The following is a 72,089-nucleotide window of genomic DNA, read 5'->3' as shown; positions in this document are numbered from 1 at the left end:
AAAGCAATAGGCTCAAGGTAATATAAAAAATAAGCCACGTAAAGATGGCTACCACACAGAGAATCTGGATTATGTTCTCTTTGATATTTGTAACTGAAGAAAAACATTTGATTGCAAAAGCTGTTGAGTTATGCCAAAATGTGTATTTTAAAGGTACCTTGACTTCAAAATTTGGCTATAAGGATATTTGCTTTGGAAAAGAGGCTCTGCTTTTGTTTCTACAGAAAGCCAGAGGCTATGGATTTGTTCCAGATTAAGATACATCAGGTTTGACCAGCCAAGACCCCCTGAAAGGTCTCCGATGACACCATGGTCCAGATGATCCAACATCCAGAATCGTTTCAAGGCAACTGGCTCAGACGATACAGCCTCACAGACTACTCCATGATCCTTAAATTTTCTTTGTGTCCCCATAAGATACAGCGCCCCCCCTCCAGCAGGAAGTAGTAAGAGAAGCTACGCCCAAATTCCCAAATATACCAACCTGGCTTTGGAGATGTATAAAAGTTAAAACCTTCCTTTTTAAAAAAAGAAAAGGGGAAGTGCTGTGGGATGGTCTGTATGTCAAATAAAACACTGATTGGCCAGTGGCCAGGCAGGAAGTAGGTGGGACAAGGAGAGAGGAGAATTCTGGGAAGTGGAAGGCTGAGGCAGAGAGACACTGCAAGCCACTGCCATGACTAGCAGCATGTAAAGATGCTGGTAAGCCACCAGCCACGTGGCAAGGTATAGATTTATAGAAATGGGTTAATTTAAGCTATAAGAACAGTTAGCAAGAAGCCTGCCACGGCCATACAGTTTGTAAGCAATATAAGTTTCTGTTTACTTGGTTGGGTCTGAGCGACTGTGGGACTGGCGGGTGACAAAGATTTGTCCTGACTGTGGGCAAGGCAGGAAAACTCTAGCTACACACATTATAAAGGCCAGGTGGCATCTTGCAAGCAAGTGATAGTCACAAAAAAATGCCTACATAGAACCAGGTCACAGCCAAAAATCAATACCAAAAACTTAATACACAAGAGGATTGAATGAAGTTAAATGTGGAAAATGCGTTTAATTCTGGTTCAGACCATATGCAACATCAGTTAATTCATACTGGTGAATTCTGTGGAGATAAGGAATGTGAGAAACCCTCTCTTCCTGATAACTTACTCAATATCAAACACTTAACACTGGCAAGGAAACATATGAACATAAAGGATGTGGTATGGACTTTCCTAATGTGGCCGATCTTAAAAGAATTCATACTGGACAGAAAAACTTTTAAATGTAAGGAATGTAGGAAAGCCTTTAGTTTTGACTCAGAACTTACTCAACATCAGAGGCGATGTGTGAAAAATCTTACAAGTGTAAGGAATGTGGGAAGGTCTATAGTCATAAAGCTGACCTTATTGGACATCAGAGCAACTTTTAAAATGTAAGGAATGTGGGAAAGCTTTTACTCATGGCTTGTACCTAAGTGAACATCAGAAAATTCATACTGGTGAAAAGTCCTCTGAATGCAATGAATGTAGAAAAGCCGTTGTCCAGAGAGCACATCTCACTAACCATCAGAATTCACACTGGTATTAAACCTGACAAATTTAAGACTGTGGGAAAACTTTTACTCATGCCTCATACCTAACTGAATATCAGAAAATGCATAATAGTGAAAAAATCATATGAATATAAGAATGTGGGAAAAAAACTATTCATGCTACAAATCTTACCCAACATCAGAAGGCTTTATGTGAGTAGGAAGCCCTATGAATGTGAGAAATGTGGGAGACCCTACATCTGGAGCTCAAACTTTGCAATCCAGCAGGGAATTCATGCTGGTAAGAAACCTTACAAATGTAAGCAATGTGGAAAGGCTTTCATTTGCGCTTCATACCTTGCTCGACATGAGAAAAACTGTGAAAGGAAATTTTGTAAATGTAAGGAATGTAGGAAGACCTTTCTTTGTGGCTCGGAGCTTAATAGACATCAGAAAATCCATCCTGGTGAAAGAAAGTCACTGCAAGGATTGTTGTCATGATTCTTAACTTAATTAGCATCAGTAAATGCACAAGGGAAAGAGTCCTTATGAATGTGAAGATTGTGGGAAAGCATTTCTATATAACTCACAACTTACTCAAGACTGTTCAATGGTGAGAACTGGAAGTCTTCTATCTAGGACTCACAAGCTTACATTCATATGAAATTCCACGATAATGTAGAACTTGATGAATATGAGAGAAGTGGTCATGTCTTTAGTTACTATCCATATTTTCTGAGGGGCAAAAGATCAGGGTATGTGAATACCATTAACCATTAACCAAATTTTGCTTAATTGAGTGGGTAGGTAAGTAGGTGGTACTAAGTACAGAATCCAGAATATTGCACTCACTAAACATGCCCTCTACTTCTAAGCTGTATCCTCATCTCTCATAATATTTACATTTTGGAGATACCTTATAAACATAAAGATACCTGAGACAGCATTTCTTCAAGTACTCACTTTCAGTGTTATGAAATCTTTTGGTATAAGAGCAGAGAAGGGCTGGGAAGGTGGCTCAGAGGGTAACAGTGCTGGTTGCACAAGCATGAGGTCCTGAGTTCAGATCCCCAGAGTCCATGTAAGAAGCTGGTTGCTGTGTCATCGAGCATGTACCCGTATTTCCAGTGTGGCTGGGGGTGGGGGAGGCTGGGACTTGCTGGCTGCCATCCTAATTCTAGGTTCAGTGAGAGACCTTGCTTTCATGAGTAACAGCAAAGTGACAAATCAAGGTACCCGATGTCCTCCTCTGGATTCTGTACATGACTCTACAACACACACACAGCAGCTTTTATTCCATCAAAACATTCAGAATGAACTAAGCCTAGCAAACTCAATAAAGGTTGTGATTTTTAGGTTTATTGGAGATTAATAATTTTTTTCTGTAATTTGTTTTGGTCCACTGCAATAGTTTTACAATGACTGTTCAGATTATTTCTGGTCATTTTCTTCAAGTTGACATCCTATGGTCTTTCATAGCTTCCTGGCTTTTAGGAGCAATATGGCATTTCTTGATTTAAAAAAACAAAACAAAACATGAGTTTCAAATAGTTAACCCATCTTTCAGGTCATCTTCCTCTGCAGCTTCTTTTATGGTTATTTATGTGGGTGGGAGGTTGGAGGACAACATTGAGGAGTCAGCTCTCTTCTCCCCCTTTTACAGGGGCTCTGAGATCAAGCTCAAGTAACTGCCAGACTTGCACAGCAAGCATGTTTACCCACAGAGTAATCTTGCTGGCTCACCAAGCTGCTTTTTGGGGAAAATAGTCTGTGTGTTTAAGCTCTCAATCGCCTCTAGGTCTCTAAGTCTTTAAAGTCATTTCAGGGAGGAATTATGATACTTCAGGTTCAAAAGACTGTGGTGATATTTTGCTTGTGCTCTTAACAAATAAAGCTTGCTTGGAGATCAGAGTGTGCAGCTAGCCACCAGTTAACTCACCATACGGGCCAGGAAAGTGGTGGCACACACCTTTAATCCCAGCACTAGGGAGGAGGAAACAGAAGTGGTGTGGCTGGGTGGAGAGAGGAATATGAGGTGGGCAGAGACAGGAGCTCGGCCCCCTTTTACAGCTGAGGAGTTGGTGAGGTAAGTGGTGGCTGGCTGCTCCGTTGTCTCTTTGATCTTTCAGCATTTACACAAACATCCAGCTCCTGGCTTTTATTATTAAGACCAATTAGAATTCACACTACATCTGGTATCCAACTTTTGGGGCAGAAATTCATGAGACAGCCGCTTGCCTGTAGCTTTGCAACCACAGGCCAGAGCTGCACATGGCTGGAGTTACTACCCTGCCAGCTAAGGTTTTCTTTTCTTTTCTTTTCCTCAAGCCTCTGAGCGACTTGTGATTTTTCTATTGCAGTCCATCTGCAGCAAACTCCATAGGCTTTTGGGTCCAAAAACCTCAGGAGTAGCAGCTGTAGCATGAATCTTAAAGAGTCTTATTAAGAAAATCAAACTTGAGCCAGGTATTGGGGTGAACTGGAAGATCAGAGAACCAGAACAAGCCACATCTACCTCACCTCGCCAGATCCTCAGCTGGTCTTGTTTCCTCAGACTGGAGGCCTCTGAGTCCTCATCCAGAATGGGTCTCAGCTGAATTGCTGCTCAAAAGCCTGAATGCTTAACCAGCCAAATGCTTAACCAGGCCAAATGCTTCTAGTTCCTGGTCCTCATGACTTATATTTCTTTCTGCCTTCTACCATCACTCCCTGGGATTAAAGGCTCGCTTTCTGGGATTAAAGGCGTGAGTCACCATGCCTGGCTTTTTCCTATGTGGTCTTGAACTTACAGAGATCCAGACAGATTTCTGCCTCTGGAATGCTAGGATTAAAGGCGTGTGTGCCACCATTTTCTGGCCTCTCTAACTAGTGGCTGTTTTGTTCTCTGACCCCAGATAAGTTTATTAGGGTACACAATATTTTGGGGGACACAATACCACCACATTTCCTCTCTTTTTGTCTAAAATTTTAAAAAGCTTATAATTAATACAAGAAAAACTATCCAAGCCGGGCGGTGGTGGCACACACCTTTAATCCCAGCACTTGGGAGGCAGAGCCAGGCGGATCTCTGTGAGTTCGAGGCCAGCCTGGGCTACCAAGTGAGTTCCAGGAAAGGCGCAAAGCTACACAGAGAAACCCTGTCTCGAAAAACCAAAAAAAAAAAAAAAAAAAAAAAAAAAACTATCCAATAAGTATATACAGTATATACAGTCAAGAATTATATTAATGATGTTGAGTTCATTAACATTTGACACATTCAGATAAAAACTCCATTATATATACTAACAATGTCCAGTCCAGTAACATTTGATAAACTCAGACAAAAAAATTTCATTACTTATCCTATTTAAAACAAGTAGTTCCTTTTTAAAAGTAGATTCAAAACTGACCTTTTTATCTTATCATATTCATATTCACTCTTTTTTCTTTTCATAAGAGTTTCAGTAATCTACCTTTTGTCATTTTTATATCTTCCCCTTTTTTGTTTTAGAGTAGATTCAGTTATCTACCCATTTATCCTATTATTTCTTTATCTTTTTTTCTCAGAGTAGATTCGATGATCTACTTCATATCTATATTCTATTTTTTCTTTTTCTTTCTCTCTCTCTTTTTTAAACAAAACCTCTGAATCTAATCTCCTTGTTCAGCTTTTTTCATGACCATTAACAATTAACAACTTGTAACCAACCATTGTAAACAATGACAATATCCATAACTCATTACATTCACACATTCCCCCATGCAGACAGCTGGCTCTTTGGCTTCTCTCCTGGTGGGTTGTGGGCTTTCCCTGAACCCCCTCCTTGGGCTGCTGCCACCACTACATTGCTGCCATAAAAACTGCCCAGGCTTCTACTGTTCTGCACAGAGCAATCAGCCCCACACTTCACTGTCATATAAAAAAGTCATCAGATTTGTTGAGACAATTGGGAATTAGTTAAAAAGAGAGAGGGAAACATTAAAGAGTGGGAAACACTATTACAATGAAGGGAGTTAGGTCTCTGTATAACAATACACTGGACAGTTTGAAAATGAAGCAATTAAATGAGAGGATAGTTAATTTAGATGGGATTTATTTAGTATCAATTATAAATATCTGTTTGATCATTTTTGTTTTATCATTAAAAAAGTTGGTTAATATGAATGCCAAGATAAAAGTTTTAGAAAAACTTATTAAAACAGATCATAGAGATATTCAGACCCAGATAGAAGAATTTAAAGGAAAACCAATCTCAGCATTGCATTATAAGGTTAGAGAGGAACAGCCCAAGATTTTTAAACAGCCAACCTTAATTTATCCAGTTACCTTACAGGAACTGCCAAATGATAGCTATCCTCAAGGCTGTGTAAGAGCTGAATGGACTCTTGTACAAATATTAGATTTGAGGAGATTCAAGATAGTGATAATCTCATATGGCATGATGTGAAGCAGATGTTAAACTCGTGGTCAACTTGTAATAGAATTATCCCTCAAGACTGGAAAGACTTGGTCATAGCAGTCTTGGAGCCTGGTCCTCCATTACAGTGGAAAACCTGGTAGAAAGATGAGGCTAAGTGTGGGAGCCCACAATTGACTCAGTTTCCCAGTTTGAATCTGAAGTCTATTCTGAGTCAATAGAGTTCAGGCTTGCTTGCTCCAGGGCTGTGAGAAAGTCCTGATTAGCCTGCAGAGTCTCCTTGAAGGGCTGTGAGAAAGTCCTGATTAGCCCACAGAGTCCCCTTGAAGGGCTGTGAGAAAGTCTTGATTAGCCCACAGGAAGGAACACACTATCTAGCTAGACACAGGCTGCTGATGCCAGCCGGAGGTACATTGAGATAGAAAATGAAACTGCCTGCTCCTTGGTGCAAGGCAGGATAGATAGTGGTTGAATGCCTGTGCTGTGCATTGTTCTACCTCTGTCCTTCAAAACTGTATATAAGCTGGCTGCGAAATAAACTCAGGGCTGTCCAGCATTGACCAGCAGACCTCTAGACTCTTTTCTGTCCTCTTCATTGTCTCTTCAATCCACACGCCTCTACCCAGCTAACCAGCTGACTGTCGGCAGGCTCCGACAAGTGGCGCCCAGTGAAGGGGTGGATACGGAGGAGTCTGTGACAGACACCACAGAAGAAAAAGGAGTGCACTCGAGAAAAGTGGAAGCTGTGGTGAGTTAACTCGAGAGTAAAAGTGATAAGTGTAAATAAAATAGTAAACCCAGGGTAAAAAATTTTGTGAATAAGTGTAAAGAATAAGTATGGGCCAAGCAAATAGAAAACAGAGATTTGTATATTTACTTAAAGATACTTTAAAGGCTAGAGGTGCAAGAGTAAAATGTAAGCAACTGTGTAAATTTTTAGAATTTGTAGAGAAGATTTGTCCTTGGTTCCCTGAACAAGGCACTTTGGACCCAGAGATTTGGAAACATATTGGAGTTAAAATACAGCAGTATTATGATAAACATGGTCCAGAAAAACTTCCAATAGATATTTTTCGTCTCTGCACACTCATTCGGGACAGTCTAGATCTTTGTCCTGACAGACAGAAGATGTTACCTAAATCAAGAAAAAATAAATCTTCTGCTCCACCAGAGGGACTGTTTAATATAGATGCCTCTAAGAAGTCATCTGATAAGGATAATCAGTTAGATTCTGATGGTGAAACAGAATTAAAAGGAAAGGCTGCAAAAATTTCCTCTCTGCTCCTGACTATGAATGTTGAACAGCAGCCGAGTAAAGAATTTAAGGAGGAGGGAGAAATGATAAAACTGCAAGCTCCTTTGAGTAAAAAGTTGGAAACACTTAAAGTTTCTACCTTGAAAAGAAGCACTCCTCTCCCTACAGTGATAGCAGGTTTAGACCTTCCTAAAGACTCAACTATTAAGGTAAAGAAACCTCCTGTGACTGTAATGGTTCAGAAGCCTCCAGGCTCTTGGCAAACTTTAACTATTAGTCCATTACAAGCTAGCTTAAAGGGAGTGGCTAATAAAGCAGAGGGTATTAAGGGATTTAAGATGTTTCCAGTTATGGAACAGCAGGATGTTCAAGGAAATGTAGTCAGAGTGCATAAGCCTATTCCTTTTAAACAGCTTAAGGAGTTAAAGTCTGCTTGTTCTCAATATGGCCCAACAGCGCCCTTCACTCAAGCCATCTTAGAAGCTATGGCGATTGAAGCCTTGCCTCCTGAAGATTGGAAACAATTAGCTAAAGCTTGTTTATGTGGAAGAGATTATTTATTATGGAAAACAGAATTCCATGAGCAGTGTAAAAGTATAGCTAATGCTAACAGAGCTCAACACATTCCTATTACTTTTGAGATGTTAGCAGGTAAAAGTGATCATACAGATGTGGACAATCAGTTAATTTTTAACATGGCAGTGTATGCTCAAGTCAGTTCTGCAGCAAAGAAAGCTTGGAATAAATTGCCTGGCACTGGAAAGCAAACAGAGGATTTATCAAAAATAAGACAGGGACCTAATGAATTGTTTCAAGATTTTGTTTCCAGACTACTGGCAGCAGCAAGAAGGCTATTTGGGGATAATGAAGCTGGACTCTTGCTTGTAAAACAGCTGGCTTATGAGAATGCCAATGCAGGTTGTCAGGCTGCCATTCGATCATTTAGAAAGAAAGGAAATAATTCTGATTATATTTGGTTATGCTCTGATATTGGCCCTTCTTATACTCAAGGGCTGGCTACGGCTACTGCAATGCAGGGAAAGACAGTAAAAGATGTGCTTTTTCAGCAAAGACGACAGGCTCCTGATAAAAGGAGCATTGTTGGACCAGCTGGAAGTGGTTTGGGGTGTGGTCAGAGGGGACATCAGATTAGGCAATGCCCCAATAAGGGACAGCTGAAGGAACCTGGATTATACCCTAGATGTAAGAAAGGGAAACATTTGGTAAATGAATGTAAGTCAATAAAAGATGTGCATGGAAATCCTCTGTTGAGAAATGAGCAAAGGGGCCAGCCTCAGGCCCTGAAACAATGTTATGGAGCACTCCAGCCATTTGTTCCTCAGCAAGGAAATCCATTCAAGACCTCTACAGAGCAACCCCAGGCAGCAGAGGATTGGACCTCAGTTCCTCCTCCTATACAGTATTGACTCCTGAAATGGGAGTTCAGGCCCTGCCCACAGGCATTTATGGGCCTCCATCAGAAGGCACAATTGGTCTTTTGCTTGGGAGAAGTAGTACAACTATGCAGGGAATCTTTGTTGCTCCAGGTGTCATAAATACTGATTATGAAGGGGAGATTAAGGTAATGACTCATTCACTCAATGGAATTTCTGTTATAAAGACAGGGTAGAGGCTTGCTCGATTGATTTTACATATACAAGTGCAACAAAAAAAATCAAGCTATATGAAACAAAAGAGAAAAAGCAGGATTTGGTTCTTCTGATGCTTATTGGTTACAAGCTATATGCCCACAAGATCCAGAACTAATTATATTTATACATGGAAAAAGTTTTTCTGGTCTTCTGGACACAGGTGTGGATGTGTCTGTAATTACTGTTAATCAATGGCCATCTGCCTGGCCTAAACAACAGACCATGACACAATTACAATGGATTGGTCAGTCTCAGAGTCTTGAACAAAGTATTGATGAATTAATATGGAAAGATGAGGAGGGGCATGAAGGAACCTTCCGACCTTACATTGTTCCTCAACTGCCTGTAAATTTATGGGGAAGAGATGTTATGAGTTAGATGGGAGTTTATTTGTATAGTCCTAATGAAGTAGTAACCAATCAAATGTTTCAACAAGGGTTATTGCAAGATCAAGGCTTAGGAAAAAGGAATGATGGATATGTATCTCCTTTGCTTCCACAGTGAAGGCCTGAGAGAGCTGGATTAGGGTAATTTTAGAAGGGTCATTGGACAGTCTGTACCCTATGCAGACCCTGTGATTTGGAAATCTGATGAGCCTGTATGGGTGGATCAATGACCCCTAACAGAAGAAAAGATATTAGCAGCCCAGCAGTTAGTACATGAACAGCTGGATAGAGCCATATAGAGCCTTCTCATTCTCCTTGGAATTCTCCTATTTTTTGTTATAAAAAAGAAATCAGGTAAATGGAGATTATTACAAGATCTTAGGAAAGTGAATGAAACTATGCAATTGATGAGTGCTTTGCAATCTGGATTGCCCTCCCCTATAGCAATACCTAGTAATACATATAAAATTATATTGGATTTAAAAAGATTGTTTTTATACTATTCCTTTGGCTCCTCAGGATTGTCAAAGATTCGCTTTTAGTATTCCCTCTGTGAACTCTAAGAAACCAATAAAAAGATTTCATGGGAAAGTTTTACATCAAGGAATGGCTAATAGCCTAACATTATGTCAAAAATTTGCAGCTCAAGCTGTACAGGCTAGGAATCAGTTTCCACAAGTTTATACTATTCATTATATGGATGATATTTTACTTGCTTATAAGGATGAGGGAATTTTATTAGCTACCTATGACCAAATACAACAATATTTGGCTCAAACAGGATTAATTATAGCTCCTGAAAAGGTTCAAAGAGAGCCACCTTTTTAGTATCTAGGATATATAAGATATCCTAAGCAACTAAAGCCTCAGAAATTAGAAATAAGATGAGTTAAAAACATTGAATGATTTTCAAAAGTCAAAAGTTATTAGGAGACAATCAATGGTTATGATCTTATTTAAAATTACCTACTAGTGATTTAGAACCTTTGAATAATATTTTAAAAGGAGATAATGATCCTAATTCACCTCAACAGTTACTAAAAGAAGGAAGACATGTTTTGCACAGGTTGAGAATGCTAGTCAATATCAGCAGATATATTAATTATGATCAACCTTGGCAAGCATATATCCTGCCAACTAGACTACAGCAGTATTATGGCAAGATGGTCCTCTTTTATGGTTACATCTTCCTGCTTCACCTATTAAGATATTATATCCATATTATGAAGCTGTAGCATGTCTAGTACAAAAGAGTAAAGTTGAATCCAGAAGGTATTTTGACAAAGAGCCAAAAACTATTGGTGTGCCATTCACTTGACAACAAATTGATTGGCTATTTCAAAATAATGATTCTTGGTCAATTGCTTTTGCTCAATTTCTGAATAAAATTGATAATCCTGCTGATCAATTATTACAATTTGCTCAGATACATTCCTTTATTTTTCCTAAAGTAGTAATGCATACTCCAGTGAAAGATGCTGCTTTGGTCTTTACTGATGGTTCATTTAATGGGAAAGCAGCTTATGTGATTAATGGTAAAGGATATGTAGTTCAAACTACTCATGCCTCAGCTCAAGTGGTTGAATTAAGAGCTGTCGCAATGATCTTTCAAATTCTGAAAGATAATTCATTTAATTTATATACAGATAGTCAATACATTTATAGAGCTCTTCAAGTTATATAAACTGTTTCTTATATTAAAACTATTAATGAGTAAATAAAGTTATTTCAACAAATTTAGGATGCCATTCATTTAAGAAAATTGCTATATTTTGTGGGACATATAAGAGCACATTCAAATCTTCCTGGTCCATTGGCTGAAGGTAATGCTTTAGCTGATAAATTTACTCAATCACTTTATCTCAAGTTGAGCTTGCTCAGTGATCACATGCTTTGCATCATCAGAATAGTAAAAGCTTAAGAAAACAATTAGGTTTAACAAGAGAAACTATACCAGCCGGTGGTGGTGCATGCCTTTAGTCCCAGCACTCAGGAGGCAGAGGCAGGTGGATCTCTGTGAATTCAAGGCCAGCCTGGTCTACAGATCAAGATCCAGGACAGGCACCAAAACTACACAGAGAAACCCTGTCTCAAAAACAAACGAACAACAACAACAACAAAAAAAAAAAAAAAAACAAGAGAAACTACTTGCCAAATTGTAAATGAATGTGCTACATGTCCTCAATATTTGACTGTACATCATCTAGGAGTAAATCCTTGAGGTCTTCTTCCTAATCATTTATGGCAAATGTATGTCACTCATATTATAGAATTTGAAAAAATTGAAATAAGTGCATGTAACAATTAATACTTATTCAGGATTTTTAATGGATACTGCTCCAACTGGTGAGGCTACGAAGCATGTAATTGCTCATTGCCTGAAATGTTTCTCCTATATGGGGATACCAAAAGTTATTAAAACTGATAATGGAACTGGATATGTTAGTAAAGCTTTTTATCAATTTTGTTCTCAATGGCAAATTGAACATAAAACAGGTATTCCTTATAATGCTCAAGGGCAAGGTATTGTTGAGAGAGCTCACAGGAGCCTCAAAATACATCTTCAAAAATTAAAGAAGGGGGAGTTATACCCCCAGTCACCACATAATGCTTTAAATCATGCCTTACTTATTTTAAATTTTTTAAATGTGGAAAATCTGCAGCTGATTAATTTTGGCATGAAGACACCACCACAAAATTTGCTCAAGTTATATGGAAAGATCCCTGTACTGGTTTATGGAAGACCCCGACCCTGTATTGATATGGGGACGAGGGTATGTTTCTGTTTTTCACAGGAAGAAAATGAAGCTCATTGGTTGCCTGAAAGATTGTTGTGGTGTATGAAGCAGAGATGCTGATACTGATGTTGCTGATGACCATCCAGAGATGCCAGAGTGAAATCTACTGGGCCTATGTTCCTGATCCACCAATTTTACATCTTGCAACTTGGAAAGGAAAAGAAATTGTGGTTGCAGTTAATGATACCAGGCTTTTAGATCAACCTGCCACCCAAGAGTTCCAGATTGCTCACAATTTTTCTTATATTGGATATGGTAAAGGGATTCCTGTATGTTTTGCAAAAAATATTACTTTGGAGGGATGTCTTGGAGTGTTTCCAAAACAAGTACTGGGACATAATAAACAATGTACCAGTTATACAAAGTTATTGCTTCCTCAAGGTAATTGGACAAGTAATATTTTACCACCCTCAATAATTTCCTCCATGCACAAAACAGAACTTTGTTATGGAGATGATGTACTGGCATTGTTCCTTTAAGGTACAACATCACAGGGATACAGCAGTGTATTCTTCATTGGCCCAGAAATCAGGAAGATTATAGTGACTCTTATCCTATGTCTACAGCAAAATCTTGGGACCAAGGACTGTCAGCTGGAATATGGTATTCCAGTACTGGATCTCCACAAACTTATGTTTGGAAACTTGCTGCTGCCATGGGAACAGTGGCACGACATTCCAGTTACTTGAAACCTGTTTGTCCTTTGAAAGGAACTGTTTTAGCTTATGTTAAAATGCTCTATGTTCTTTTAGTTGGTGAAGCAAATATTTCTATGAATGAGTCTATGTTTAATGTATCATGTCTTAATTGTATTTTAATCAATTGTATTTCTCAAGTGGATAACCATACTCATGTAATAGTGTTAAAACAACCCTCTTTTGTAATATTGCCAGTATATATGAGTGATCTATGATTCGATGATAAAAGGTTACAAGTGATTAAAGAAATCAAGAAAGCTTTAAGCAGACAGAAGCATGTTGCTGGATTAGTTATAGAAGGAATTGAAGCTCTTGTTACTATGCTTGCTACTATTACTGTTGCTTCAGTGGAGTTGTCTCAATTCATTCAGACAGCAGCATTTGTTAATCAATTGTCTATGAATGTTTCTATGCCATTAGAGACTCAAGAAAATATATATATATGTATATATATATGTATATGTAAAAATGGAACATAAATTGAACGCTTTATATAATGTGGTACAATTTCTGGAAGATGAACTCCAAAGCCTGAAAACTAGAGTACATTTGAAATGTCATGCTAATTATGAATGGATTTGTGTTACATCTTCTGTGTATAACGAAAGTGCTATTGGATGGGAAAAGGTTAAGGCACATCTTAAAGGAATTTGGAATGATTCTAATGCATACTTAGATTTGGCTAAACTACATCAAGAGATTATAGAAATGAAAAAGGCTAAATTGGATTTTGATGCAGCTAAAACAGCCACAGATATTTTAGAACAATTCAAACGGGCTATCCCTTCATGGTCATCATTTACTTTGCTTTTAAATGGTGTTGTAGCTATTGGAGCATGTGCCTTAGTAGGCATAGTCTGTTTGCCTGTGATTCTCAAGCTGATTTTGAACTCATTATGGAGATTGGGCTCAGAACTCCACAGAGTAAAATGCCGCACATTCCTCCAACTTGACACCAGAGGCTGGTAGCCAAAGACGGGTAAGTTTTCTTTGCCTCCTTTCAACCTAAGACAGGACATGAATGACTGAATTCATGCTCCCATGACGGGTAAGATTGGAGTGTGGTAAGGAAACACCTAAGACAGGCACAGTCATCTGAGAGACTCAGTGGAGTCTTAAAATAAATTTTAAAAAGGAGGAATTGTGGGAGCCCACAACTGACTCAGTTTCCCAGTTTGAATCTGAAGTCTATTCTGAGTCAAGGCTTGCTTGCTCCAAGGCTGTGAGAAAGTCCTGATTAGCCCACAGGTAGGAACACACTATCTAGCTCGACGCAGGCTGCTGATGCCAGCCAGAGTTACATTGAGACAGAAAATAAAACTGCCTGCTCCTTGATGCAAGGCAGGATAGATAGTGGTTGAATGCCTGTGCTGTGCATTGTTCTACCTCTGTCCTTCAAAACTGTATATAAGCTGGCTGTGAAATAAACTTGGGGCTGTCCAGCATTGACCGGCAGACCTCTCAACTCTTTTCTGTCTCCTTCATTGTCTCTTCAATCCACACACCTCTACCCAGCTACCCAGCTGACTGTTGGCAGGCTCCAACAGCTAAGACCATTGAACAACAAAGTAGGGCTAGAGGTACGAAAATTTCCCAAGACCAATTTCTTGGAGAGGGTGATTATGCTGATGTAGAAAGGCAATTTCTATATGATGACCACACCCTGCTTTATGCCACACAGAAGCCTTTAATGCTTGGGACGGAATTGAAGAAGTAGGACAGAGTCATTTACTACAGTTATACAGGACTCAAAAGAAATCTTCACTGATTTCTTAGAAAGATTGAATTCAGCAGTAAATAGAATACCAATTTCAGAAGCTACACAAATAATTGAATCTCTGGGTTATGAAAATGCTGATGCACAATGCAAAAGAGTAATTAGCCTGCTAAATGCAAGATCAGCACCCTTACAGTAATGGATCTGAGATACAGTCAATATTGAATCTCACAAGCATGATAATGCTTGGATAGGAGAGGTGATTTCCAGAGGTTTGAAGAAAAATTAAATTGTCACAAGAAGGGTGTTAACTTTCTGATCCCACCCCTTGGCACCACCCTATGCCCTGAATTAGAAGCCTATTCTTAAAGAAAAATTCTGCCCATTTCTCTCTCTTCTCCTCTTGTGCTTTCCTCCCATGAGATGTGCACCTCTTGAACCCCTCACCGCCCTCTCTCTTAATCCCCCTCTCTCTCCACCCCCTCTGTCTCCCTCTTTCTGCCTCTTCATCTATGATATTAAACCATTTCCACACAGATGCAGCATCTGGGTTGTGTATCTCCACCCACTGCCCTTCCACCATGCCCACATGGACTGGGCCACCTGCCAGCCTGCTGTTGCATATGGGGGGTCCCACTGCATACAATTCCTAACAGAGGGAACCTTGTAATTCTTTATTCAAGGCTATGAGGCCAGACCTTGTGTTTCTACCACATTCCTTCTCAGCCATACTGGCTTAAATCCTCTAACTGTGTGCCAAACTAAATAAACCCCCCTTTCCTAAGTTTCTTTTGTTGGGTACTTCATCACAGCCATGAAAAAAGTAACTGATAGTTACATACACTTTGGGTCAATCTAAAACAATAGCACTATTCATCAACAAAGGTTAGTAATGACAGGCTTATTTACCTTTTAGATTATAAATCTCCAAACATTAATAGCAAAAATATTTTATTTCATTTGAAATTGTTTTGCCACCAATGGCAGAATCACATTCAATGGCTTTGATGTTTAAGATTTTATTTTGCCTCCCTTTGGACTTTATTTTACTCTAATTCTGTTTTTGAGACAGAGTCACAGTAGACCAGTCTACACTTAAACTCTTGAACTTAGTGTAACTAAGGATATAACCTTGAATCTTCTGTTTCCACCCTGAAAGTGCTGGGATTATATGTGACCACCATGTTCAGTCTTGACTTCTATGTGTATGGTTGTTTTACCTATATGTATGTCTGGGCATCACATGCATGCAGAGCCCACAGAACTTTGGATTCCTTGAAACAGTTTCAGTTGTGATCTATTACATGGGTACTTGGAATCAAACCCATGTTTTCTGGAAGAGCAACTTAAACTCTTAACTGCTGAGCCATCTCTCCAACCCCTTGATTTACTTTTAAAAAATCTAAAAGGCTCAAGTAAAATCTCAGCCAATGCACAGCTGTAATCTTTATGTATTCTTCCATGCCCAGACCCAGAGAGCAATGCCTATGTGTATATATATATTTGTTGTGGTAATATGCTGAAAACAGCAAACAAGGTGACCTCATACAACAAATATTCACCCTAAGTTTTGAAAATATTTATAGATACAACTTAATAATGATATTTTTACAGTACTGAGTGCTTTGAGGTGAGGTCTCTAGGAATAAGTAATAATGTCTTTTAAGGTTTCTATAAAGTATCCCTAATTCCTTTCCCATACATTTTCTATGCTGTTCAATAAATACAGTGCAAAGGCCTTTGTTAGGGACAACATACAGAAAGAACAGATGTCAGGCAGGCATAGAAACACAAATGCACACACAAGACAAAAAGTTACAAATAGATGGAAGGTACAAGGTGAATAGTGGAGAATTCAAAATTGGCAGTTCATGGTGGCACATGTCTTTAATCCCAGTACTTGGGAAACAGGGGCAGGTGGATCTCTGTGAGTTCAAGGTAAGCTGGGTGTACCTGGGGAGTTTCAGGCCAGCCAGAAATGCACAGCGCAACACTGGGCCAGGGTGGCGGGTCCAGGGACTTCGCAGCAGTTAGGCACTTACAGGGAATCCCGACAACTTAAATCGGATCCCTGAAACCCCCAGGGTAGGAGAGAACCAACTCCTAGAACAAACTCTTCCATATGTATGCTCTCTCTCTCTCTCTCTCTCTCTCTCTCTCTCTCTCTCTCTCACACACACACACACACACACACACACACACACACACACGCATGCGCGAACACACACACAGAGTACAATTTATAAATACTTTCCAATGCTATCCTCATCTAATTCTATTTTGGCAAAATTTTCCTAAGGATTTCTATTCCTTTATGGTATATCCTGATTTACTTTGACATGATTTTCAATTACATTTTAAAATGCTTTTCCATTTTTTTTTTTTACTTTCTCATACAATGTGGGAGCCCAGAACTGACTCAGTTTCCCAGATTGAATCTGAAGTCTATTCTGAGTCAATAGAATTCAAGTTTGTTTGCTCCAGGGCTATTAGAAAGACCTAATTAGCCTACAGAGTCTCCTTGAAGGGCTGTGAGAAAGTCCTGATTAGCCCACAAGAAGGAACACACTATCTAGCTAGACGCAGGCTGCTGATGCCTTCCAGAGGTACATTGAGATAGAAAAGGAAACTGCCTGCTCCTTGGTGCAAGGCAGGATAGATAGTGGTTGAATGCCTGTGCTGTGCATTGTTCTACCTCTGTCCTTCAAGATGTGTATAAGCTGGCTGTGAAATAAACTCGGGGCTGTGCGGCGCTGACCGGCAGACCTCTCGACTCTTTTCTGTCCTCTTCATTGTCTCTTCAATCCACACACCTCTACCCAGCTACCCAGCTGACTGTCAGCATGCTCTCACAGTACATTATTGTATGAGAAAAAAATAAATCATTAATATTTTCCTAGAAAATAACTTATCAACATGTAACACTGATGTCTAATAATATACTTTGTGCACTTACATTGCCTTAAAATATACATTGAAAGGATTGGAGATTTAGCTCAGTGGTAGAGCACTTGCCTAGCAAGCAAGCACAAGGCCCTGGGTTCAATCCTCAGCTCCATATATATATATATATATATATATATATATATATATATATGCCTTTCATAGTCTATAACTGATGACCAATTAGTAACTTCTTCCTTTAAAAGCCTTTTACTACTATACTTCTGAAATTTCTCAAAAAAGAATGTTATAAGCCAACAGTTTCTTACCCTGTGGGTCATGACTATCAGAAAACACATTTCTGACGGTCTCAGGAACCCCCAACCATAAATTTATTTTCATTGTAACTGAGTAGTGTCTCAGTTTCTAAGACTACTGGAAATATTCACTTTCCAATTGTGGCAACCCACAGGTTGAGAACCACTGTTATAAGCTGTGAACACCAGATAAACTTCTCATATCCATTACATACGTAAGACTCCTCCACAGTACAAATTCTCTGAGGTGTAGCAAATTGTGAACTCCACATTTTTCACATTTAATTGGGTCTTATTCCAGTACACATTTTCAGTTTTGAACCCCAAATAGTCCTTCCACATTCTTTGGATTTAGTTTCTTTCACCAATATGGATTTTCTGATGATTAAATTCTGATGTTGAGCAAAATGTGATCTCTAAATGTAGGCTTTCCCACATCCCTCAACATCAGGGCTTCCTACTAACATGAAGATTCTAATGTTCAGTACAACATACACCACAAATAAGGGCTTTTCTCTTTTTTATTTAAAATTTTCTTTCATTTTACATACCAACACCTGTTCCCCCCCTCTCCCCTTCTTCCATCCCTCCCCCATCTCCCCCAATCCCACCTCTATCCCCTCCTCGTAGGGGGTAAGGCCTCCCTTGGGTAGTCAACACAGGCTGGCATACCAAATTCGGGCAGGACCAAGCCCCTCCCCACTGCATCACAGCTGAGTAAGGCATTGCACCATGGGGAACGGTCTTTAAAAAGCTAGTTTGTGCCCCAGAATAAGTCCTGGTCCCTTTGCTAAGGGGACCCATAAACACATCAAGCCACACAATTGTCATCCACATTCAGAGTGCCTAGTGCAGTCCCATGCAAACTCCCCAGCTGTCAATCCATAAGGGCTTTTCTATATTCTTCGCACTAGTCTCATTTCACACCTGTATGAATTTTCCGATGCGTCAGCATTGATGAAAAACTTTACCACACTCTGAACATTCATAAGGGTTTTACCTGTTGTAGGATATTTGTACACTGTGAAGATGTATTGCTATGATTGATATAATAAAAAGCTAAATGGCCAGTAGCTAGGCAGGAGGTATAGGTGGGACTTCTAGGCAGAGAGAGAAGAAGGAGGACATTCTAGGCACATATGACATGCCAGGAGACAGGGAGAGGAAACAGGGGGTGCAAGATGAAAGAAAGGTAAAAAGCCCCATGGTAAAACATAGATTAATAAAAGCAGGTTCATTTAAGTTAGAAGAGCTAGCGGGAAAAGCCTAAGCTAAGGCCAAGCTTTCATCATTAATAAGTCTCTATGTCATTATTTGGGAGCTGGCTGGTGGGACAGAAAAAGACTTGTTACGTTCACCAGTGTGGATTCTCTGATGTTTGGTAAGATGTGATTTTTGAATAAAGGTGTTTCCACATTCCTTACATTTAAAAGGTTTCTCTCCCACATGAGTTTTCTTATGACGAGTGAGATTTGAATGCCGATTAAAACCCTTGCCACATTCTTTACATTCATATATTATTTTGCCAGCATTAACTACATAATGAATATTCTGATGCTGAGTCAGGTTTGAGCTGCGATTAAAACCTTTTCCACAAACCTCACATACATAAGCTTTTTCTCCAGTGTGAATTTTTTGATGTGAAGTAAGATATGATCGCTGAGTGAAGGCTTTTCCACAGTCGTCACATGCATACGGCCTCTCACCAGTATGAACTCTGTGATGTTGAGCTAAGTTTGACTTCAAAGTAAATGATTTTCCACATTCCTTACATTCATAAGATTTCTCACCAGTATGAATTTGTCTATGTAAACTAAGTTGTGAAGGAAATCTAAAAGATTTTCCACATCTCTTATATCTAAAAGGTTTTTCTCCAGCCTGATTTCTGTTATGACTAGTAAGAGCTGATCTAGCATGAAGTTTCTTATGGCGAGTGAGATTTGAATGCCTATTAAAACCCTTGCCACATTCTATACATTCATATATTTTCTTGCCAGCACTAATCACATGATAATGAATGTTCTGATGCTTAGTCAGGCTTGAGCCACGATTAAAAGCCTTACCACAGACTCCACATACATAAGCTTTTTCTCCAGTGTGAATTTTCTGATGTGAAGTAAGATGTGATCGCTGAGTGAAGGCCTTTCCACAGTCATCACATGCATATGGCTTCTCACCAGTATGAATTCTGTGATGTCGGGTTAAGTTTGACTTCAAAGTAAAGGATTTTCCACATTCCTTACATTCATAAGATTTCTCACCAGTATGGATTCCCTGAAGGCCAAATATTCTTGAATGCAAACTGAATGGCTCTCTAGATTCCTTCCGTTGATGAGTTTTCTTACCACAGAGAACTTGCTGAAAGTGAGTGAGTTCTGAATAAGGAAGAAAGGATTTCCCACAGTCCTTATCTTCATGGAATTTGTTACCAGGGTGAGTTAACTGAGGATGAATATGGTCTGATCCAAAACTGAGGGCTTTTTCACATTTAAATTCATTTGCTTTCTCTCCTGTATTAAGTCTCTGGTGACTCAAAACTGTATGTTGGTTCACAGTGAGCATTTTTCCACAGGTAAGTGTCAGTTGCTTGAAGTATTCCTGATTTTGATGTGTTTGAAATCGATTTTTGTCTTCCCAATCATCTCCAAAACATAAATCTTCAAGACTGTGTTTTCTAAAAAATTTCTTCATTTCCCATTGAGATGATTCTTCATATGTGTTAGTGTTTTTCAATAACTTCTTGTTCTGATAACTGAAATCTATGTCTGAAAGATAAGTATGTACTGTTTATCCAAAAAGAGATAAAGCATGCAATATAAAAAACTAAATCTTAGAGCATAATGCAAAAGAGATGAATGGCTTTAAAATGGAAAAATTATGAATATGAAAAAGGAACAAGGAATAAATATAAATTTAAAAGAGCCAATAAAAGCCGGGCCAGGTGAGAAAAGCATAAGTTTTTCTTTGACTACATTCATCTAAGGAATCAAAGAAAAAAAAAATGACTGGCCAGGGAACTGATTAATAACAGAAAATGAATTCTAGGTTGTTTCACTCATTATGATCTAATCAAGTCAGCAAACTAACAACAATTCTGGAATGAATACATGACAAAAAAGGGAATGATAGGCTTAGGATGTAATAAATGATATTACACAAACCAGGGTTCAGTAGTCATGAATGGAATAATCTAATTATATAATAACAGTATAACACACTACACTGTCTGATCCTTTCATCTCTACTGAAATGACTACAAACATGACTTCACATGACTTTCTGTACAAACTTAAGAAAAAAAAAACACCTAGGTGAGTTTAGTGAAGAACAATTTTAGAGATTGTCATACTTCATTGTTCCATTTCCTTTGCATATGAAGTATTTCACCGATTTATTTCTTTGACTATGCATAGCAGTGTCAGGTTTTCCTCACATGATCTTTTTTTTTTCTTACTTTTTTTCTATATAAGTATGTAAACACAGTATGCTTATAACACTGAGTCTTTCCACAGATCTTTTTCCCTTCTGAGGCAAACAAACAAACAAAAAAGCCGCACAAAAATAAGATATTTTCATAGTGTACATAAGGTCCTGTCTTCAATACTCAGTACCTCCAAAAGGAAAAAAAACCATAATGGGGCTGTAGCCCACTGGCAGACCTCTTAGTGTGAAGTCCACTACACAGAAGTTTAAGATTGTGCTCTAGGGGATAATAAAGAGTTTCATAACACATAAGACAAAATAAAATAAAATAAAGGAATAAGTCCACTAAATGGAGGAAACACAAGCAAGGAGAAAGCAGATTTAAAAAAATTAACAAGGGGGCTTGACCAGTGGTTAAGAGCACTGGCTGCTCTTGGAGAGGACATGGGTTTGGTTTCCAGAACCTACATGGTAGCTCATGATCATTGGCAACACCAGTTCCAAGGGATCTGACATCCTCTTCTGGTCTTCTCAGACACTGAATCCATGTGGTAGACATACACGAAGGCATCATACACACACAGTTTTAAAAATTTTAAAAATTCACAAGGAAGTGGGTAAAATGGGGGGCCTCATAATTTGTAAGATAATGAAGAAGGTTATAAATGTCTGAATGAAAATTATAGAAAGCAAGAGGAAGAACTTAATCCCAACCATCCACAAAATGGTGATCAATGGAGAGGAAGAACAGCATTTGCCTCTCTGTAATGTGAAGGACAAGTAAGAGCACATAAATGGAATGGTAGTGTGCTATGAGCCACAGGAATATGTAGTAAAAATTCAGCTGACTATAGTAAAGCTATACCTGGAAGAATCAAGAAATTCTTCCAAAGGAAAAGCCAAATGTCAAGGAGTATTTGGTGTTATTCAGCTTTTAATATATCAGCTGTTTCCTGCTATGAATTTCATGTGTGCTCTCATAGCTTGCCCCAAGAACTTCTAAGGTATTTAGATACAGTCATATATGCAAGGTTTCCTGCCTCTGAGACTTCTGCTTTTCTTTTTTAGCATTAAAACCAGGTACCTCCTTTAGCTAACATCCAAGGACAAAGCATTTCAGACCAACTGCTGGTCACCTGAATTAAGGTAAACACCCATATGGAGGCACTGCCTGTCTCCTCGGCCAGGTAGACATTAGGTACAGAGCTTTGTTTCTTGTGTAAATTAAGCTCAGACCCTCCTTTCTTATACAGCCTTAGTGGTATTTATACTAACATTATAGACACCTAACAATTTACCTAATCACTTTTAAGAATATAGTTTGAGCACATAAATTCCCTTTTTCTGATATATTAACTGACTTTAGCTCTTAGTTGACCTCCTCCCTTAACCACTCCCCATTTGGGTTGTAAAAGAAAACCTGATGGTCACTGCCTGAGGAAAACTCTTATCTGCCTTTATGACCCTGTAAGAATTCAAGCCTGGTGACCTTGCCTTAGCCAGAGCAATGCTATTACATGGGTATATAACTGCAAACCTCAGAGACTGGGGGACTAGATTGGAGAAGTAGATGGAGAACTAGAAGGACAAAGGGTAGATGAGGAAGAGGGTGATGGGGAAGAACTAAGTGGGTAAGAATGAGAGGTGAAAGACCTAGATGGGGCAGAACTAAGATGAAGGAATTAAGATAGCATTTAGAGGGAACAGTAGAAAAATGTAGAGAGAATCAGGCAAGAAAGAAGCTAAGTATGAGAGTATAAAAGAAGCTGTGTAGAGAGAAAACTAACTCAGAAGAATAAAGTGTATGGACTAAAGAGTTTCATGTGTGTAGATTTATTAGTCAACCCCTCGGATTAATCTGTTGCTGGTAGCTTCTGTTCTAGAACTCTGGGTGATGGCTATCGAGGGGCTGGACCCCAATAGCTTCCATTAGTAGTGGGAGTGAAAAGAAAGTTAATCTGGAAAGGTTTTGCCCTATAAATCACATCTGTGTCAAGCCTTTGGCCAGTGAAAAGCTATTTCCATGGTATTCTTGCCCATGAAGAAGCTAGACTATTGTGTTGGCTCATTCTATGTCCACTTGACATAAGTCAGAGTTATCTGAATAGAAGGAACCTAAACTGAGAAAATGCCTCCATAAGATCCAGCTGTAAGGCTCTTTCTCAATTAGTGACCAATGCGGAAGGGCCTAACCCACTGTGGGTGGTATCTGGTGGTCCTGGATTCTATAAGAAAGCAGGCTGAGCAAGATACAAGGAGCAAGATAGTAAGCCGCAACCCCCATGGCCTCTGCATTAGCTCCTGCCTCCAGGATCCTGCCCTGCTTGAGTTCCTGTTCTGACTTCCTCTAATGATGGACTATGATCTAGAAATATAAGCCAAATAAACCCTTTCCTTTCTAGCCTTCTTTTTGGTCACGGTGTTTAACCGCATCTATAGAAATCCTGACTAGGACAGCTATCATCTATACTGATGACTCCCATTCTACCTTAGCCCTCACTCACCTGGATAAAGTCCTCTTGTCTCATCCATCAAAATCATCCTTGGGTCTTTTCTTTTTTCTAATAAGGAGAACAGGTGTGGCAGATGAACACAGAATCCTGCCCAGAAGATTTTTGAAAAAGGAAATAAGCGCATGGGTAAGAATTCCACAATTATCATCTGATCCCTTGGTTATTAAGAGACAATAGGAACAAGAAAAAGCCAAAAAGCATTTCTGAGGGAGGAGGAAGATGAAGAATCCCAATGATAGTGACTATTGCCAATCTTATAAATTATAAACCATTTTCACACAAATTCCTCCATACCCTTGAGAAAGAACCTATAATAATGCAGGACTTTCTAGGGCTGAGTTCTGACTCACCCACTGAGATGAGGTGGCTGTAGGTCTCCATCATCACACCCACTGAGATGAGGTGGCTGTAGGTCTCCATCATCACATCTGTGTATAAAGTCCTCTGTTCTATATTCAGGCACTCCCACTCTTCCTCAGAGAAGTCTATAGCCACATCTCTGAACGTTACCAGCTCCTTAAAGGACACACCAAATATCAAAGGTGAATTTATAGAAACTGTTTAGATGGAAGGGGAAACTATGAAAAAGCAGTGGCCAGAAAAGATAATGACTGTCTAGAGTTGGTAGTCTGGAGTATGGCAGGAAGAGATATGGAAATAAATGTAACTAACAAAGCTAAGTGCCTGTAGGCATTTAATATCTCCAACTGCTGCTGGGGCTTGTTGGCATGCACCTATAATCCCCAGCACTGGAGGCAGAGGAAAGCAGAGCTCTGTGATTTCCAGGCCTTGGGAGTCCACATAGTCAGTTCAGGCCAGACAGGGCTACATGGTGAAACCCCTGTCTCAAAAAAGAAGAGGAAAGAAAAGAAAAAAAATGAGTATGGTAGCCCCAAATAAAATAAGGCCATAGAGCATCTTGCTGACATTGTTCAGACAGCTGAGAATCAATAGCAGCAGATTATTACCTGAGAAAAAAATTGAGGTGTTTTACTTTTTTTTTTTTTTTTTTTTTTTTTGAGTAAGTTACTACTAATTGGATTTTCTAATCCTTTAGTAATTTAAACCCTTAGACAATTTAAACAATTCAACTGCCAGGGAAGCAGGAAGCAGATAGGCTGACTGCAGATCTTTACCCCTCCCTCTGCTCCTCCAAATCCAATCCCTCAGTCTCATCCCCAGCTCTACAGCAAAACACCTGCTGTAGCCTCCTTCCTCCCCCACCCCTCCCTCATCCCTAGTGGATCTCAAAGACCTTCCCCTCCTAACCTCTCTTCCCCAGCTTGTTGCTTTATTCCAGCCCCCAACTCCAGCAGGCACTCCCTGCAAACCCACAGGCCACTCTGGCCAGGGTAGCACGTAGGTTAACTGCATATCCTCACATCTGCTACTCCTCCAAATCCAAACCCCCAGCCTCATGTCTAGCTCTGTAGCAGACTTTCTGCTACAGCCTCTCCTCACTCTCTGCCCCCATTCCCAGGGGACTAACTAAGAAGATCCTGACAGAACACCTTGTTTTCCACCCTCCTGTGGATCCCCCTCTCAACACCCCAACAGCCTGTGTCCATTCCTAGGTGTCAGCTTCCAATACCCAAAAATATATTTTACCTAAAACCCCCAGTATCCACACATATCAGAACCTCCAAAGAATTTCCTACTAGACAGCATACAGCCACCACACTCTCCTAAGAACCAAAGAGGAAACAGAAACTGAGGAACAAAAACTCCACTCAACCAAGACAAGACCAATATCAGCACCTAGAATTACAATCTTCCCAATTCCAGATGCCAAGACTCCAAGGTAAAAACACAATCAGTAAAAGCAAGGTCAATGTCTCCACTAGAGCCCAGCAACCCTACCACAGCAGGCCCTGAATATTCCAACATAAATGAAAAACAAGAAAAAGACCTTAAAACAGTCTATATGAATATGATAGAGGTCCTTAAAGAGGGAAATTAATAAATCACTTCAAGAAATCTAACACAAACAGTGGAAGAAAATTAATAAAATTGTTAAGACCTGAAGGTAGAAATAGAATTAATAAATAAAACCCAAACTGAAGGAAATATGGAAATGAAAAATTTAAGAACTCAAACAGGAACCACAGAGGCAAGCTTCACCAACAGAATATAAGAGATGGAAGAAAGAATATCAGGCATTGAAGACAGGATAGAAGAAATGGGTACATTGATCAAAGAAAATGTTAAATGTAAAATACTCCTGGCATACAACATGAAGGAAATCTGGGCAGTATAAAAGACCAAATCTAAGAATAATAGGAATAGACGAAGAAAAAACTCAGGTCAAAAGCACAGAAAATATTTTCAACAAAATCATACAAGAAAAATCCCCTAACCTAAAGAAGGAGATGTCTATTAAAGTACAAGAAGCATACAGAACACCAAATAGACTGCACCAGAAAAGAAAATCCCCTTGGTACAAAATGATCAAAACACTGAATGTACAGAACCAAGAAAGAACAGTAAAAGCTGCAAGGGAAAAAGACCAAGAAACCTATTGTGGAAGAATCTTTTTGTATACTGTGAAGATGTGTCATTCTGATCGGTTTAATAAAAAGCTGAATAGCCAATAGCTAGGCAGGATTTCCAGGCACAGGGGATGCTGGGAAGAAGAAGGAGAGACACCAGGAGACTTGGAGGAAGCAGCATGGGCATTTACACAGTAAAGGTAACCACATCGTGTAAAATAAATAGATGAAGAGATATGTGTTAACTTAAGGTATAAGAGCTAGTTAGAATCCTAAGTTGTCAGCTGAACTTTCATAATTAATATTAAGTCTCTGAATCATTATTGGAGAGCCAATAGTCCCAATGAAAAAGTCCAACTACAGAAACCTATTAGAATTACACCTGACTTTTCAATGGAGACTCTAAAAGTCAGAAAGAACTGGACAGATGTGCTGTAGTCAATGCCGGACAGCCCCGAGTTTATTTCACAGCCAGCTTATACACATTTTGAAGGACAGAGGTAGAACAATGCACAGCGCAGGCATTCAACCACTATCTATCCTGCCTTGCATCAAGGAGCAGGCAGTTTCATTTTCTGTCTCAATGTAACTCCGGTTGGCATCAGTAGCCTGCGTTTAGACAGTGTGTTCCTTCCTGTGGGTTAATCAGGACTTTCTCACAGCCCTTTAAGGAGACTCTGCAGGCTAATCAGGACTTTCTCACAGTCCTGGAGCAAGCAAGCTTGAATTCTATTGACTCAAAATAGACTTCAGATTCAGATGAAAAACTGAGTCAGTTGTTGGCTCCCACACTGGTGTAGCCATTAAAGTATCTGACAAAATAGATTTCATACCAAAACTAATCAGAAGAGACAGGGAGGGACATTACATACTCATCAAAAAGAAAACTCCCCCAAAAGAACATTGCAATTTTTAACATCTAGGCACTAAACTCAAGGGCACTCAAGTCTTAAAAGCAACATGACTACAGCTTAAATCACATATTGACCCTCACACATAGATGGTGGGAGATTTCAGCAACCTCTTGCCAATGTACAGATCATCCAGACAAAAAAATATGCAGAGGAATGTTGGAACAATCTGACATTATAAACCAAATGGACCTAACAGATATTTACAGAACATTTCACCCAAACACAAAAGAATACACCTTCTCAACACCTCACAGAACTTTCTCCAAAATTGACCATATATTCAGACACAAAGAAGGTCTCAACTCAACATGTACAAGAAAATTGAAATACCAGACTGCATCCTATCTGTCCACCATAGATTAAAGTTGGATATCAACAACAGAAACAATAGAAAGCTTACAAACTCATGGAAACTGAACTCTCTACCGAATGAAAAATGGATCAAGGCAGAAATTAAGAAAGAAAGATTTTCATGGTGTCCCAAATTTCTTGGACGTTTCGTGTTACGACTTTTTTGGCTTTAGTGTTTTCTTTGACTGACGAATCTGTTTTCTCTATCGTGTCTTCAGTGTCAAAGATTCTCTGTTCCATCTCTTGCATTCAGTTGGTTATGTTTGCTTCTATAGTTCCTGTTCGTTTAGTCAGAATTTCTATTTCCAGCATTCCCTCAGTTTGTGTCTTCTTTATTGTCTCGATTTCAATTTTCAAATCTTGAATTGTTTTCTTCATCTGTTTAATTATTTTTTCTTGGCTTTCTTTGATTTCTTCTAATTTTTTGTTTTTTCTTCTATTTCTTTAAGGGAATTTTTTATTTCCTCTTTAAGGGAGTTTTTTATTTCTTCTTTAAGGGCCTCTATCATCTTCTTAAAGTCACTTTTAGGATTGATTTCTTCTGCTTCTGCCTTGGTATGTTCAGGTCTTACAGATGTAGAATCACTAGGTTCTGATGTTGTCATATAGGTCTGTATGTTGTTGCCTATATTTTTGCACTGGCATCTACTCATCTCTTCCCCCGCTTGGTGCAGGTGGTGTCTGTGTCTGAAGGTGCCTCTCTTGTTCTGATAGTCTTGGTCCACTAGAAGTTCTTGGTCGAATCTGTGCTGATGGGCTCTGTTTATCCAGGAGCAGCTTAGTCCAATCAGTGTTAGTGAGTTCTGTCTCAGGGAGCAGTTGTTCCCAGTTGGTGTAGGGTGGGCTTATGCCTCCAGTGGTTGTTGGGTTCACAGGGGCTGGGTTTTTTTGGTGAGGGAACAGGGAAAGGTAGCTGCCTGGTCTCTGGAGCTCCAGTGGCTGGGGCCTAGAGGCTAGAGACCTGGTCTGCTGGTCCGGAGATGGGGCCTTACCTGTTCCCAGTCAGTGTACGGTGGGCTTATGACTCTGGTGATCTGGTTCCGTGGCTGGACGGCTCCTTCTCTTGCGCTCTCAGGTCGAGTTTTGCTCGATTGCCAACTCCTCAGCTGATCTTGTTTCCTCAGACTGAAGGCTGCTGGCTTCTGAAACTCCTCCCAAATGGATCTTAGCTGAACAGGTTGATCAGTAGGGTACTAACACCTCCAAGTTGTTGGGGTTCGCAGGATTGGCAGCTGTGCCCCAGGTTGGACTTGGGCAGAATGTTCAGGTCCTTTCTGGTTGTGTCCCATGGAGATGGCTCCTTCCCTGAGTGCTGGGATTAAACGCGTCCCTGCTCCAAGCTCTTAATCTCCATGCTCTCGCCAACTCCTCAGCCTGAAAGAGCTCTCTGTATGATGATTTTTAAAGTGTTTTGCAACAAGGTTTTTCTGTGTAACCCTGGCTGTCCTGGAACTCACTCTGTATGCATTTATTTATTTATTTATTTATTTATTTATTTATTTATATTTACTATGTTTTCCATTACTTTTTTGTTTGTTTGTTTTTGTTTTTCGAGACAGACAGGGTTTCTCTGTGTAGTTTTGGTGCCTGTCCTGGATCTTGCTCTAAGAAAGATTTTCTAGAATTGAATGAAAATGAGCTGGACTGGAGAGATGGCTTAGAGGTTAAGAGCACTGGCTGCTCTTCCAGAGGTCCTGAGTTCAATTCCCAGCAACCACATGGTGGCTCACAACCATTATAAGGAGATCTGGTGCCCTCTTCTGGCATGCAGGTATATATGCAAACAGAACACTGTATACATAATAAATAAATAAATCTTTAAAAAAAGAAAAGAAACGAAAATGAACCAGTAGTAGTGGCGGATCTCTGTGAATTCAAGACCAGGCTGATCTACAGAGCAATATCCAGGACAGCCAGGGCTACCCAAAGAAACCCTGTCTTGAAAAACCAAATCAAAAAAGAAAAGAAAAGAAAAGAAAAGAGAAAGGAAGGAAGGAAGGAAGGAAGGAAGGAAGGAAGGAAGGAAGGAAGAAAGAAAGAAAGAAAGAAAGAAAGAAAGAAAGAAAGAAAGAAAGAAAGAAAGAAAGAAAGGAATACACATCATCTCCAAACTTATGGAGGCAGGTAAGAAGCAAGTTCACAGCACTAAGTGCCTGAATTTAAAAAAAAAGAAGAGGGTTGGGGATTTAATTCAGTGGTAGAGCACTTGCCTAACAAGCAAGTTTGGTCCTCAGCTCCAGAAGAAGAAGGAGGAGGAGGAGGAGGAGAAGAAGAAGGAGATCTCATACTAGCAACTTAGCAGCATACCTGAAAGTTCTAGAACAAAAAGATATCACTCTCAAAAGGAATACACTGGGAGAAATAATCAAATTCAAGACAGAAATCAATAAAATAGGAAAAAATACAAAGAATTAATGAAACAAAGAGTTGGTTTTTTGAGAAAATCAATTTGACAAACCCATATCAAAAATAACTAAAAGGCACATAGAGAATATCCAAATGAACAAAATTAGAAATGAAAAGAGGAGTCGGGTGGTGGTAGCCCATGCCCTGAATCCCAGCACTCAGGAGGCAAGAGGCAGGTGAATCTCTGTGAATTCCAGGACAGCCTGGTCTACAGAGTGAGTTCCAGGACAGCCAGAGACATTCCACCAAGAAACCTTGTCTCAAAAAACCAAAACAAAGAAAAAGAAAAAAGAAAAAGAAAGAAAGAAAGGAAAAGAGGGACATAACAACACACCCTGAGGAAATCCAGAGAATTAGGGACGTACTTTAAACACCTGTACTCTGTCATATTGGAAAAATCTACTGAAATGGATAATCTTCTCGATACATATCACTTACCAAACTTAAATTAAGATTAGATAATCAATTTAAACAGACCTACAATCCTTAGTAAAATAGAAGCAGTTATTAAAAGTCTCTCAACAGAAAAAGAGCACAGGGCCAGATGGTTTTAGTATAGAATTCTACTAGACTTTCCAAGAAGAATTAGTGCCAATACTCCTCAAATTATTCCACAAAATAGAAACAGAAGGAACATTGCCCAAATCATTTCACAAGGCCACATTTATCCTGGTACCCAAACCACATAAGACCCACAAAGAAAGAGAATTACATATCAATTTCCCTTATGAACACAAATGCAAAAATTCTCAATAAAATATTTGCAAGCCAAATCCAATACCATATCAAAAAGATCAGATACCACAATCAAACAGGTTTCATTTCAGATATGCAGTAATGGTTCAACATATGAAAATCTGCCAATGTAATCTATCATATAAACAAACTGAAAGACAAAAACCACATGATCATCTTATTAGATGCAGAAAAGGCCTTTGACAAAATCCAACATCCCTTCATGATAAAAGTCCTGAAGAGATTAAAGATACAAGGAACATACCTCAACGTAATAAAGGCAGTTTACAGCAAGCCCATAGCCAACATCAACTTAAATGGAGAGAAACTCAAAGCAATTCCACTAAAATCAAGAACAAGACAAAGTTGTCCGCTCTCTTCATACCTATTTAATATAGTACTTGAAGTCTTAGCTAGAGCAAGGAGGAAACTGAAGATTAAGCAGCTACAAATAAGAAAGGAAGAAGTAAAAGAATCTTTATTTGCAGATGATTTGATAGTATACATAAGTTACCCAAAAGGTTGCACCAAGAAATTCCTGCAACTGATAAACCTTTTCAGCATAGTGGCTGGATACAAAATTAATCCCCCCCAAAAATCAGTAACCCTCCTATATACAAATGACAAATGGACTGAGAATAAAATCAGGGAAATAATACTTTCACAATAGCTTCAAATAAAAAAATATCTTGGGGTAACTCTAATCAAGCAAGTAGAAGACTTGGATGATAAAAACTTCAATCAATATCTGATTTGACTTAACACCAACTCCACAATATGGAACCAATACCCTACACTGCTTGGGCAACCAAAAACCAGAGATTAGATAGCCCAGGAAACTCGGGTAAACCCAAATGCTACTGTTCTTAAATGTCTCCAGCTAACTGTTTATCTTATTGAAGCCCCTGCAGCTGCTGAGACAGATGCCAGGACGTTTCCACCTTCAAAACCCTGGGCTCTGGACACTCAGTGCTACACTTAGGTCTGGAATACCTGAGTGTAGTCCCAGCTAGCTGGAATAAAGTCTTCAAATTGGCAAAATAAAATGAAGTAAAACTAATTGTCATAATTTCTTAGAGATACACTCAACTTGATACTTGATACTAAATACCCTCCAGTGAGCACATGTTCCATTAACAAGTCACATCTTCTTGGCAAAAGACCTAGGACAGAGATGTGACATGTAGAGCAGAGCAAAGCCTTTGCAGGTAAGCTTCCTTTACACCCCAGATGTTAGTCTTTATGTCCTCGTGTTTGTTGTGCCTGTTAGAGAGGTAAATGCAACACCCTGATTTCTGTGAGCTGAATAGTCCATAACTTCTACCAAAGGCATCACAAAGTGAATTCATGCCCCATCCTGTCTTGATGAATTGAAACACCCTATTCTATGAATTAAATAAAAACTTTCTTATGCTGTATTCCCCTTTAACCACACAATTCCACCTTATGAAGCTACGGTTTAGAAATGAAACTCTCTAGCACTCCCTTTATAGAAATGAACTTCTCTGATGCTTTGTCAGTAGACTAGAACACAAATACAATGACTGCCATGTCTGATAGCTATGGAACTCTTGGTTGGAGAAAGGGGAGGCATTTAGACAAAGCACTAGACTGTTTCACAACTATCCCTTCCCAGCATGAAAAGACTCAGGTAAGCACTTTAAGAACAAGTTATAACAGATATTCATATGCTATTATATAAATGGTTATATTTTGGAAGACCATTCCAACTTACTTGGGCCATGACTTAAAATTTCAAGAGTTGACCAGTTCTCTTCTGGATTCTTCTGTCAACAAAGTAGAGTCTTGGGAAAGTGGAGCTAGAGGGAAAAAATCGTAAGAGGTTAAGTTTTCTTTGAAGCATGGCTTAGTTACTGTTCTACTGCTGTGAATAGACACCATGATCAAGAAAGACCAAGGCAACTCTTAAAAGGAAACACGTAATTGGGGCCTTGCTACAGTTTTAGAGGGTTAGTCCATGATCATCATGGCAGGAAACAGAGAGGCATGGTGCTGGAGCAGCAGCTGAGAACTTTACATCCTAATCTGAAGGCAGCAGGCAGAGAGAGAGAAAGAGACAGAGAAACAGTGACAGACAGACACACAGAGACAGAGAAAGAGCTAGACAGACAGACACTGGGCTTGGGATGGGCCTTTGAAACCTCAAAGCTTACCTCACCCCCACCCCTGCCGCCATGACACGCCTCTTCCGATAAGACCACACCTTCTAATCCACATTCAAACCACCACAGAGCTTCCAAATGGAAAAATGGGAAGCCCTGTTTTCTTCCTTGGAGGAAGGACATAGGGACTCTGAGGAAATTGTACCCCTTTGCAAAACCAGAGTTACTCAACTGTAGAGAGATGATTTGAATTCAATTACTTATACCCAAAACCATGATAAAGGCCCGAATATGGAATAGCACCACTCTTTCCCTAAATGTCCCGTATAACTACCCCATTTCTGAAATAGACACCTAACGATCACCCCAGGGCTGGTGGAAATCTCTCACCTGGAAGCCCACCCCATCTGCCCCAACTCTCCTGTGTACGACTACAACCAATGCCTCTACCCTTCTCCATGTCCAGCAACGGTCTATGATACCTCTGAGTCATTTTCATTCAGACAATATGACAAGAGCCACACCACAAAACTAAAGACAAGTTTGAAGCCTAAATAAACCCTGAATAGACCCATCAGATATTCCTGAGATGACTGATGAGGTGATAAATAAGAATGGCCCCCCACAGACTCATGTATTTGAATGCTTGGTCCCTGATTGCTAAACTGTTTTGGGAAGGATTAGGAGACGTGGTCTTATTGGAGGAATATACTAGAGGTGTGCTCCTCTCTAGGCCCAGTCTCTCTCTCTGAAACTGTAAGCAAGCCTCCAATTAAATACTTTCTTTTATAAGTTGCACTGGTCATGGTGACTCTTTACAAGCAGTAGGAAAGCAACTAAGACAACAGACATACATTATATGCAGTTTCCACCGGAGGACAAAGAGAACTGTGCACACAGTATTTGGCTCAGCTGGCCCATAGATTTCCAGGAACATCCAAGCCCCATCATTCTTTCTCTCTTTTCCTTCCTTGTATCATCATCCCTGTAGCATCTTCACTCAGTGTAAATTCTTAGAGAAAGCAAGAATACAGTTCTGACTGTCCATTCCCTCTACAGGATGAAAGCAACAAAAATACTAAGTAAAATTATGTTTGTGTACTTGGTGTAGATGCATACATGTATATTCTACTGAGAAATATGGACAGATTTGAGACTATCTAAAAGTAGGCACAATAGCATTACAATTCTGTGTTCTGTTCCCTAAGAATCATCAATAATGTTTTTATCTGTATTAATCCATATTTGTAATTTTCTGTGAAAGGCAGTAATTATCCTAATTTAAAAGACTAGAAACTGGTCACTGCTTGTCTTAGTTACTTTTCTAATGACTACTTCGTAAAACAAAATGCTGGAACAATCTATGAAAACTTCGTTTACCTGGCAATTGAAAATGCCAACCCTGAATATTTTAACAATAGATGGAAACTGAAATTTAATAAAGCAAACCATGGGACTGGAAAGGTGACTTAGGGCTCAGAGCACTGGCTGCTCTTCCAGATGACCCAGGTTCGATTCCCAGCACCCACATGTCTCTGCCGCCAGTTCCGGGGAAGCCAATGCCTATGACTTTATTGGACCCTGAATGCATGTAGAACACATACATAAACGCAGGCAAAATACCCATACACATAAAATAATCAAATGAAAATAAGTTTTAAAAAAATGAAAGTAAACCTCAAAGTGTAGTGAAAGTTTTGAAAGGCTGTATCTATAAAGAATTGAATTCATATGTACGCTATGAAAATGAAAAAGAGAGGGCCTTTAGGACATGCTAAAAACAACAACAACAAAACAAAAGTAAAACTTTTGGTACTGATAGAGACAGAATTACAACTAAAAATTCTCATTAATGCCTAACATGGTGGCGCAAGCCTTTGATCCCAGCACTCGGGAGGCAGAGGCAGGCAGATCTCTGTGAGCTCGAGGCCATCCATCCCGGTCTACAAAGAGTTCCAGGACAGGTAGGGATACACAGAGAAACCCTGCCTCAAAAAAAAAAAAAAAAAAAAAAAAAAAAAAAAAAAAAAAAAAAAAGAAACAAACAAACAAAAAAAACCTAAACTAAGGAGCTACCAGTAGCAACACATGCAGCACCGGATATACACTAAGTGGGTCCCTCCTCTTCCCCCATCATTAAAGTCACACATTCCTTCCTAGAAAGGTGAGACCCTTCCACTTCCACATCCACCCCCCCACCCCCACCCCCCCACTCCCCCCACCCCCGCCTGCACCCCTTGGGATCAAGACAGACTAAGGTGTGTACTATGAACTGCATATGAACCATCCGCCCGAAACCTCTTCTCTCTTCAGAGGCCCCGCCATGATATTTTCCTGGAGCAGGAATCTCGTATCTGCCTGGAAATGATATTTAGAGACTTCGAATTTCCCACAGCCTCTGCCACCCAGGTGATCCACATCCAGGGGAAGATACACACCATCACCACGTGCGTAGATCAAAACACACGCTACAGTGTTACCCTCCACCTTCATTAGGCTACCCAGAACCTTGGTGTCTCCCCGCCATTCCATCCATCTAACCCGAACAGTTTCCCACATGCCTTCCAGAACCCCAGTCTCACCACGGAATCGATCACTTACACCTGCAGGGCTGGGCCCGCGGCTTCCTCTCACCAGACTCCCCAGGCTAGTTTGGTTTCAGACACTCAGGTCTCACATTTGGATTCGCTCTTGGGTTAGGAAGCGCGGTCCTAAAGTGGTCTGCCTCCACAGCTCCCTGCGCCAGCAGCCAGCTTCAGAGCGGCTTCTCAGGGTCTGTTTGGCAATCCCAACCTAGCCCCGACCTCCTGACCTGATAAAACATTTCCCTCGTACCTGAACTACAGTTCCCAGAAGGCCGTGCGACCCTGTACGTCACCAACTGGAAGGCAGTAGCCAAGGAGCCATGAAGGCACCTAGACTGGGTTGTGTGAAGGAAAACTTGTCAATAGTCCCCACGGTAATGTTCAGATTCAATGCACTCTCTATCAGATTTTCAATGGTCTTTGGAGAAATAAAGCCAACATTCACATGCATAGGTAACTGCAGTGGGTCCCATAGAGCCAAAACAATATCGAGAACAAAAACCAAAGCAGGAAGGCTCATACCTTTCAACTTTAAACTTCTTCAGTTTTGTTTTGTTTGTTTTTTCGAGACAGGGTTTCTCTGTGTAGCCCTGGCTGTCCTGGAACTTGCTCTGTAGACCAGGCTGGCCTCGAACTCACAGAGATCTGCCTGCCTCTGCCTCCAGAGTGCTGGGATTAAAGGCATGTATTGCTACTGCCTGGCCCAGTATTCAAAATCTTATGATACTGGCATAATGAGAGATATACGGACCAGTGGAATAAGAAAAGCAAGAATCTAAAAACAAACCCTAAAATCTATGGGTAATTGATGTTCTTTCTTTCTGGTGTTAAAATTAGATTTTTCTGTCTTTTGCCATCTAAAAATTAACCTCCTGGACTACTTTACTATAAAATGCCATAAACAGGGCTGGAGAGATGGCTCAGCAGTTAAGAGTAGTGATTGCTACTCCAGAGGACCTGGGTTCAATTCCCAGCACCCACATGGAAGCTCACAGCTGTAACTCCAGTTCCAAGGGATCTGGCACCTTCTCATAGACATACATACAGGCAAAACACTAATGCACACAAAATAAAAATAAAGAAGTCTTTTTTTAATGCCACAAACCACGTTCTAGTCACAGAGGAATCTTCCTTCTCCACTGTTCATTTCTTGTTCATTCAACATTTTAACATTTCATCTTAAACATGCTGCATCTGGATTGCTCTCTTTTCTACTTCCTTCAATTTATGTGCAATTTTTATTATTTGGCCTGATTTTTCCTACAAGTATCTATTTAACAAGGGAGCAACCCTGAGAATAGGTGTGATTAGTTTTACTCATAGTTGTATATGACACCGATTCATCCTATGAACGGTGAGGTGAGTGCATCCACTACCTTTGCAAACCTACTGCTGGTTTTTAAAAATCAAATCAAGCCACTGTTTAGAACCACTGACACAATCTGTCTTTCTAAACACCTCCCTGCACCTCCAGTGCAGTCCTTCCGTCTCTTTTCCTTAAATTGCCTACTCCTATTTGAGAATTGAATAAGGTATCACTGTTTATAAAAATTAGTATGAGTTAAGCCTGTCATGTCTATTATAAAAGTTTCATTTTGCCTGGAACCCCAAATTGTGAGTGCTTGCCTTTATATTTTCTTTCAGGCTGAATCAAGGTTGAGACCAAGAAATTATTTCTGAGAAAGGATATTTATGGACAAGAATCATCCTGATGAGAGATCATAAAAAGATTTACAAAACACAGTATTAAGAGTTCAAGTTTCAGAGGTGATTGGGAATTTAAAGCCAGTTTGAGAGAAAATAGAGGTCTTGGGTAGGACTTTTCAGTTGAATTATATTTACTCCTGAAGACATGCTCATGTTTAGTACCCATAACCAAATAATTCACACCAAGAAACTCCTTGAATGTAAGGAATGTGGAAAGAATTCTAGTTTTGTGTCAGAGAAACTATATGACCGTAAAGAGTGTGGCAAGGCCTTTGAGAATGGTGCAAACTGGAGCAGGCTTTCTTTTGGGCCACGAACCAGCTCCCAAATCATGACACAGAGACTTACTATTAGTTATGGATGCTCAGCCTTTTATGACTGTCCTGCTAGCTCTTATAACTTCATTTAACCTGTTCCTCTTCATCTATGTTTTGCCTCAGGGCTTTTTACCTTTCTTTCATTCTGTATGTCCTAATCTATGTCTTGCTGGCTTGAAGCTGCCTGCCTGGCTAGATCCAATCATTTCCATCTCTTTCTATCTAGTTCTCTTCTCCCTCTCGAGCCTAGATTCCTCCTCCTACTTATTCTCTCTGCCTACCAGCCCCACCTATCCCTCTTCTGACTAGCTATTGACTGTTCAGTTTTTATTAGACCAATCAGGTGCCTTAGGCAGGCAAAGCAGCAGATCTTTTTACATCATTAAACAAATGCAGCATAAAAAACTGTAACACATCTTTGCCTAGTTAAAGTAATATTCCACAACAACAAACCTAGTGTACTACCAAAGTATTCACACTGGTGAGAAAACTTATGAATGTAAGGAATGTAAAAAAGCCTTCTATAATGGCTCAAACTTTACTCACCATCAAAGAATTCATAGTGGTGAGAAACCATATGAATGTAAAGACTGTTGGGAAGCTTTAGTTTTAGATGAGGACTTATTGACACCAGATAATTCACAGTGGTGAAAAGCCTTATGAGTGTAAAAATGTGAAAAGTCTTTTGGTTTTGAGTCAGCTCTTGTTCAGTGTCACAAAATTCACAAAGGTGAAAAACTTTATGAATATACAGATTGTGGGAAAGCCTTTGGCAGTAGTTCAAACCTTACTCAATATCAAAGAATGCACACTGGTGATAAACCTTCTGAGTGTAAAGCATGTGGTATTGTGGGATATTTGTACACTGTGTGAAGATATATTGCTGTGATTGGTTTAATAAAGAGCTGAATGGCTGGCTAATAGCTAGGCAGGAGGTATAGGCAGGACTTCCAGGCAGAGAAAGAAGAAGTAGAGGAGATAATCAAGGTGCAGAGGAGATACCAATGAGACCTGGAGGGAGTCAGACATACAGAATGAAATAAAGGTAAAAAGCCACATGGTAAAACATAAGTTAATAAAAGCAGGTTCATTTACATTATAAGAGCTAGTGGTTCAAGCCTAAGCTACGGCCAAGCTTTCATAATTAATAATACACCTCTGTGTCATTATTTGTGAGCTGGTGGCCCAAAGGAAAGTCTGACTACAGTGTGGGATGGCTTTTAATAGTGGTTCAGTCCTTACTCGGCACCAGAGATTTCATACAGATGAAAAAACTATATATATATATATGCAATGAATATGTGAAGGCCTTTAGTTTTGGATCTGCCCTTACTCAATATGAGATCTCCACACTGGTCAGAAACCTTATATACTTAAGGAATTCAAGAAGCCTTTTAGTGGTAGCTCAGATATCACTCAACATCAGAGATTCAAGCAGATGAGAAAACCAATGAGTGTAAAGAAAGCAAGAAAGCCTTTAGAAGTGGTTCAAAACTTATTCAACATTAAAGAATGCTCACTAGGGAGAAGCCCTGTGAATGTATGGCTTGTGGAAAGACTTTTATTAGTGGTACAGTAATTACTCAACATCAGCAAATTCATACTGGGGAGATATCATATGAATGTAAAGGGTGTTAGAAGTCCTTTGGGAGAAGGTTAAACATTTTTTAGAGATTTATTTATTCTGCTTACAGTGTTCTGTCTGCATGTATGACTGCAGGCCAGAAATGGCACCAGATCTCATTACAATGGCTGTGAGCCACCATGTTTTCTGGAATTGAACTCAAGACCTCTGGAAGAGTAGCCAGTGCTCTTAACCTCTGAGCCATCTCTCCAGCCCCGAAGGTTAAAACTTAATCAACACCAGCTAGGTCAAAGGGCCTTTGAGTGTAAATAATTTAGAAAATCCACTAGTAGGAACTTAATTCTTCATTGGCACAAGACAATACACACTCACTGGAAACATAATAAATGTAAGGAACATGGAACATCTTTGAAGAGGGTGTAGGGTAAAAGAAACCCACCCTGGCCCTGAAACCAGAGCCAGTGAAAGAAACACACTTTGGCCCTGAAACCAGAGCTAAATCTGCCCCTGACCAGCTGAACATGAAACCAACCAATCCCTGAAGAGGAAAACCAATCAGTCCCTGAGCATGAAATCTAGCCAATCTGACCAATTTCTACCCCGAAATCTTCTCCCTGGAAAAACCTGCCCCTAAGAAGCCCTATATAAGTCCCTCTGAATGTTGAGTAGGCAGCTGTCCTCCTCCATCCTGGCATCTGGGATTAACTAAAACTGTGGCTGGAAGTTTTCCTGTGTCCTGCCAGTCCCACAGCCACTTGGTCCCAAGTAAACACATAGAGGCTTATATTAATTACAATCTGTATGGCCTATGGCTCAGGCTTCTTGCTAACTAGCTCTTTTATCTTAAATTAACCTATTTCTATTAATATATATGTTGCCATGTGGCTGTGGCATTATTAATCTACTGGCATCTGGTTGCTCCTTGGGTGGCAGGCTGGTGTCTCTCCCATCCCAACTTTCTCTTTCATGTATCTCTGCTTGGATTCCCCACTTGCCTTTAAGCTGCCTTGTCATAGGCCAAAGAAGCCTATTTATTACCAATGGGAACAACATATATTCACGGTGTACAAAAAGACATCCCACAGCACTAAAATCCAAAACTAGAGGACATACCTTTAAGGGATTTCTGCTTAATTTGAAGTGGGAAGATCTACTTCTAATCTAGATCTTTGAGGCAGGAAGATATCATGTGATATTTTGTTTGCATTCTGATAAATAAAACTTGCTTGGACTCAGAGGGCAGAGCTAGCCACTAGTTAACCATAGAGGTCTGGAGGTCTGTACAGAGAGGAAACAGGAAGTGATAAGGCAGGGCAGAGACAGGATCTTAGCCCTTTTGGACTGAGGAACAGAAGAGATAGGAAGTCACTAGTGGCTGCTCCCCTACTTCTCTAATCTTTCAGGTTAACCCCAATATCTAACTCCTGGTTTTTATTGATAAGACTAATTAGGTTTACGCATCATCTGGCACCCAACATGGGCTCAAACTTACAACCCTGAGATTAAAAGTCTCTACTGACTGAGATAGTCAGGAGTCACCAGCCAGATGCAAAGGAGCAGGAGATAAACGTGCCATGCTAATAAAGGTACCACCATGTGGCAAAGCGTAAATAAGGAATATGGGGTAATTTAAAATGTAAGAGCTAGTTAGTAATCAGCCTGAACTATTGGTTGAACATTTATAATTCATATATGCCTCTGTGTGTTTATTTAGGACTGGACTGTCAGAATAGGAAATGTCTGATTACAGGAAGACACACCTTCAATCCAGATCTATAATCTAGACGTAATCTGGACCATACTTTCTGCTGGAAGCCTGTATAAGGACGTGGAAGAAGGAAACATTTGCTCTTTGCATGCTTGCTTTTACTTTCAATAGCAAATCCACTGACATTAAAGCCTACTTCTTCAGGATTCCAGTGTATACTGAAGACCAGCCGAGACATTCATCCTTGTGGACTGAGCAACTTCTGGGTTCTTGAACTTTCCATTCATAGCCAGCCATTGTTGGACTAGCTGACCACACACACAGCCTGTAAGTCATTCTAATAACCTCCCTGAATAAACATAGAGAGAGATTCATTCTAAAGTTCTGTTACTCTAGAGAACCCTGACTAGTACAGATTTTGGTACCAGAATTGGTTCTAGAGCAATAAAAGTGTAAGGGTGAATTTTAGGCTTTCCAATTTGCCGACACCTACAGTTACCAAAGCTTCTCCAGTTACTGAAGCCATTCTTGGGAGTCTGGAGAGATGGGAGTTATGCATGGGCTCAACAACATGGACTTCCACTCACACCAAGGCTGATCCGGATACAGCATGATCTACATAGTAAGTTCAAGACAGCCAGAGCTACAAAGTGAGACCCTGTCTAAAAAATATATGAAAAATAAAAAAGTATATAATTATCTGTAATATCACCAATCATAGTTGCTGGCAAGCTTGGAGAATTCCTTTTAGGATTATTGTGTGCCAGGGCTATTCAGAGAAACCCTGTCTTGAAAAGCAAAAAAGAAAAAAGGGGGTGGGGAGGGCAAATTATATATCTTTAGAGGTTATTTTGGCTTTTGTTTTCTTGAACAAAATGTGACTACATATTGTTATTGTTTTATTAGTTTTATAAGTATCTGTGGTAGCTGCTTTAGTTGTCAACTTGACTATATCTGGAATTAAATAAAACCCCAAAATGGCTAGGCACACCTGTGAGGGATTTTGCTTAATTAAATCATTTGAAATGGGATGATCCACTTTTAATCTGGTTCTTTGAGGTGGGAAGACATACCTTTAATCCAGCTCTTTTGAGGTGAGAAGATCCACCTCTAATCTGGACCACACTTTCTGCTGGCAGCCTACATAAAAGACATGGAAGAAGGAAGCCTTTCTCCTTGCCTGCTTGCTCTTGACCTCAATAGCAAGTCCATTCTTTCACTGGCACTCGCCTTTAATCCCAGAATTTAGGAGGCACAGGCAGACAGATCTCTGAGTTTGAGGCCAGCCTGGTCTACAGAGCAAGTTCCAAGACAGCCAAAGATACACAGAGAAAACCTGTCTTGAAAAACTAAAAAGAAAAAGAAAAAGAAAAAAGAAAAATTTGCCATTATAAACAGTTACCTTAAGCCGGGTGGTGGTGGCCGGGTGGTGGTGGTGGTGGTGGTGGTGGTGGTGGTGGCGGCGGCGGCGGCGGCGGCGGCGGCGGCGGCGGCGGCGGCGGCGGCCCCACGCCTTTAATCCCAGCACTTGGGAGGCAGAGGCAGGCGGATCTCTGTGAGTTCGAGGCCAGCCTGGGCTACAAAGTGAGTTCCAGGACAGTCAAGACTGTTACACAGCGAAACTCTCTTGAAAAACTAAACAACAACAACAAAAGCAAAACAAAACAAAAAAGTTACCTTATTGCCCCTCTTTTGAATGTGTCTGTGAGAGAGCAAAATAAACTCCTTTTTAAAGAAAACTCCATTTCAAACAGCACTTTGCCAGAAGCTGAACTTAGTTCCAGTAAAAAACTTAAACAAGTGCTGGAGAGATGGCTCAGGGGTTAAGAGCACCGACTGCCCTTCCAAAGGTCCTGAGTTCAAGTCCCAGCAACCACATGGTGGCTCACAAACATCTGTAATGAGATCTGGTGCCCTCTTCTGGCCTGCAGGGACACATGCAAGCAGAATACTATATATATAAAGATATAAAGTATATCTTTAAAAATAAATAAAAATAAAATAAATCAAACAAACAAAAAAACTCAAAGAGTTCCAAGAAAAATAACAAACAGCCAGGGCCCTGGTCAAGGCAACCCATCAGGGTGGGCTGGCCAATGAGTAATCTTGGTAAATAGCATCTGCTGGCTCCAAAGGTCTTTTTGTAGCCTTCTGATAACCATTGTTGTTGAAAATTCCTCTGAACCCCAACTAGTGAATTCAAAGGTTACATACCTTCACCGGATCCTGTGACGCCAAGGTTTGCACCACCCTGCTTGCGGGTTTTTCCCTTAAAAAAAAAACATTCTGAGAGTTCAGGGTGGTCCTCCTCTACCTACTTCGTCAGAGTGCTGGATTGCGGACCAAGCCCGGGCTTGTCATCAATAACCCCCTGTGTGTTTGCATCGGATATCAGGTCTGTGGTGGTCCTGCTCGGGGGTCTCTCATTGTGGGCACATCATCTGCATTATTTATTTTCCATTTCCAAGACAATGTGTGGATCTCTTATGCTTGTAGAAGGCTCACATTATAGATAAAGCTGTGCTTTTCTTTAACCATCATCCCTGGTATCAGTTCCTTCCCAGTGGGAAGCGAGATACTTGTTTTAGTTACTTTCCTATTGAAGAGACATCTTGACCAAGGCAACTTATATGGGGAAATTACTTTATTTATTGATTTATTTTTGAGACAGGGTCTCTCTGTGTAGCCCTGGCTGGCCTCAAACTCAGAGATCTGCCTGCCTCTGCCTCCTGTAGAAAAAAAACACTTTTAATTGGGGGCTTGCTTACAGTTTCAGAGGGTGAATCCATGGACTTCATGGTGGAGAGTGTGGCATCTGGCAGGCAGGTATGTAGCTAGAGTAGTAGCTGAGAGCTCACATCTGACCCATAAGTTCGAGAGCCTGGCTTGGGCTTTTGGAACCTCAAAGTCCACCATAGTGACACACCTCCTCCAACAAGGCCATACCTCCTAATCTTTCCTAAACAGTTTACCAAGTGGGAACCAACATCCAAATATATGGGCTTGTGGGGGCCATTCTCATTCAGACCAACATATTATCCCTCCACGTTTTTAAAGAATATATGTATATATGTGTATATATTTATGGCATACACATGGCTATATGGGAATGATTAGAGCATTTAAAATGTTTGTAATGTGTATTTTAAAATTGTGCCTAACAGAATAAATAAATGGTTGGTTAACATTAGACATCATAATTATTACTTTCCCAAATTTTGTTCTTAACTTGTAAAAGGTTCAAAATAATTTTTCAGAAAAAAATAAAGTCTATAAATTTTTCATTTTTCCCATAGTGTAACTATAATAGAAAATATCATATCTAAATTACTTTTCAGATAAAGTGCTTACGTTTTCCCGACCATCCAATTAGTATTCAAGGAAGAAATAACTTGACCATCATTTTTTCACAGTCAACACGCTCACATAGCTAATGGAACCCCTGCAGTCTCTACGAAATACAAGCAAAAGAAAAGCGCATTTATGTAGCACAAATCATCGCGGCCAACTAGTCAACTACACCAGAAGTATGTAGTGACCCTTCACAAGCAAATCACTATGGCTGAAGTCTCTGTCGAGCAATCCCACAGAGGCATAAAACACGTCACAGGTATTTAAAGAGAGAGAGAAAATCAGGGGTGGGGAAACATACTTTGCTGCTACCTTCCTGAAGCTGGACTACATTTCCCAGAGTTCCCGGTAGGGAACGCCGCCTTTGTTCCGTTCCTCGCGAGAGTTACTTGGCTTCGCGAGAGGGCTGTGTCGGTGGGCCGAGTTCGTTAGGCAGGGCAACCGCGAAGCCGGTTTTCCAGTCAGGCGTCAGCCGGGCGCTGGAGGCTGACCCCCGAGATGCGCTCCCGTGGAGGTGGGAGTGTCGGGAACGCCTGAAGGCTGCGTCTGTGGCGTCAGGCGGCCGTGTCTCCTCTGTGTGTGCTTGTGGAGCCCTTTGCGACCCTGGCGTGTGGTTGGTGCGATGTGTGAATCTGAGGTGTGACTCCCGGGGTGTGTGACTGCGTGCTTACCTGGCTGGAGAGGTCTCTGTGACTGTGGCGTGTCGGCGCCGGTGTGTAGCGGAGGGAGGGTGGTGTCGTAACATGGTTTCGGACGTGTGTGTCTCTCTGAGGTTGTTATCTGGTATCCTGCGCGTAACTGGTTTGGCTGTGAAGACGTGTATGACAGTGTCGCTGAGATTGTGATTGCTTGTTTCCGTGGCCTGTGACTTGTGGTTTTTCCATCCAGGTGATTTTGTGTGTGTGTGGGGGGGGGCAGACACTGACAGACTGACTGAGGGATTGTATGCGCTGTTTACATGAACGCAAATAAAGCAGAAGTGCACCCTGGTGAAAGAGTGACGCTGGCAGTACTTATCCCGACAGTATGTTCGTTTCTTGTGCATGCTTGGATCCAGTTTAAGATTAAGTGCTCAAACAGTGTAGCTCTAACCACGAAATTGTGACTCAAGCTATGTGGCTGTGGAAATTTTATTGCATGTGGCTTTGTGTGGTCGTCAGTATATTTTGCACCTGTGTTGTGTCCTACTTTAGTAGGGTACAACAGTAAAATTTTGTTCAGAATTCATTTTGTAGCTGAATCTATCAAAGGGTATGAATTTCTTGTGACTTTGTGTCCCTCCTCAAATTCTCCCAGAATTTAAGGACTTCACCTCTGTTTTGACCACAGTGGCTACTCATCCATTCATACATGGTCAGGATCAATTCATTTTTGCCCACCCCTCCACTTTTCACTTCGGAAGTAGAGTTTTGTTGCTGGTTCCCAGTGCTCCCTGATCTTATAGCCAAGGAAATTGGCAGAAAGGAAGCCAGATAGTGAAGCTATAACCTAGAATTTAGATGACATTTTGAGATTCGATAGCACCTTTACAACAGGATGCTAGGAAATATAATGGATTTCAGGAATGGGAAACACAGAAGTACTGTGGAGGCTAGAACCAATGACACTGCCCTCTAGTGGGCAGCTTTAAGACCACAAATAAATTCAAGCCTAAGGCAGCTTGACCTTGTGTGTTTCTAATACTAGCCTCTGGACTTTGCTTTGTATTAGATGAGGGATAGATTGTGGGGATGGGGGAAAAGGATGTAATTTAGAGGATATAGCAAGAATGGAATGGCATCTCGGTTCACTCTTTTTCCCAGGGTACAACACAGAAGAGAAAAAATGGCCATTGTAAATTTCAGAAGGGAAGTTTGAGGTAAGTAGATATTTGTTTCTTCAACTGCCTTTATTGTGTCAAGACATAATCTTTGTTTTTCTTCATTTCTGTTTTTGAAAATATCTCCAACCTAAGTCTTCTCTTATAATGGAGGAACAAGGCAATTTATTTATTCTTATTAATTATTTTTGAGGCAGGGGCTCACTGCCTGGTTTGAACCTCTTTATGTAGACCAGGCTGGCCTTGAAATCATAGAAACCCATCTAACTCTTCCTCTTCCTCCCAAGTTCTGAGATTAAAGACACCCAGTGGCAATTGATTTTTATAGTTTGAGAGTTATGAAAATGTGTAGTTGTGATAGATGTTTTCTAATAGTGGTTACATTTATAAAGAATGGGTTTGATGTTTTGGAATTAAAAGTAAGAGCATTCTTGTATTGTTTATTTTTCTTTAACTTTTGAGGGGTTGTAGCTTTTTAATTTTATACTTTTATCAACACAATCTTGTATAGCTCAGACTAGGTCAAACTCTTGCCTCAGCCTTCATGAATGTGCTGCCATATCTTTATTTTCTGTTTTGTTTGCTTTCTGTCTGTTTATCTAGTAAATAAAGTTTTGTATTTATGTACTTGAATGAATTTTTCATGTGTATGTAGGTGCCCAGGGAATCCAAGGATTGGGTGCTAGAGCTGTAGTTACAGGCAGGCTCGAGCTTCCTGAGATGGGTACTTGGAACAAAACTGGGATCCTCTACAAGAGCAGTTTTTGTTTTTTATTTTATTTTTATTTTTTTTAAAGATTTATTTATTTATTATGTATACAGTGTTCTTCCTGCGTGTCAGATCTCATTACAGATAGTTGTGAGCCACCATGTGGTTGCTGGGAATTGAACTCAGGACCTCTGGAAGAGCAGCCAGTGCTCTTAACCGCTGAGCCATCTCTCCAGCCCTGTTTTTTATTTTTATATGGAGTTTTGTGTAGCTCAGGTGAGAATCACCTTGAACTCTTGGTCCTTTTGACTCTACCTCCTAAGAGCTGAGAGAGTACAGGTCTGTGCCACTACACCTAACTTCGTTTTTTTAGCTTTTGATTGGAATTTTAAAATGAGAAAACGTGTAATAAACCATTATATGGACAGCTCAAAAGTTAATACACACTGATCATTTTTTTCTGCCTTCAGTTTATAATCCTTTCCAATTTGCCTTTTGCCGTTTTCTTTAACCCATGAGATAATATTCTTTTGTATTTCAAGTATTTCAATAGATCCAATATATCTTATTTCTTTGTGTGACTTGGATCCTTTTAACTTTACTAAGATTTGTTTTCTGACCTACAATTTGGTGCATCTTAGTAAATGTTCCCTGTGCAATTGAAAAGACTGTGTTCTGCTGGTGTTGAGTAGAATAAATGTCATCTGGATCAGGTAGATTGATTGTGTTATTTAAATCTTCTAGTCCTTTACTGATTTTCTTTTATTTATTTTATTTGTCTCTTTTTCTTCAAAGGTGATCCTGGTAAGCCACTTAGGGGAAAGCTGTCCTCACCATCCCAGATTTAGTACACATGGAATGCTTTGCAGTCTTCAAAGGGAGTGGAAGCCCTCCGCACAATCATGTCTCATGCACATCCGCATTTCTAGCCCAGGCACCACTCTTAGAAAGGCTCTTTATTAGACTTTTCTGCCAAGACGTCTTTACTAAAGGGTAAAAGCTTGAAGATACTTTATCCCTCCTCTAAAGCAGTTCTCTAGCCTTCTCCTAGCCATTTCCTCCATCTTCCTCTCCTTTGTGCTCAGTTCATAAAATGGCAGGAAACTTTCAATCAGTGTTCTCTTGGCATTGAGATGGTTTCCCCCAGCAGTATTGATTTACTTTCCCAGTCCTGTTCCATGGAGGAAATTGAACAGTGGGTGAGTTGGCACTTTATCTGAATTAGCTCTTTGCTAATACTGAATGGTTAATAAATGGTTAAAAATTTAACTGTGACTACCATGTTGGCTTATTGCCTTAAACCTGGTAGCTATAACCCCTCAGGTCCACCCAGCTCTTGCCATTGGATATAGATATTCTGTGTGTGTATCCATTATGTCAAATACTTGATGTAATATTATATAAATCCTCTATGTTGGTATGTTGGTACTTTTTTTTTTTTTTTTTTTTTTTTTTTTTTTTAGTTACTAAATGAAAGATGTTACAGTTTCCTTTTAAAAAGTATCTGTGTGGGTGGGATGGGTGGGGTAGATGCGGGTGTGTATGTGTGTGTCATGGAGTGAATGTGCAAGTCAGAAGACAGCTTTCAGGACTTCATTCTTGCTTTCCTCTGTGTGGGTTCTGAGGATCCAAATCAAGTTGTTGGACTTTGAAGTACCTTTAGCTGGTGAGCCATCTTGCTGGCCCACAATTTCTAACTGTAGTTATGTCTCTTCCTTTAGTTCTGATTTTTGCTTCATATATTTGAAACACATTTAGGTTTGCTGTGTAATAAGTTGATTCTAGTTTTGTTATTTATTTGTTGGTGACCTATGAGTTTCATTGGGGTTACTTACAGGAACAGGACCATAGCAGTGGCTATGCCACTGAAGAAAATGTCTTTGCTTCCCACAGCAACCATTAACTACTTGTAGATCCTCAGGGAAGGTTGGGGAATTAATCCTCTTCATTTCTAGCATTATTCTTATTTTGTTTTATAATTAAAGTTTATTTCCTCTAAAGAACATATAGTTGGAACTTGCTTTTTAAATTTTATCATCCCCCTTTTGTTGGAATGTTTATACTATTGCTATAATTTATTTTAAGCACTTCAGGAGCATTGGTGTGTGGGTGTGTGCACGCGTGCATTTGTGCATGTGTGTGTGCGTGCATGCTTGTGTGTGTAGTGAGACAAAACCTTTTCCTGGGGAGATGCAACTCACCTCAGGTAGGGAGCCCACAACAAAAGTATGGATACTACCAAAAGCCAACTTGGTGAATCAATGAGTTTTATTGGGGTCACTTACAGGAACAGGAATGACTCAAAGACAGCTGCATCACCAAAATCTACCCAGCATGAATGACATCTTCCAAAAGCTGGGAACTGGGAGTATTTATTTACACAGCCTGCAAGCAGTTGAACAGGTTGGAGAGTGGCTTTCCCAAGTGACTGTTCTTAAACCTCTTCCAGGCATCTTGGCTGGTTTCTGCTTCAAGGCAGCTGGTCTGGTCTCAGAGTCTTCTTTTCAGCTCAGTTTGTCTGTTTGCTTCTTGGCTTGTCTCTCCAGTGGCTTTCCAAATCTGCAAAACACTCAGAGGCTTGCATTACATCATCTATATAACAAAACCTCCTCCAGAAGATGGGCAGAGCAAAGCAGCATCCTGAACCACCATCCCATAACAAAAATAACCTTGGTGATGCGTGCAGAAAGTCTGTGGTCATCTGTTCTCAGCAGTGTCAAGTGATCCCAGAAGTTCACAACTAAGAAAATATTAAGGTCAAACATAAGCAAGATCTAGTACAGCATGAAAAGGTTCCATCCATTGTATCAGTTGTTTCCTCTACAGATCAAAGTTGGATACAAAGCATGGATCGGAGACATTAACTTAATTAGCTCTCTGTGATCTTTAGTCATTGTCTCTTAGCCATTATGTTTCTATATCTGGGAGCCTCCCTACATTTCTCCACACCTGATAAACTCGATGGGCCTGACTTAGTATGCTCAGACCTACTCAAGGCCAAAGGTGAATGTGGCCCTGCTCTCCCCTGCTGTACCTGCTGGCTCCCTAGGTCAAGAGTGATGCTGGATTGGCATGATGCCTGTTGCCTCCTCAATCACCATACCTGCTGTTGGGGGAGTTTAGGGCTGGGCAAATCATCTCCACCCCTAGCATAACTTCTTGCTGGAAATGAATCCTCCTTAGTGTGGGGGGATAATTACCCACCCCTAGGACAGGCTTAATCATCTTCACCTGTTCTGTTCTATCACAGAACTTCTGTGAACTGCTCTTCTGGTTAGAGTCTTTCAGAAGTTCTTCAGCACAGTTTGGCTTCTATCAATGTTTTCTTAGGAACTCCAGCTCAACATAAATTATGCTACACTTGTCTTTGAGGAACCCAGACAGAACTCTTTCTTGGCTTTACCTTTTTACTATCTCTCTTCTGCTTTCCTCTCCCGCTTTATGGACACTCTTTATATGCTGGTCTAAGTAAAAAAGATCTGCCAAAGCTTTTCCTAGTTCATAAAGATCTTGCCCAACCAAGAGGCCCAGCAACACTGCTAAAAGGTCCACACCAGCCTTGGGTCCCTGATGGATCAACCTTTTGTTTAACTCCTCTAGGAATATAGTTCTATCTGGCCCAGTGAACAGGGGTTCAAACACAGAATCTCTTACTTTTAGTTCCTTCAATAGCACCAAACATCCTGCTGTTTCTGGGGACCTCAACACAACAACAATGAAGATAATGAAGTGTTTCTAATGGCTCTGATAAGCCAGTTCATCAGGGACTGACTTCCTTCACACTGTCTCAGTTTATGCACCCTTTGCCTTAGGGATGAGGTGTTGCTTTACTCAGTATTCCTGACTCCACACCTGCCAGACTGATGCCATCTGCTCCCATGTCCTACAGCTTCACAAACCTGGCTGTGACCAGCTCTTTCGTTCCTTAAGACTTCCCCAGTCCCAGCAGTTCAAGTGCTGAATATTTCCTGATCACCCTAGTTTCTTGTATGGGACCATTGTCAAGGCCCCCATCTGCAGGCTGGGATGTAGATTTTCCCTCTTTTTCTATTAAAGGTTGGATTTGAGGGGTATCTTAACTGCTTTTACCACCAATCTCTCTCATCCTCTCATTTATCTAATTTACTTGCCAAATCAGGCTAACATGGGGGACACTGGCTGCATCTCCCTTTCTTGTTGCAATTGCTCCTTTACATAAACAAGTTCCTACTTGGCTGCCAGCTCAGCTTGAGATGTATTTTTACTATGAACAACAGTAGCCAGAAAGCCTCTGCTGCTGCTTCCCAACAATCTTGACCCTTGTGTGCTAATTTCAAAGACTGTAAAACTACCTCTAAACCTTGAACTATTTTCAGGTCATCTCCATATTCCTGTGGTGGGCCAGACTCATCAAGCAGGCATGCCCACCTGTACCACCTAGATGAAGACTGCTATCTTGGGATTCCTCCCATAGAAACTCCTAAGCCTGCAACAACTATTGAAGGGACCTACACTTAGTTGTGGCAGGGGTGCTCCCTCCCAACACCTGGATTAGTCACAGAGCACACCCAAACACCTGTTTTCACAGATAGATCCTTTATTAAGTGGATAAGTAAAGTAAAGTGGCTGATTTCTGACTCAGGGAGAAAACAGCAGCAAATTACTTGTAGGTATAATTTTTTTAAGGGGAAAAAGAGGGATGTCTGTGTTAGACTGGGCTAGGGTGCTGTGGTATCTTTTGATTGGGCATGTTGATTGGAATAGCCAAAAGGGAGCTTTTGATTATAGGACTTCAATACTTCAGTGACAGCCTTAGGAATGAGTCTGGCATGAGAAAGTGTCCAAATAAGGGAATAGACCTTGGTGGCTAGCTTTGGGGATGTAATCTATCAGTTTACAAGGGGAGGGGGAAGGGCAAGGCCTGCCAGCCTCATGTTTGCCATGCTTGGACCTGCTAGAGCCCTTCAGCTGTCATAACACAAAGGTACATCAATATACACCATACAAGAAAGGAAAACTTTATCTGAATTTCCTCTGTGGATGCTTCCCCCTCAAGCTGCTCAACCTCAGTTACATACCTTGCTACCCATAGATAGGACCATGCATTCATTCTTCCCCAACTCATTTGTTTCTGTCATGTCACTGTTTGGGTGCCAATTAGGTTGTGTGACAAAACTCCCAGGAAGATGCTACACACACACACACACACACACACACACACACAGGCATGCTCACAGATATGCATGTGGGCATGGGCACACTCACATCTACTCACCCCAGATATGGAGCCCAGGACAGACCAAAGTTTGTATACCAGCAAAGTTCAATTTTGTGAACCAATGAGTTTTATAGGTTTACTACAGGAATATGGATGAGGGGTTACAGGAGCAGAAATGACTCAAAGACAATTGAATCACCAAAGCCCACCCCAGCACAAGTGACACCTCACAAAAGCTGGGAACCTGAAGTACACTATACAGTCTGCAGGCAGCTGAACAAGTTGGAGAGTGTTCCTTTCACTCTGGTCTTAGCCAGGCATCTTGGCTAGTTTCTGCTTCTCCCAGGCAGCTGGTCTGAACATCAGAGTCTTTGTAGGTTGGTTCACCTGAGAATCTTCTTCGTAGCTTCATCCTATCTGAGGGGGAACCAATGAGTTTTATTGGGGTTGGTTAGTTAGTTTGGGGGATTTATTATGCATTTTTAGTTACTTCATTTATTAGGCAGGTTTGTTAACAGTGCTTATTACTGGAACCTCCTTCCTAACTGAGCCCTCTCAAGAATATGCTGCCCATTTTGTCTCATTCTTATAATGGTATTTGTGTCTTTCTAATCTTGCCATATTTATGTGCTTATTCAACAATACATTTGGCAACTTCTAAAAAATTAAGAATTTTAATTTTAGGTGTATAAATGTTTTGCCTGCATGTATGTAAGTGTACTATATGAGTACAGATTCTCACAGAGGCCAGAAGAGGGCATCAGATACTCTAAATGAAGTTACATGGATGCTATTATGTAGGTGCTAGGAACCAAACCCAGGTCCTCTGGAAGAGCAGCAAGCTCTTGAATTTTTTTAAATATTTGTTTTGTATGTATGAGTATTTTGCCTGCATATATACTTGTATGCAGAAAATACTGGAAATCTGGAAGTAGACTTGGGATGGTTGTGAGCCACCATGTAGGTGCTGGGGACTGAACTCTAGTTCTCCTCAAGAACAGCCATATCTCCAACCCCACACACAGCATAACATCTTTGACTAAGAATACTGATCTAACAAAAGATTTTTATAAGATAGAGATTCCTCTGATTTTTATAAGGTAAGGAAGTTGTTCTATAACAAAAAGAAATCTTTGAATTTCTCAGTATGTGGCTTTGTTTGTTTGAGAAAGGATCTTTCTGTGGAGCCCATGCTGGTCTTGAACTTACTTATTTAGCCTACATTGGCTCCCAAACTCACTATGTATCCCAGGCTGGCCTCAAACTCATCATCATCCTTCATCAGCCTCTCATGCTGGGGTTACAGAAAGAGCTCATGCTTTATAAACCTTAAGGTTAGAAAATGTCTAGTCTAGGGACTAGATACAGAGAGATCAGGAATGTGGAACTGATCGATACTGATAATTGGATCATTTTGAAACTCAATATTAAGTTGTGAGGTTGAATGTGTATACTTGGGGTAGATATATTTCTATTTTTCTATAGATGGGAAAAGGAGATATTAAGGGTGATAAATAGCAATGAGAAATATTCAAAAGTAAACACAATTCTAACAACCTGAAATTTTCAAAAATGAAAATCAGATCTACTTATTATACAATGCTATTCTGAAGTCTATAAAAAGATTAAATTACTGGTGATATAGAAAGTGTTTATGATGTAATCCTCTGTGTGATAGCTATTCTTGGTTGTCAATGTGACTAATCCTGGAATTAACTAAAACCCAAAAATAGAAGACACACCTATGAGGAATTTCTGCTTAATTTGAAGTAGGAAGATGTACTTCCTATCCAGATCTTGAGGCAGGAAGACACTTTAAATCCAGATCTTTAATCTAGATCTTATCTGGGCTATACCTGCTGGAAGCTTGTATAAGGACCTGGGAGAAGGAAGTTTTTGCTCTTTGCCTGCTTGTTCTTGCCTTGCTAGCAAGTCCATTCCTTCACTGGCATTAGAACTTACTTCTTTGGCATTCCAGCATATACTGAAGACCAGCTTAGACATCCAGCCTCAGGGTAAACAACTACTGGATTCTTGGACTTTCTGTTGTAGCCAGCCATTGTTGGATTAGCTGGACCACAGCCTGGAAGTCATTCTAACAAATCTCTCTCTCTCTCTCTCTCTCTCTCTCTCTCTATATATATATATATATATATATATATATATATATATATATATATATTCATTCTATAAGTTCTGCTACTCTAGAGAACACAGACTAATATAATTCAATATAATAATGTCTCGAATATTATTAATGGACCAGCCTTAATAATATTCTTACCAGGGACCCAGAAGAGATGCTAACAATGGTGGGGGAATGAATCTAGATACAGCAAGCTCTTTGTCTATTTACTTAATTTCTCTATGACAAAATTCTATCTATACAGCTTCAGCTCTGTCCTCACATTCAGTTCCTCTGTATGCTTATTTTTCCTGTCCTCATAGTTTTAGTAAGCTCCTATGCTTTTGACCTCATCTTCATCCTCTGTTCTTCGTCCTCCACCTCCACCTCTCCTTCCTAGCTCCTTACTCCTGGATCTCAGAAAACTTTACAAGAGATCTGCCTTACCCTCTACAGAATCTCTGTCTTCCTCTCTTCTCTCTGGCCATGCTATTCTGTCTCTCAGGAATCCTGTTCCACCTTTCATTCCCACCTGAATATGCAAAAACTTCCATTGTTCTCAGTCAATTGCTATGGAATGCCACTAGGCCTGAAGGCAAGGGATGGTCTCTGCTATTTTGTTCCCTGCTGTTCTTCCAATGCTTTGTTTGGAGCTGGCCCTAGCTAAAGGGGAAATTTGCAAAAGGCAGATACCCAATTCAAATGCTAAAAAGGGAGCAGGGTGCTGGGCAGTGGTGGTACAGGCCTTTAATCCCAGCACTCAGGAGGCAGAGCTAGGCAGATCTTTGTGAGTTCCAAGGCCAGCCTGGTCTACAGAGCGAGATCCAGGACAGACAATCCCAGCACTCAGGAGGCAGAGCTAGGCGGATCTTTGTGAGTTCCAAGGCCAGCCTGGTCTACAGAGTGAGATCCAGGACAGACACCAAAACTACACAGAGGGAGGTTGGTGGCACACACCTTTAACCCCAGCACCAGGAGGCAGAGCCAGGCAGATTTCTGTGAGTTCAAGGCCAGTCTGGTCTACAGAGTGAGATCCAGGCCAGGCACTAAAACAACACACAGAGCTGGGCGGTGGTGGCGCACGCCTTTAATCCCAGCACTCGGAGGCAGAGGCAGGCGGATCTCTGTGAGTTCCAGGCCAGCCTGGTCTCCAAAGAGAGTTCTAGGAAAGGCGCAAAGCTACACAGAGAAACCCTGTTTCGAAAAAACAAAACAAAACAAAACAAAACAAAAAAAAACAAAAAAAAACAACACACAGAGAAACCCTATCTAGAAAAAAACCAAAAAATACTACACAGAGGAACCCTGTCTCAAAAAAAAGGGGGGTGGGGTGGAGCAGGGAGCGCAGAGGCAGAAGGCCCTGCCTACATGACCTTTTCCAAGTACTGGCCTGAGCAGGATGATCACACATACACGTTCTATGGGAATTATGAGCACAAGAAATTCATAACGAGCAGCTGAATATTAAAGCTGAATAACACCAAATATTCTGTGATAAATGGCTTGCCACTTGAAGGACCCTTGTTTGGTCAAGGTATAACTGATCGTGACCCCCAGAGAGACCACCAAAGATGAGCATGCCGGAATGCAAAAGCAAGGTTTAATTCTGGATATCCAAAAGCAATACAAGCCTAGGCAGGGACTTCGTCCAATACATCCAACACAGTGGAGGCTGGAGGAAGTGTCCACCTGTCTGCAAGCTCAGCTTTTAAAGATAAATGTCACAAGGTTACATCATTTAGGGATGCTAGTATGGATACAATTCTGATTTGCTCGCTTCTAGGGACTTCTAGAAATTACTTCTAAGGGAGTGGTTGCCTGCCACCATTTCTCATTGGCTACCCTCAGATGGGGGCATGTCTGTGGTCAGTTACCCTGGAAACCAGGGAGAGGACATTCCATAGCCTGGCAGGCATTACCTCGTGACTATCTTGTGACTCTGTACTTTTACACTTCCTGGTTTCTGGAATCTGAACTGACTGGTTTCAGTAACCAATGGCCTATTCCAAAAGGAGAAATCTTAGACCTTAATTTTAGGGTGAAAGCATTTTGGTCTTATTTCTAAGATGGCTCATTTTGGTCTCACATAACTTATTATATACAGCTGGACTCCCTATATCATATTCTTGTGGATTGCCACAATGATGACTATGAGGATTCAAAAGTCTTTAGTATTGTACAAATCTTTTTTTTTTTTTTTTTTTTTTTTTGAGACAGAGTTATGCTGTGTAACAATCCTGACTGTCCTGGAACTTGCTTTGTAGACCAGGCTAGCCTTGAACTCACAGAGATTCACCTGCCTCTGTCTCCTAAGTGCTAGGGTTAAAGGTCTGCGCCACTACCACCCAGCTGTATTGTACAAGATTGAACCAGCTATCTATTTCCACAGTTTGAAAATCTCAGTTCATGAAACAAGATTCTGAATCTGGAATGTGAATTTCCAGGAAGGGAGGCTAGGGACCCAAAGAGCATGCAAGATGTTCTGAGAACCCCAAGTGCCTCTTGCTCTGAGCTTTTATTAGAAGTAAGTACTTGAAAAGATACAATATAATCATTAAGCCACGTAGATAAGGAATAGAGTGCTTTGCTTAATGGATCACCAGGGATAACAAAGACAATGAAATATGGAGAGAAACATGTGAACATAACAAGCCCATATGTCTTAAGAAATAGCCCATTTCAGCTTCTTTAAGCGGAACATCTGTTATACAGATAATTTCCTTTTGTCCTTATGAGTCAGAGTGCTTTAGATATAGAATGTGTTTCTTTCTCAGTTGAGGCTGTTGGAACCTGAATATGATAGCACATGCCTGTGATCCCAACACTTAAGGAAAGAGAAGCATAAGGATGAGGTGTTCAAGCCAAGGTCATCCTTGGCTATATAATAAGGTTGAGGCCAACCTGGTACCTATGAGAAACTGTTGAAGTCAAGAAATAACAGCAAAAAGATTTTATGGGGGAAAAAATCCAATTATTTTTCTTATTCCTAAACAGGGAAGAGAAACAGCATTTGTTGAATGTGATGTTCACCTTAAATATTTTTAAAGGGTATTTGTATATGTTTTTTCATGAGGTGCTTTATATGAAGATACCTATAGGAGAAAATTGGCACATACTCACACATCATCACTTAATTTTTTGTTACCTCTCTGTGTCAGAAGCCTCACTCTGTGTACTTGGCAGTGTCCTTTATGGAATACTCCTTTTCATCTCCCCCTCTATTAAGGAATTGTGTCCTTTATTTCTACAGCTAGTAATTGTTTGTTTTCTTAGAAATCAGTGACGTTTAGTGATGTTGCTTTGACTTCTCTCAGGAAAAATGGAAATGCTTGGACTCTATTCAAAGGGATTTGCACAGAGATGTGATGTTTGGAAAATTATAGTAACTTGGTGTCAGTAGGTAAGAATTTCTATCCCTTGTATCTCGTGACCTAATTTTAAAAAGATTTATGTGTACAAGTGTTTTGCCTACACACATATATGTGTGTGTACATTAATGTGGTGCCTGTGGAGGCCAGAAGAGGGTGTCAGCACCCCTGGAACTGGAGTTATATATGGTTGTGAATCATCAGGTTGGTGTTGAGAATTGAACCTAGGTCCTCTGGAAAAGGAGCCAGTGCTCTTAACCTCTGAGCCACCTCTTTAAATTTCCGAATTTTAAGTTATTTAATAGTGTTAGATGGGCTTAGTGTCTGTCTTACGCCTGTTATTTCAGTACTCCAGAAGTTGAGACAGGAAGATTGTAAACTTCAGGCCAGCCTGGACTACATAATATGGTGAGAAAAAGAAAAGAGAGGGACAGCCTGGCTCATATTTTAGACCCCTGCACTGACCAATCTCTTGTTCCTACATCATAGCACTCAGAATCCCAACCCAAACACCCAGCAGTATGAAATAGTTGAAAACACTGCTTTATTTTTTCACTTTTCATATGGCTTTTTCAGAATCTTAAGACTTACTTGAGTAGAACAGAAGACTTTTTTTGCTCTCTGAGTTGTCATTTATGGTTTTTTGTTTGTTTTTTGCTTTTAGCCTACCAATTCTTTCAGTGTTCTCACCTTCATTTTTTAGTTTTTATACTTTTCACAACTTATGCTAAATTAACAGAAATGAATTCTTAAGATTTTTTAATTTTAATTTTTATTTTTGAGATAGGGTCTTATTATATAGCTCTGACTGGCCTGGAACTTGCAAGGTTGATCAGTTTTACCTCAGACTCAGGAATCCATCTGCCTCTGCCTTGAGTGCTGGGATCAAAGGGATATGCCACTATGCATACATACCATGTCTGGCCAAGATTCTTTATTTTTTCAATTAAGGTTTTTAAAACTTTACTCTTGCTGGGTGTGGTGCCATATGCCTTTAATCCCAGCATTCTGGAGGTAGAGGCAGGCAGATCTCTATGAGTTCAAGGCTAGCCTGTTCTACAAAGCAAGTTCCAGGACTGCTTAGGCTGTTACATGGAGAACCTGGTATAAAAAAAACAAAAAAACAAAAAACAAAAACAAAAACAAAAAACAAAACAAGTGTATGAGTGTTTTGTCTACATGTATGTCTTTGTATCAAACGAATTCATTGTCTATAGAGGCTAGAAGAGGGCATCAGATCCCCTGGAACTGTAATAACATACAATTGTTAGCTCCTATGTAGGTGCTGGGAATTGAACCCTGTGGAAGAGCAGTATTTGTCTCTCTACCTCTCTACCCCAAGCAGGACTCTTACTGTTTAGGAACAATATTACTGTTTAGGAACAATAATTAAGTTGATACCTGAAGATAAGAGCTAGTTAACGTAGAATTTCCTACAGAGAGGTCTAATGAGATGCAATAGGCTATATAGTTAACTGTAAACTGGGAAAGGCCTTATGAAACATTAATCTAATTAATCTTTATTAATAAAAATTCAGGAGTCAAATATTGGGGTAAGAACCTGAAAGATCAGAGAACAGGGAGCAGCTGCCAGTTGCTTGATACTTCTTCAGTTCCTCAGTCCAAAAAAGATGAGCTCCTCACTCAGCCCCACCTTATTACTTCCTCTATGCTATCTGTCCTCAGTCCTCTAAACCTCTTTGGTCAGCTAGTAGCTAGTTCTACCCTCTGACTCTAAGAAAGCTTTATTTTTCAGAAAACAATCAAAATATCACACACATTTCTGCCTTTTTGTCTAAATAAAAAGCAAAGGTTTTAGCTAACATAGTAAAACTATATACAATCAGTATAATAACTACATACAAATATATACAGGCAAAAATGCAATTTGCATTTGACAAATTCAGAGAAAATACTCCGTCTATCCTATCTTGGTAAGTTCAAAGTGTTGTACCTAATTCATTTTCTATCCTAACTTGCATCACCAATCCAAAATTATCTTTTTATGTCTCTCAGCCTTAAACACTTTACACCTCTTTTTTGAGTTTCATTTCTGAATTTGGTAACAAGGAAAACTATAAATATCTAGTCTTCAGTTCTATCAGATATCTAAGAAGGATATAATACTACCTGAGTAAACAGGAAGTGTAGAGCAAACAACTTCCAAAATTAAGAAATGACAGAAATAGCTGGCTGCCTGAACAATCTCCCACAGTTACTCTGTAATGTTGGGGCATTCTTCTTTGGCCTACAGGCCTAGAATATCTGACAGACTTATCCATGAAGTAGGATTTTTTAAAGGCCTGCCCCGCCTTGTCTTGGCAAAGTTCGGTAGTCACTTTATTTTGTGTCCTGCTTGTCCAATTTGGACAGCATACTGCCCACAGTTGAGGCAAGGGCAGTTTCTTGCCCAGTGGCTAACTTTTGCCACAAAGAAATCAAACTCCATGCAGAGTTTCTTTCATGCCCACTATCTTCTCTGAAGTAGATTGGTGCTGCCAGGAGCAGAAATGTCTCATTGTCATAAAAAAAAAAAAAGAGAACTTTATGTTATTAAAACATCTTAAATGCCATATTCTGTAGATTTGAAGACCACCTGTCTATCTAAAATTTATCTATTTGACCTTGAAAACATACCTGACTACAAGTTTGATTGTAATAGGTGACTAACTACTGACCTGCATTTCTTTATTATCCTAAATATTTCAAGGACTAGAAATTTACATTACATTGTTAAATGAGCTGTATAGGTACAATACCTTGAACAAGAGTAGAAACGCATACATACACACACACACACACACACACACACACACACACACACACACATATATATATATATATATATATATATATATATATATATATATAGTATGTTCTAACAAAATAACCTCAAATTGTATCAATATAAAAAAATCCAAACCAATTATAACATACGTAAAACTAGTAGTTGCTTTTTGGTTTAAACATAGATTCAATAATCTACCCTTTTATCCTATCATCTCTGTATCCCCTCTTTTTCTTTCCAGAACAAGGTCCCTGAAATCTAATCTCTTTTATTCAGCTTTTTTCCTGACTATTACCAATAATAACTTGTAATCATCTTCTCAAATGATGACAAACATCCATAATCTACTGAACAACCAAAAACCACCCAACCCACTACTTGGGAATGTGGGCATCGAGTTCTTAATATTATTTCCTGTTGTCTGGGGAAGACAGCATCTTTAGGGGACCCTGAAAAATTGGGTTAATTGTCAATTCTTAGGACAGATAGCTGTATCATTTGTTGTCCAGTCTCTGTGTAAAGGGAAAATGCAAGATTTATCTCAAATCTTGGTTCAAGTAGTCTGTGAGGCTGGACCATCTCAGCTAGCCACCTTGAAAATGTCCTGAGCAGTTTATAGTCCAAAGCTGATCTTTGTCATCTTAGTGGCATTACTACAATCCAAGTGGAATCACTGTTGTGGAGCTCCATCCTCCTTTTGGAGACTTCAAAGGTCACTGTTAGGCATAGTCATGGTTCACTGCAGAAAACTTAAACATTTTAAATTTCATATGCAACAGATCTTGAAGAGGTTAAAGGATATAATATTTGTTATCTATATTCAGAGTACAAAAACTTAATTCCTAGTTACCTGATAAAGACTCAAACCCGAAATAATGTACAGAAATCTAGATGAAGTCTTTTTCTAGAATTAGTTAGTACTCTATATGATCATAAATATCATGACAAAAAGTTTAAAATATGTATATATATTAAATGTATAAATATATATTTAATATATATACATATATATTAACCTTGTAAATTTTGAGATATTTATACATTAAGAAAAGTTTTAAAGAATGAAGATAAAACCAAAGAATTATGAGATTAGTGGCAATAGAATAGTCCCTTAATTTTGTTTTTTCTTCTGTCTCATATCAGGTGGCTCTTCTGACATGAGACAGAGATTTTGGATTTTCCTTTAACAAGCATGCTTGGGTTTAGAGAAGGAGAGAGCCATGCTCCAACTCCAAAGGCAGCTTTAATTTCTAATTCAACTGGGACTACAAAAAGACCATTTGCATTATATATCTGTAGAGAACAACAGAAACAAACATTTGAGAAGATTTATGAAATTTTATCCTGTTGGAAATGTGATACACCAATAGGCCAATTTACTCTTTTTCTCGAGACATTATCTCTGGATGACTCATCCTTCATCTTCAGATGTCTCATTTGTCCAGTGGTCTTCAGATTTTTTAGCTGGATGCCTTCATTCTGCTGAAAAGACAAAAACAAAACCCTGCCTCAATTCTAACTTTGGGGAGTTTCCCTTTTGGAAAGTTATATCTGATTAAATGAAAAGCATTTGTTAGTCTTATAAGTTAGTTTAGATCAAAAGGTCAAACTATTTGATGAATTATTGTCTCTTCTAATCAAGAGGTCTCTCTTGTCCAAATCTAATCTTTATAATTTTTGCTTTATGGTTTCTCCTGAAATTTTTGTTTAATCTTCTAAAGATATTCTATCATCCAGATGGTATGGTTTTTTACAATAGGCATTAGGTCCTTTAATTGCTCTGGGGAGGAGTTTCCCCCATAGTGACAGGGAATGATTGAGCTAAATTTGACATGAGGACCTGAGAGAGCCCCCCCACCCGCATTTCCTGATGGCAAAGGGTTGTCTTGTTTGTCCCTTGTTGATCTGCATTCATTGGCCCAATGTCAGCCTTTGCTGCACCTTCTGCATACTCCAGAATTCAGGGGCCTTCTGTTTGGATTATTCCTAGAAAAGACATTGTTTCTAGGAATGCCCTGCCTACAGTTCCTTTTTAGGTTGCCTTTTTTTTTTTTTTTTTTTGCCACAATTAAAACACCTTGATAAAACATTTTTATTTTTCTTCAAGGCTCTGGAAATCACCTCTTCTATCCAAGCATCATCATGGTTATGACATTCAATATTGACTGTATCTCAGATCCATTCCTCTACATATGCTGATATTGCCTTTAAAGGCTTAATTACCCCTTTGCATTGTGAATTAGCATTTTCAAAAGCCAAAGATTCAATTATTATTTGTCTAGCTTCAGGGTTTGGTATCTTTTTTTTTTTTTTTAGCTGAAGTCAGTTGTGAAAAATCAGTGAAGGTTTATTTTGGATAAACTTTAGCAAATGACTCAGTTCTGTTTTTGACTTCTTCAACTCTGCCTCAAGCATTCAGAGCTGCTGTATGGCATAGAGCCAACATGTGTCCATCATATATAGACTATCTTTGTACATCAGCATAATCACTCTCTCCAAGAAGTTGGTCTTGGGAAATTTCCATACCTCTAGCCCTACTTTGTTGTTCAATGGTCTTAGCATTATCTTTCCACCAAGTCCTCCACTGTAATTGAGGACCAGATTCCAATACTGCTGTAACCAAGTCTTTCCAGTCTTGTGGGACAATTCTGTTACTAGTTGAACATGAATGTAACATCTGCCTGACAAAAGGTGAATGCATACCATAAGAGACTATCACTTCCTTAAATCTCCTCAAATCTAACATTTCCACAGGAATCCAGTCAGCTCTCACATAGCCTTCGGGATACCTGTCATTTGGCAGTTGTTCTCATAAGGTGACTGGATAAATTAAGGTTGGTTTTTCAATAACCTTGGGCTGTTCCTCTCTAATTTTACAATGGTGAGGTTGGTTCTCCTTTAAATTCCTCTGTCTTTGTCTGAATATCTATCTCTATTATCTGTTATAGTAAGTTTTTCTAAGGCTTTTAACTTATCAATGAAAATTACATTATTTTCTTTAGTAAACTTTTCTAAGGCCAGTATCTTGTCACTCATATCAACCAACTTTTTTAGGGATAAAACAAGAATTACCAAACCAATAATGTTTTAATTGACATTATGTAAATCCCAAAGTTAACTATACCCTCATTTAATTGTTCCATTTTTAAACCATCCAATGTGGAATCATACAGAGACCTAATAGTGTAATGGTGCTTCCCATTTTTTAATGCGGGAGAAAATTCTCTGTCTCTTTTTAAACTAATTTTCCCCTTTAAGTATTTCAAGTTGTATCACCAAATCTGCTGATGTTGCAGTAAAGTGTAAGGCTGGCTGTCACTGTGTAGCATGTCTGAGCAGAGAACACAGCCTGGCTGAGGACAGCTGCCATTGACCACATGTCAGCAGTGAGGAGGGGGTCCAGGGAAATCCCACAACCCATGGGGAAAAAGCCAAATAGCCACCTGTCTGAAGAGCTGACACAGGGTGGGGTGAGGGAACACATGAAAGCATGAGTGACCAGCAGAAAGTGAAAGCACAGAGCTGCCTGAAGGCAGAGCTGGCTGGTTATGAGGGGCAAACTCCAGCAGCATTTGGAGCTCAGGCACCTATAGAGTTTGGGGCTTGTGGAGATTGTTATAGAGAGGCTGCAACAGGAAAATGACAGACTTGGTCATAGGACTTGTGGGAGAGGGGAAAGGAAAAGCCAGCTATTATATGGTGACTCTAACAGGTGCAGCTCTGGTGGGTGCCAGTGGCTGCAAAGCAGCTGTTTTGTGAATTTGTGCCCAAAAAGTTGGATGGCAGATGAAGCATTAATCTAATTAATCTTTATCAATAAAATTTTGGGAGTCAAATATTGTGGTAAGAACCTGAAAGATCAGAGAACATGGAGCAGCTGCCAGTTGCTTGCTACTCTTCAGTTACTCAGTCCAAAAATTCAAGATCAAAAGTCAAGAGAAGTCTCAGTCCCACCTTACTACTTCCTGTATGCTGTCTGTCTTCAGTCCTCAAAACCTCTATGGTCAGCTAGTGGATACCTCCACCCTCCGACTCCAGGCCAGCTTTATTTGTCAGAATACAATCAAAATATCACACAACAGCCTTGGTATATTTTCAGAGTAGAAAGGATGCTAACAAGTTTGACACATAGTGATCAAAGCTAAGAAGTTTTAGCCAGACCGTGGAGAACTTTGTCAATATGATAAACTATGAATTTGGGCTTTACTCTAATTTAAAAGACACCAAAAATTTAAGGGATAGCAAATCATAATCTAAATCTGAATCATTTAGTGGAAAATATTAAAACTGTGATCTCCATTGTGTTGTTTTTTTTTATTTACTAGATTCAGATTCAGTTAATCTAGTGTATATTTGGACATCTTTAATCTTAACACCTATTTAATATGATTTTTTATCCCCATCAAAGTTTGGCAACTATTGATTTAAAAAAATCAGAATTAGAATTTATTAGGAAGATATTTATAACAGATTTAAGCATAGGAATTAACAGAGAAATGCTGAGTAAGTGGATTGTTCACATCCAAGGGTTGGTTTGCATTTCTCAGGAGAACGCCATCAAGAATCATTAATTTTAAAAAGGTTTTTTTTTTTTTTTTTTTTTTTTTGGTTTTATGAGATAGGGTTTCTCTGTGTAGTCATAGCTGTCCTAGCACTAACTCTGAAAACCAGGCTGGCCTCAAACTCACAGAGATCTACCTGCCTCTCCTCCCTAGTGCTGGGATTAAAGTTATGCGCCACCACTGCCTGGCTTAAAACTTTTCTTAATCTCATCCTTTTTCACTCCCAGATGAGTTTTCATTATTCTCTGATCTCAGGTACCCATCATATATTTTAATATAAGAAGTCATTCTAAGATAATGTATGTATATATACATATTTATTATTGTTGTTGTTGTTGTTGTTACAGCAACTATCACCATGCCTGGTACCTAAACTTATTTTTTGGTTTCTTGAGATAAGGTTTTTCTGTGTAGCCCTGGCTGTCCTGGAACTCACTCTGTAGACCAGGCTGGCCTCGAACTCACAGATCTACCTGCCTCTGCCTCCCAAGTGCTGGGATTAAAGGCATGTACCACCACAGCCCAACAAAGCTATTTTTTAATTCTGGATAACAGCATTAAAATGACTTTAGTTATTTTTTCACTATAGGGTGTTATATAGAATAACATAGAATGAAAAACAGTATTAGTTCAATGAAACTTTATATGTTGAAAATTTTGCTGTGAAAGGTAGGTATTAATGTGAGTGGGATGTAGTAAGCAATATTTGGAAAATACTAATATATACTTCTTACTTTTTATAGATGTTATTTTCCTATTGTGTTTTCTGGTATATTAGTTCTATTTCTCTGAAATTATTCTCTTATCTTTCAGACTTGCCTTCTAGGTGTTTGAATAAGGACTTATCTTCAAAATAGCACACTAAGAAATCAGAATTACCTCAGTGGGAAATGAGTGACAGGTTCAAATACCTAAGACTAATTCTTAGAAGATATTTGGAATTTGAAGTTGGATTAGAGAAGGAACAAGAAGGAATATTACAGAAAAGAGATGATAACATATGACAAAATGTCTATTTTTAGCCCACATACTTATTTATCTCAGCATCCAAGAAGTTATTCTACAGAGAAACCCTATAAATGTGAGGAATGTGGAAAAGCCTTCAGACGAGCCTCACACCTAACTCAGCATCAGAGTATTCATACTGGTGAGAAACCTTATGAATGTAAGCAGTGTGGGAAAGCCTTTAGTCGTGATTCTCAGCTAAGTCTACATCAAAGACTTCATACCGGTGAGAAACCCTATGCATGCAAGGAATGTGGAAAGGCTTTTACTCAAAGTTCACAACTTATTTTACACCATAGGATTCATACAGGTGAAAAACCATATAGGTGTGAAGAATGTGGTAAAGCCTTTATTCGAAGCTCACAACTCAGCCGACATCAAAAAGTCCATACTGGTGAGAAACCTTTTGAATGTAAAGAATGTGGAAAGGCTTTCACTCAGAATTCACAGCTTACTCTGCACCAGAGACTCCATACTGGTGAGAAGCTTTATGACTGTAAAGAATGTAGGAAGGTCTTTACTCAGCTTTCACAGCTTATTCTCCATAGAAGAATTCATACTGGTGAGAAACCTTATGAATGTAAAGAATGTGGAAAGGCTTTTATTTGTGGTTCACAGCTTTCACAGCATCAGAAAATTCATAATGGAGAAAAGCCATATGAATGTAAGGAATGTGGAAAGGCTTTTATTCGAGGCTCACTACTTATGCAACATCAAAGAATTCATACTGGTGAAAAACCCTATAAATGTGATGAATGTGGAAAGGCTTTTATCCGTGGTTCCCAACTTACTCAACATCAAAGGATTCATACTAATGAAAAACCTTATGAATGTAAAGAATGTGGAAAGACATTTAGTCATGGCTCACAACTTACTCAACATCAGAGAATTCATACCGGTGAGAAACCCTATCAATGTAAGCAGTGTGGAAAAGCCTTTAATCGTGGATCACTCCTTACTCGACATCAGAGGATTCACACTGGTGAAAAACCCTATGACTGTAAAGAGTGTGGAAAAAATTTTAGTCGGGGCTCAGAACTTACTCAGCATGAGAGAATCCACACTGGTGAGAAGCCCTATGAGTGTAAGGAATGTGGAAAATCTTTCATTCGTGGCTCACAGCTTACTCAACATCAAAGAATCCATACTGGTGAAAAACCTTATGAATGTAAAGAATGCAGAATGGCCTTTACTCAGAGTTCACATCTTTCTCAACATCAGAGACTTCATACTGGTGAGAAACCCTATGTATGCAGTGAATGTGGCAAAGCCTTTGCTCGTGGATTACTACTTATACAACATCAGAGAATTCATACTGGTGAAAAACCCTATCAGTGTACGGAATGTGGGAAGGCCTTTATTCGTGGTTCACAGCTTACTCAACATCAGCGAACTCACACTGGAGAAAAACCTTATGAATGCAAGGAATGTGGGAAGGCCTTTGGTCATGGCTCTCAACTTACTCTACATCAGAGAATCCATACAGGTGAGAAGCCCTATGAATGTAAAGAATGTAGAAAAGCCTTCACTCAGAGCTCACATCTTTCTCGGCACCAACGAATTCACACTGGTGACAAACCATTTCAATGTAAAGAATGTGAGAAGGCCTTTACTCGTGGGTCACAATTAATGCAACATCAGAGAATTCATAGCAATGACAAATCTTTTGACTGTAAAGAATGTGGAATAGACTTTAGTCATCATTCACAAATTTTTATTTGAGTTAACTTATTCTTTTCAAGTATAGCTTTCCCTGGTCACTCATTATCAGTAAAGAATTCTTACAAATGTTGCTACAGGATTCATAAAGTTCAGCATTTGAAAATTTATATAGGAGAATAGAAATGCTGATATAATCCACATAGGTAAGCCTTTTGTTTATAACTGTATTACATTTTAGCAAATTAAAATAGAAAGTGATTTTGTTACCATGGAATAGAAAGGTCTTTAGCATAGAAAATGTCTGTATCAACGTTATTTTGGTCCTATCAGTTCATTTCCTTTGTGGCATTTGTTATAAATAACCTTACTTTGGTTTAATCATTTGTAAGGTAAATCTAAGACCAGTTTTTTCATATCATGTTTTAACATGTAAAAGCACTTAGAACAGTGCCTTGAACATTGCATATCATAAACATTAGGTGCTATTTTCATTATTGTGATTTTAGAGGATGTGCATGAAAGAAAGGAACTTATCAGTGTAGTTAACATTAAGAACTCTTTCATTATGATTTATCCTAGACAAATTATTATACACGGTCATCATTGTGAGAAAACATTCATCCAAATCTCATATATTTATTATAAAAGGAAATTTATAGTATAAAGAAACCCTGTGGTATTAATGGGTTATTGAGCACCACTGTTACAGAATTTAGGAGAGGTATGATTGATTTGTCACAAAGTCCCAAAACTTACATGTTTTACAATATTTGATGTCAACTCAAAAATATTATTTACAAATGATGAACTAAATACTCAAGATAAATCTAGGAAATAAGGGAAACTTGAATATGTAGTTTGTTAACTGAAAGTAAAAAGTTATATCCATAGACTACATTTTATTTACAATGAAAAAAATACTGATGTGTTTGTATCAAAGACTGCTATTCTACCCAATTTTCATTTGCCTTTCCATCACAAAAACCCTAGGCAAAAAAAAAAAAAAAAAAAAAAAATCCTATCTCAGTCTCCATTGCAGGTCAGCAAGATGAAAATGGCATTTGTATGAGTAGAATATTTAAGAAATCCTTCCTCTCTGTTTCTTTTCTTTCCCCTTCTTAACACTGTAGGCATCTGAGGTGGAGCCCAGATAGCCTCATGAGGATTTTGGAAGTGGTATCTGGGTGTTATGGATGGTGGAGTCTGCAACCCTGCTGATTTTGTGAACAGTCATTCCAACTCTACTCTGCCTATGTATTTCTTTATTTAATATTAAAGTAACCCTCATACTTGTTGATGCTCTTCTAGTTCTCGGAACAATAAAACTTCTCTCTCTCTCTCTCTCTCTCTCTCTCTCTCTCTCTCTCTCTCTCTCTCGGTTTTTTGAGATGGTTTCTCTGTGTAGTCCTGGCTATCCTGTACTCTGTAAACCAGACTGACCTCAAACTCACAGAGACCCACCTGCTTCTGTCTCCCAAGTACTGGGGTTAAAGTGTGTGCTACCATGCCTGGCAATAAAACTTCTCTTAAGGGCATAAAATAATATTTTACTTGGAAATAGTCTGCTGTGAATAAATGGAATCTCAATATTAATATAAGGCCATGGAAAGTGAGGGTATACTCAGAGTGAGCTACAAAACTGAATATTCTTATTGGGGGAGGGCAGGACATTTGATCAGCCTGCATCCTACTGTCTTGTAAGGCAGACCAGGTACCAATCCAGGCTGCAATGTTAGAAGAAATGACAGGAATGATACAGAACATGCATGTTCAGTCTTTCTTGCTGTTTAAAATGTCTTCTAAGAGACATTAATTCAGAGTAGATGTAGCCAGGCCAGTAATGATATTATATTGCTTTCATTAGGAGGCACAAATAGTAGCACATGCTTTTAACCCCAGTACTCAGGAGGCAGAAGCAGGTGAATCTCTGTGAGTTTGAGGCCAGCCTGGTCTACATAGTGAGTTCTAGGACAGCCAGGGCTACATAGTGAGATCCTATCTCAGAGACAGAGACAGAGATGCTATTTCTGACTACAAATGTTCAGTCTTCTTAACTGAAACCTATGAACTGACTTAAAGGAAGAACTTGGACAAAATCTGAGACAACAGCTCATACCTACAAAGGTAAGTAGGTATGCAAAAACCTTGAATTTTTATATCTTTTCCTCATCCAAGCTTTTTCTAAATGTAGTCTCATTCGAGTACTTGTTAGAATCCAACCATTATTCTTGTTGTTGGGGTATATCTATAAGCAATCTTAGCAGAAGATGGCAAAATAAATATAGAATATGTTAAATATAATTGTATCAGGCATTGCAGCATACCTGTAATCTCAGCAGTTGCTAGTGAAGCTACGGAGCTGAGGCAGGAGGATTTAAGGTTCTGGGTCATACAGGACTAAATAGTAAATTCTGGGTAATTCTACAATATATAAAGAGACTCTGACTCCAAAAAAAAATGGTAATAGAGTGAAAAAGATCATTAAAAAAGAGATGGAGTCCATTAAGAAGGATCTGGGCCAAGATTTGAAAGTCTAAAGTTAATGAAAAGAGCACTCCAGGACGGTTTTCCTTTGTAGATTATATTAACATTTCTCTTTTCTCATCTAAACTCTCAAATGCTGAATTTTATCAAATATGTCTCATATTCACATAACAGGACATTGGTGTATTTGAGGAACACCAGAGGGTCTTAGAACTCTATGCAAGGGGATGATAGGACAGAAGGTCACAGAGGTAACTGAGAGCTGTGTCTTACAAAACCTTGTAGGCATTTTTAAACTTTATTCTGAATGAAATTGGCAGCCATTGGAGGGTTTTGAGCAAAAGGTATGATATGGTATGTAGCCTTCTTTTATAAAATATGCCAGTGGCCTAAAGCAGTAGTTCTCAATCTTGCTAATGCTGTGACTCTTTAATACAGTTCCTGGTTTTATGGTGACCCCTAACCATAAAATTATTTCATTGCTACTTCATAACTATAATTTTGCTGTTATTAATCATAATGTAAATATTTGATATGCAGGATATCTGATATGTGACCCCTGTGTGGATCACAACCTACAGGTTGAGAACCACTGGCCTAGACTGTGATTGTTACTACTGGTATAGTGAGAAGTTGTTTTCTTCTATGTTAAGTAAATACAAAGCAAGTTTTGCTTAATGGTCAGGGATTAGGTGTGACAAAGAAATGTTCTAGGTGAATTTAACTCAGGTTTTGGTTATCAGCAATTAGAAAGGTGGTATCCCATCAAATATGATGGAGGAAGCTAGCCAGGTGGTGGTGCATACCTTTAATCCCTGCACTCGGGAGGCAGAGAGAGGTATATCTCTGAGTTTGAGACCAACCTGGTCTACAAAGTGAATACCAGTACAGCCAGAGCTGTTACACAGAGAAACCCTGTCTTGAAAAACAAAACAAATGAAAAGATGGGATAATCTGTAGTTCTAACATAGAGTTCTAACATGTTGATTATTTAAATTGTTAAAAAATATTATTCATATGCCTGTGTGTTTGTATCTGCCATGTGTGCAAGTATTCCTAAAGAAGCTAGAGAGGATGTTAGATCCACTGGAGCTGTACAGGTGGTTGTGAGCCATCTGATGTGTGTACTGGGAACTGAACTTGGGTACTTAGCCACTAAGCATTCTCTGCAGCTCCAAGAGGCTGTTAATATTGAGATGGCTTTTAGATACTAAATGAAAATACTGACTATGCAGTTGGAAGTATAGTATCTTTGATTACCCCAGACTGAATATTAATTTTGTAGTTATTAGTTATGCATATTTCAAACCCTGAAGTAGAATTGGATCATTAGGGACTTGAAGTAAAGAACAAGGAACTATGTATTATCCAACATTGAGATCAAGAAAGGACAGCAAAGGAACTAAAATGGGGGAATCAAAGAAACAAGGAAGCCAGCCGGGCAGTGGTAGCGCACGCCTTTAATCCCAGCACTCGGGAGGCAGAGCCAGGCAGATCTCTGTGAGTTCGAGGCCAGCCTGGGCTACCAAGTGAGTTCCAGGAAAGGCGCAAAGCTACACAGAGAAACCCTGTCTCGAAAAACCAAAAAAAAGAAAAAAGAAAAAGAAATAAGGAAGCCAAAAGACTGCAAGTCCAGAAGTGAAATTGAGGTGATAGCACAATCAATGATAACAGACTACTGGCAGATTAAATAATGAGACTTGAAAAATGGTGATTGGAATCAGCAAAATTGTCATTGTTACATAACTTAGAGAAAACTAGAGATTTATTTTTATTGTTTTGGGGTGAGCATAAAAGACTGAAAACAGGCCAGTTGGTGGTGGCACATGCCTTTAATCCCAGCACTTGGGAGGCAGAGGCAGGCAGATCTCTATGAGTTTGAGGCCAGCCTGGGCTACAGAGTGAGTTCCAGGAGAGACTCCAAAGTACACAGAGAAACCCTGTCTTGGAAAAAAAAAAAAAAAGACTGAAAACAGAATATAATCTGGTACAATGAATACATATACGTCACTTCGGGAACAACCAGCATAAAGTATGAATGTGTGTTTCAAGGCAGTATTTGGCTGTGCAAAGACTGATAGTGATACTAAAGCATGCTCCCACAATCCTGGAATTCACCAACCAAGCCTTAAGGAAACTGAAAACTGTATTTGGGACCACAGAGGAGCTATTTAAAAGCCAAGCCAAGTTCTTTAAATGTTACAAAGACAAAAGGACAGAGATTGCAAAGTATTCAGGCAATGATGGTGTACATAGTAAAGGCTGGAGATAAGGCAGGAAATCACTTCCACCTACAAGGTGGGTCCTGTATATGAGTGTGAAATTGGTGAGTTGGTTAAAAGGGCTACTACTTGTTTATTAAAAGGGTTTATTTGTGCATGGGGCTACATATGGGTGCACTAAAGATTCATGCAAAGAACAGTGGGTACTCTATTACTCTCTAGCTGTTCATTTGAAGCACTCTCTCTCCCTGAACCTGGGGCTTCCTTTTTCTTCACCAGACTGGAATCCAGCCATCTCCACTGATTCTCCTATGCCTCCCCA

At 39.6% G+C, this 72,089-nt stretch overlaps 2 protein-coding genes across 10 annotated transcripts; one reads left to right on the top strand and one right to left on the bottom strand.

Moving 5' to 3' along the window:
• Positions 1-18,899: 18,899 nt before the first annotated feature.
• On the bottom strand, positions 18,900-44,218 carry LOC114681687 (zinc finger protein 790-like). 4 transcript variants are annotated; one of them, XM_037202228.1, is made up of 6 exons: positions 44,128-44,218; positions 43,827-43,926; positions 32,186-32,270; positions 23,906-24,071; positions 23,547-23,642; positions 18,900-20,384 (listed from the first exon to the last, which is right to left on the bottom strand). In XM_037202228.1, the coding sequence occupies exons 3-6, from the start codon at positions 32,192-32,194 to the stop codon at positions 18,922-18,924; spliced, it is 1,734 nt and encodes a 577-aa protein (XP_037058123.1). In that variant the 5' UTR covers positions 32,195-32,270; positions 43,827-43,926; positions 44,128-44,218; the 3' UTR covers positions 18,900-18,921. The 4 variants fall into 4 exon arrangements, with proteins under 4 accessions (XP_037058123.1, XP_028711174.1, XP_028711173.1 ...); XM_028855341.2 differs by having other exon boundaries at positions 23,945-24,071; XM_028855340.2 differs by lacking the exon at positions 44,128-44,218 and having other exon boundaries at positions 43,827-44,074.
• Positions 44,212-68,356, top strand: LOC114681684 (zinc finger protein 420). 6 transcript variants are annotated; one of them, XR_003732934.2, is made up of 5 exons: positions 44,212-44,340; positions 45,629-45,684; positions 47,150-47,553; positions 65,208-67,264; positions 68,192-68,356. XR_003732934.2 is itself a non-coding variant. In XM_028855338.2 (5 exons), the coding sequence occupies exons 4-5, from the start codon at positions 65,385-65,387 to the stop codon at positions 68,197-68,199; spliced, it is 1,509 nt and encodes a 502-aa protein (XP_028711171.1). In that variant the 5' UTR covers positions 44,213-44,340; positions 45,629-45,684; positions 47,150-47,553; positions 65,208-65,384; the 3' UTR covers positions 68,200-68,356. The 6 variants fall into 6 exon arrangements, 5 of the variants coding, with proteins under 5 accessions (XP_037058099.1, XP_028711171.1, XP_037058112.1 ...); XM_028855338.2 differs by having other exon boundaries at positions 44,213-44,340; positions 65,208-66,885; XM_037202204.1 differs by having other exon boundaries at positions 47,150-47,347; positions 65,208-68,356.
• Positions 68,357-72,089: the final 3,733 nt, after the last annotated feature.

This window comes from Peromyscus leucopus, chromosome 1 (genome assembly GCF_004664715.2).
Source record: "Peromyscus leucopus breed LL Stock chromosome 1, UCI_PerLeu_2.1, whole genome shotgun sequence".
NCBI classification, from domain to species: domain Eukaryota; kingdom Metazoa; phylum Chordata; class Mammalia; order Rodentia; family Cricetidae; genus Peromyscus; species Peromyscus leucopus.
This window is presented reverse-complemented; position numbering and strand designations above follow the sequence as displayed.

What these genes read in the sequence shown, in the direction of transcription:
- LOC114681687 (XM_037202228.1), bottom strand. An exon ending in CAGCCACCTCATCTCAGTGG is followed by an intron (nt 23,643 to 23,905) that starts GTGAGTCAGAAC and finishes TCTTCTGGGCAG; the next exon opens with GATTCTGTGTTCATCTGCCA. An exon ending in GACAAGAGGACTTTATCCAG is followed by an intron (nt 20,385 to 23,546) that starts GTGAGTGAGGGC and finishes CTTATCTTTCAG; the next exon opens with ACATAGATTTCAGTTATCAG.
- LOC114681684 (XM_037202204.1), top strand. Translation starts at nt 65,385, where the DNA reads ATGATAACATATGACAAAATGTCTATTTTTAGCCCACATACTTATTTA.